Raw genomic sequence first — 70075 nt, forward strand, 5'->3', positions numbered from 1 at the left:
TGACCCAAAGATGACTCAAAAGGCTCTTTGTTTAACAGGTAGTGCTACTGGATTTCTCCAGATTCAAAGTTGCTAATATTGTCTGTCTGTCTGTCTGTCTGTCTGTCTGTAATAACACAAACACACCCATTTACTCACTTGCTCACACTTGAAATCACTTAAGAAATCAAACCCAGTCTCCAGAACCCATTTTGCTTTGCTGTGTGGCACAGACTTCACCAGCCACCACGTAGCTATAAAACAATATATATATATATATCTGTGCATGGATTTAGGAATTAGGAAATGATGGGTTGATGAGAAGTTGTAGAAGCATTGTGATAGAACCTTGGACATGGCTGGAAGTGGAAGGAAATGTGGTAAGAGGTCTGGGTAATTGTTAATACTTAAAGAAAAAGGAAAAACACCATGTCCCTTCAGTGAACTTTTCCCGTTTTTAAAAAATTGCAAAACGTTTTTGTTGCACTTTAAAAACTCTTGTCCTCCTGAGTCGACTCCCACCTTTGACCTAAAAGAGTCGTATTAAAGAACCGACTCGTTTGCAAACGACACGGCACTACTCTGATTCCCCACTCTGTTCAATCGGCAACAAAAACAACAGAGAGAGAGAGAGAGAGAGCGAGAGAGAGAGAGAGAGAGAGAGAGAGAGAGAGACAGAGACAGCGAGACAGCAGGGTGTCGGTAGGAATATCAGGAATTATATTCTGACTGTTATTAATGTGATCTATGTTGCACTTATTCGGCTTGTCGCGTTATTTCGGATCGAAGCGTCGGTCGTGCAAAATAATGGTTTGTAGTCACAGCCAGTCACTGTTGTATTCTGAAACTGTACAGTGTCAACAATGCATTTTAACCTGTTAATGTTTTACTGTAATGGCATCTAGTTTTAATGGTAATGTTTATATTTAAGCGTGTATTTAAGTGTGTGTTTAAAATATATTGCGGGGTGGTGCTCGCTTTCTGCATATCAGAATATAAACAACAACACGAGCGCTGATTGGCTCATACAACTGTCGCGTGTTATAAACTGTGTTTAACTCTGTGCTTTATTTTTTATGCATTAATTGTGTAAAATGTACAGATTGTGAGGTTTAGTCGGTTCCGGTACATTATAACATCAAGTGTGTTTACTGTTTGGCTGTTTGCTGGCGCACACCGTGTTGTTTGAAGGCAGATCGAGCTACAGTACTTTGTGTACTTTGGTGACTAAAATGACATTAAAGCAGGAAAAACCACCCCTCTATTTCCATAGCGTCACACTTTTACCGAGCTAAACCAGTGCGAGTAACATTGTGCTACTTTATATTTTATATGTTTACATTGTCTGTCAAAATTTAAACAGTGCAAGTTGTCGTCATGGTAATACTTTTAAAATTCAACAACATAGACGCACATTCCGCAGCTGTTCGTGTGTCTGCGCATGCTCAGTTCACTAAGGTTATTTAAAGAGACACAAGACCTCAGGGAGTCACCTTCAACCTGAAGCGTGTTATGCTTAATAGTGATATTTCAGAAAAGGAATAATCACTTTAACTAATAATTATTTAATTAACCTATGTTAAAGGGTCAAAGTCTATGTCTATTTGCTCTTTGGACTCTTTTGACGTGTCAGCCCTCCAGTTTATTTACACAAACATGGCAGTTTAGCTATCATTGTGAGGTTCCAAAAATAAAACGCCATTCATGTTTACATTTTGCAGTTTAGTGAACAGCATTTCTGTTTCATACAACCCGAAAATTACAATTATCCTGGAATATTGACATTATCATCAGGAAAGAATGCACCATAGGGTGCACCTGGTACTGTACAATTGCTTCATATTTGTCGGCATTTAGCAGACGCTTTTATCCAAAGCAATTTACAATATACAGTCTGAGCAGTTGAGGCTTAAGGGCCTTGCTCAAGGGCCCAAAAGTGGTAACCTGGCAGTGGTGGGGTTTGAACCAGGGACCTTATGCTTACTAGTCCATTACCTTAACCGCTAGGCTACAACTGCCCTGTTGTAGACTGCTCGGTGACCATGCACAGCAATCATTGGACCTAATGATTTCAACCAACTGGCGCCTATACCTTTATGAATTCTTCATCCTTACTAAACAGCTGGCAGCAGACATTGCGGGTACATCAAGCTAAGCGTCTTTGAGCATTGGCTTTTATATCAAAGGTTTCTTAATGGCAGCCCAGCAAAACAATTTTGTATTGTCCACAAAGTACAGCTTTCTCAAATAAAATGTATTCTAAATAACAGGGTTCATACACCTATTAGCAGTGGGTGTGGCTGACACACACAGACTCTATGATAAGCAATGATGTCTTAATGGTTGTATTTTGTGTACAGTGGTTTAACATTTGAAGTAAAGAAATGAGAAAGAGAACTCACATTTTGAGTTGACAATTTTATTCCATAAGGGTTGATCAATCTGGGCCTCCATTAAGATCAGTTTTTTTTTTTCAGAATAATTAAATAATAGTGTGAATAAAAAGGCATTCTCTGTGCATCTGTACAGTTTTAATGGTATCATGCTTTAAAGAGTGAAGTGCAGTGAGTTAGAAAAATCCTTTGTAGGAGGATGATGTCAAGCAGAGTCTTTTTTCCTAATGCAAAAGTCACCCTCATTGTGCTGAAGTCACAACAGCAACAGATGAATGGCTGTTTTGTCACTGTTAGTGCTGCATGTGAAATGTTTATTCCCTCTTTATCTTTACATCTTTACTTCACTCTTCTGTTTTTTTTTTTCTTGTGGTTTGATAGTGTATGCTAAATGGGGCAACCCGGTCCCAGACCTGATTGTCCTCAGGGCCAGATTTAGGCTCCAATCTTATCTGAATGTCTGAGTTTCAACAAGTGTCCCAAATACACAACACAGCAGTTGTGTAACTGGTTGGCATCTAAAACTGGACTACATCAGGACTTTCAAGCTGTAAGGTAACAATGTTTTTCAGTTGTTTTAACTTACATTGGATTCACAAAGTAGAGCGTTACAGAAATACTTGGCTTTGTCTTGTAACACATTTTCCCCTTTTATTTTCAGTCAAAGTGTTTTCTATTCAAGCTAGTGTTTGAAACTGGGCTTTCAGGCTCCACCTGTCCCTCCACTGCCTTACTACTCTGGTTTCACCCACTCATGACCTTTGCTCCTTGCAATAAGAAGTCCTATTATAAATTACAACGTCCTAAAATGCATTCCCTAGCTAATTGTAGCCAGATTTCTGTCTTTACCTTTCCACTTTAAAAGCGGTCAGTGTACGTAGATTCTGGAACAAAACCAATGACTAAATCAGCTGTATTGAAATATTTAGATACGTTTTTAGTGCTTAGTTCACAGTGAGGTTGAGTGAATATTGTCGCCTACCGTGTTGTTTACACCTTTCACATTATATGTAGCAAAACTGCTTTCTGCTGGCTGTACCGCTAAGCAACAAGCTTAAAAACAATACACACAATATTAACTGACAGTATTGACAGCTTATTTACAAGCAGTTTTGTATGAAATGTATTTTACTTTAAAACAAGTAAGCTGGTGATAGTCGTCATTTCCAGGATTAAGAAACATGGAATTGCTCCTTATTTCACCACCCTGCCATATTTTTTCTCACAATGGCATGTTTTTCATTTAAAATTGAATTAAACAGTTCAGGATTTTCTTAAACAGTAAGAATCAGTTTCTCTCTGTCGTGTCTGTGCCTTACTTTTGACTATGTCATATAAACAGTTTGTTTTATTGCTGGCAATTTGAAAAAGTCAGCGGCAAACTTCAAGTCAAACTTCAAGAGTCAAAGTTCAATCAGATTCAAATGTTCACTCAGTGGCAAGGGTAAAAACCGAGTGTCTGTGCAGTGCAGATTCATTCATACATAATTTAAGAATTCCTTTCCTTTCACTTACACTTTTCATGTAATCAGGAGAAAGGAGGAAAGTAGAAATGGAGGTTGATATGGATCTGGAGGACGAAGGCGGTCGCACTCTAGTTCAGGTCATCAGTGAGAAGTACAACCCTGACAACTTCCCATACTGCCGTGGACCTGGTGCTGGAGTGGTGATCCGCACCAGTCCTCAAGGTTCGCCTGTCAAAGGTGAGTTTTTAAATGGTTATGTCTGTAAATCTAATTTTCTGTTCTAAAGCATCACTTGTTTAACTTGTTTTAAATGGTCTTTATATTATAATGTACTGTACTATAATCATACTATGTGTGATACATAACTTCAATAATGTATCATATTTAATTATTTCATATGAATATACATGAATATGCTGTTTGGAAATCTCATGACCTCCTGCCATCCCATAATTAACCAAACAGATATACAAATGTATGATTTGAAATGCAGTCTGTGTTTCATGAGGGAGGGAAGTCGACAGGTTTTCACTGCTGCTGCAAAAATGTGATTACTGTAGTTTGGTCGAGGTGTCTGCATGATAGGTGGATAATTCACTAAGAGCATAGTGTGACTGTGTATTCTAGGTGTAAAGATGCAGTGCAAGTTATTGATTCCTGATCATCTTCAGTTTATTGTTTACCTTCATTTAGATCGTGTGAATCTGCCCAGTGTGCTGGTTCTGGATGGCTGTGGAATAAGTCAGGCTGGAGACGATGAGGAAGTGGCTACGTTCTGCGCTCATGTGGTGGAGTTGGACCTGTCTCACAACCAGTTCAAAGACTGGGGAGAGGTAAAACTTGTGTGTAGGAATGATGAATGCTGAAGATTATAAATGTTTTTGTTTGTTTTTAATAATAGCACATAAAGCTGTAATTGTGTCTCTGCATTTGGCTTTTTGCGACCATGTGTGATTGTAGTGCACGACTCTACAGGTAGGTGTCAGCCAACGGACTTTAGTGGAGCTGTACTGTGTAGTGTCACATACTGTACACTAAATAGTAATCTTTAGAGAAAGCTCAGTCCACAGCAGGATGAGTTGGGATTGTCTGGCCACTGGGTGGCACTCAGTCTGTGAATTGTGGTGTTTTCTGGTCCGTTATGTGACTAGAAACTACACTGGGAAACAGTACCATTCTCTCGATAAGACCCACAGTTGAGCTCATGGCATCTGAAGACGTATGGCACAAATTTATCAACTGTCCGACCATTATCACCTGACAGAAGAGATTGGCTCGTATTCCACATGTTCCTGGAAGTGTACTAGAGGGATGGAACATCATTTTTTTTAAAAAGAATATGACCCCAAATAGTGTATTGATGATGCTGATGTAGAGCAGTGACTGATATATATATATGTATAAGTACTACATCTTCAATTTGAGGTCTGTTGACAGTAAAGAGTTTCATCAACCCACTCAGTGACTCCTCATGCCCTGTGGATAAGAGCTTTGTAATCCTGGAAGAAAGCACTCCCATCATTACAGTAATGTTGGTGGTCCAGACTGGAATTGTTCCTTTGCATAATTAAAAACAACTTTAGTATTTAACAAGAATGTTTTCAAATATTACAAAATGCATTTAGAACAAAAATGCTGATTCAGTCTTGAATGCACTTTAAATTTAGACCCTTTTAAATAATGTTCTTGGTTTTTGTAATACAAAAGTACTTCTTCCAAACCCTTGTTCATTCATCTTCAATTACATCTAGTGCTTAAAGTTGGCCGGTACGCACCCGAAATGCAGTACCTGCACTTATACATTTTACTGTTTGATGTAAAGTGAGTTTTTCTTGCGTACCAGCACTTCTCACAAGCTGCCTTCTGCATATCAGGTTCTGGGCGATTCTTAAAATGCACCTGTTCCCATTTTATTGACAAGTCTATTAAAATACAAGTAAAGTGTTTAAATGTATTATTATTTGATTACTTGCTTTTTTAGGTGCTTTTCTGTTGCATAATTATACACCCCGGTTACATTTACATTAATGTTACATTTGTCAAATAAGTAATTTATGGAATTACTCAGTGATTTCTTATGTTGTTTTGATCATCAAGACTCTGTGTGTCTTTGTGTGTTTTTCTGCAGATCAGTAAGATCTTGTCGAACATCCCTCACCTGGACTTTCTGAATCTGAGTATGAATCCTCTGAGTGGATCCAACCTGGAACCTGGAAATGCAGAAGCTTTCTCAGGCCTCCGCCGCCTCGTCCTCAATAACACACAGATCTCCTGGGACATGGTGCACACGATCACCCAAGAAATTCCAGAGTAAGCATGTTGACTTTATAGGATGGCACAGAATTTGTCTCACTAATAAGTGCTTAATTATTAAGAATTTGGTTCATTTATTTAAAATGTGCTAATTGAATTTCAGCTCAGGGTCTGTACACACATGTGCATTACAGCTTAGTGGGTGGCAGGAAGTTAAACGGAATACTTTAAGACAGTTATCTCTAAGACCTTTTTTTATTTATATACGTATATACGAGTCCTAGAGTGTATACTTCATAGTAGATCTTCACTTTTTAAAAGCATTATTTTTTGGCAAATTTCAGGGTTTTGTCTATAGATTATGTGTCCCTTACAAGTGTACATAAACATTTGACTTCAGCTTGACTTTATATCTCAGCATTCCGGTCCTGTATGCATGAAAGTACGTGCACGTGTGAATGCATGATCGTGGGTGCGCACTTCAGTGTGTGTGTTTCCTGTTTGTGACTTATTGACACGTTATCTCTGCTGTAGGCTGGAGGAGCTCTTCCTGTGTCTGAATGAGTATGAGCGTGTGAACATGTCTCGGGTGCCCTGCCCATCTCTGCGCCTGCTGCACATTACTGATAATCAGCTGCAGGAGTGGAGTGAGGTACGCAAGCTGGGCATCATGTATCCACGCCTGTCATCACTCATCCTCGCCAACAACTCACTTTACAACATCCACGAGGCAGAGGACTCCCTGCAGCGCCTGTTCCCGAATTTGCGCAGCATCAATTTGCACAACTCAGGTCTGTTTAGGACTATAGCAGGCATGTCTAAAGTCTCTCTCTTTTAGAATACATTTATAGGTGGCCCACAACTCCTATGTGTTTGTTGTTGATGTGTTGAAGGTCTGAGTAGCTGGGAGGACATTGAGCAACTGAATTCTTTCCCAAAGCTGCAGGAGGTCCGTCTGATGGGCATTCCACTACTGCAGCCCTACACGGACCAGGAGAGACGCTATCTCATTGTAGCACAGTGAGTGTTCACAGCAAAACAAATAAACAGCTCCTAAATTAGTGGCATATATGGGGCATTTTAATAGGCACATCAATCTAGTATGTACAGACAGTTATCATTTTATAAGCGGCACCTAACAGATGCAGATGCAACCTGTAATATCTAGTCTATCGACTATCAAGTCTAATATTATTGTATTTCCTTTTTTTGTGATAATTACACTCCAAGCTGGTTATGTTCGGTTAGGTACCGGTACATTAATTTGGAATTGTTATTACACTTATATCAGACAGCTGTTCCCTTTAGAGAATGAATGCACATCTGCATTAATTAATGCACATCTGCAGGATTTTCCATCGCCATGCTATTCATTATATTAATATTTTCTCTGGTCTGCAGTTTGCCTTCTGTGACCATTTTGAATGGCAGTGTGGTGACAGACGGAGAAAGAGAGGATGCAGAACGCTTTTACATCCGTTACCACCTGGACTGCCCTGAAGATGAATTACCACAGAGGTAAACCACATGCACACACACACACACACACACACATACACACACAAACATTTTGGTGTCACTGTATACAATTGAAGGCAACTGTTTGCCTTTATGTTGAGGGTTGAGATGAGTGAGATTTATATTATTTGTAACTGACTGACATCAAGCCTGTCTGCGATTACCTAACCATATTGGATTACAAGTTATATTTAGTTAACTGGTAGACTGAGTATCTATGAGGAGTATTACTTTTTTACAGGGCTAATATGGGAGTTGGATAGCTTTTTTCTCTAAATAACTGAACACAATATAATCCATCTTACGCACAGATAGTCATGCACCGATCCCTATTATCCCCTGTTTCTGTGCAGGTGCCATCGATTAGGAATCCCTCCAGTCCTCCCTCACCAAGACATGCCAATTACTGTTCGTGTAAGCGCCCAGCTGGCCGATAGCGGAGCCGAGATTCGAACTCGCGATTGCTGTTGAGTGCAGGTCTCTGTGAGCATTGATCCATTCAAAGCAGACCAGGGATCATTAACTCAAACACAATGTCAACCTTCCTCTTCTTTATACGGTTGTTCCCGTTAGGGGTCAGCACGTCAACCAACAATCAGATTTCTATAATGGACTTACTGGATGTTTAACTCATCGCTCTACATTCCAATGGTTTTTAATTCTTATCTCTTATCACCTCAATCATAATATAGTTCGAGTCCCACTCATGATGTTGTCCTACTCCCATCCCGCCCTTTCTATTTCTTCTCTTCTTCGTCCCTGTCTCTTTGTTGAGAAGTTTTTGGCTAGCCGAAGAAGAGGGATCCCCCACTTACTTTAGTCCATCGTGTTGTTCTTAACCTGGTAGAGACCGTTTTTCCATCCCGCTCTCCTGTCGTACAGGAGGCTAACCTTTGGTGGACAAAGCATCCAGTCTCTGCCTCCTCAAAGACGCCTTTGTGCCCGAATACTCTGGCAAGGAAACTGATATACAAGGTGGCAGCTTAATTCTTTTTTTCTTTTTCTTTATATCCTCCACCTCTCATTCTTCTACCCAGTCTTTCATTGGGTTGAAGGAGACTGAGATGCCAGGTGGATTTTTTTAAAGCAATGTGGAATGATGAATCATTCTCTTACCCTGCCTCTCTCTCGGTTCTCTGCATGGTTTACACACTGGGTAAATTGATGAAGATGTATAAGCAGGTATGACACAGGGATTCCCGAATTCAGAGGTAGAGGTTATTGGCATTATAAATGGGTCTCTTAAAAGTTAACAAAAGCTCCATGTTTAGCCAGGGGTGGAAAAATTGCTAGTCCGGGCACTTGGGATGAGGAGCTTTTGTTTTCAGGCTATCAGTGTTTTATGGGCATGGTTTTATTTGACTTAATTGGTAGTTGTATAGAGCATTTTTTTATCAAAGTTGTCTGTTTTTTCCTTCTATGTACTGTTAAGCATTTTAAATGGTTGGTTTATATATTTAATGGGTGCACAACAGAAACAAGTTCAAAGAAAGTACTTTTATTCCTGGACAGTAATGAAGGTAATTTTCTTACCACAGTGTGCCATCAAGGATTTGCACATGAGACATTTGCATATCAATAACATCAAGAAGATTGCACTTACTTCCCCACAGATTACGATCAGGTTCTGGAAGTACTATTGAATTATTCAAATAGTCGTGTAGACAGCGTCCTTCAAGGTACCTGGATTTCTGCTTACCAGTTTGTCTATTCAGGCTTATTGCAAATCAGTCTTCTGTAACTGTGCATGAGAGTGAAAAGACAACTGGCTTGAATCGAAACATCCATGGCAATCTAGGCCTTTTGTTTCAACACCAGCTCTCACAAACAGCTTTTTTGTATGATGATCAAAAAAAAATATTCCCACAGACACACTCCAAATGCTGTGGAAAGCCTTTCTAAAAGAGCAGAGGCTGTTATAGCCACAACGGTGGGTGGGACTTCATAGCTTAAATAGACTGGGTTTTGCGTCAGTCAAACCATGTCTCTATCTCTCTTTCTTTTCTTTTTTCGATCCCATGACATGACAAGGTTCCCTAAGGAGTAAAGGTCAGGCTTGGTAAAGAAAAGGGCCATGAGAGGGCAGGTGCTTCAGGTGTAGCATATAATGGTGTAAGGTAAACACCAGACAGCTTGCTCTCCCTTCTGAAGAAGAAGGTATCTGTCTTTCAGCTAATAGAGAAAGACAAAGAGTGACGTGGGAGGTCTTGAGGTTGACCTTTAATATAACAGTGAAAACCCTGATTACTGAGGCAGTTAAGTTGATTTGCATGAAGTGTCTGGTTCAAATAATATTTGCCAGTAAAACTTTGTGTAGAGAGCCCTTGTGCATCAAGGGAGAGAATGGGAGCACTCAGACACACTCCAAAATCTGTTGGATAGCCTTCTCAGAGGAGTAGAGGCTCTTGTAGCCACAACTGATGGAAAGGGTGTTTATATGTGTTGGATTGGTGTGTCCAACAAGCTCATTGTCAGGTTTCCATATACTTCTGGTCATATAGCATAGTTCTCTTTATCGTATAACATCTACTCAAATGATCCACATGTTTTTTTTTGGCAAAATTTTTTAAATCAAATGTTCAGTGTGGCTGGAGTAAATAACATGCTGAAAGCAAAGATTAAAGACTCTACACAGCCACCAGCCTTTGAGAACCCAAAACCACAGATGTGGGGACGGACAGCACAACCAGGATTGTAAATGGCTGGAGAGAAATAGGGTAATGGATGAAAGATGGAAGAGGTGGCACAGGAAGAAAGGAATGAGGTGAAGGCAGAGTGATTAAATGAAACAGGGGCTTTAGGACCTGAGTAACCATAAACTTGGCTTGGCCAGCAACAGTGACAAGGTAGGGATTCGTATCCAAGACTAGAGACGAGAAAAGAGGCTAGGAAATGTCAAAACTCGATCTTGATTTTGTAAGGTGGCTGTATTGACCCCCCATCTCCACCCTTGAAGCAATAACAGCTTCCACTCTTCTGGAAAGGCTCTCAATGAGATGTCCAATGGGGATGAGACAAGCGTGCTTTGCAGGTCTTACCAAATTTGCCAGATCATATCTTTATGGACATTGCTTTGTGTGTGGTCCATAAAGTGTTTGGGAGACGGTTGATGCAGTCATATCACGTCATTTAAATACTCAAACAAAGGACAATAAACCTGGTTTCAACTGTATTATTAACAAAAACATACACAAATAAAGCACAGTGGTTTATGATGTATGGCCTCAAACTGGGTTTTAATCTGTGGAGCATGAGCATTTGTCAAGGGATGAGGCAAAATGATCAAATATTTGGCATCAAACACACTTCAACGGCTAATGCAAACTAGTAAAAACTATTTGCAGCAAATCCTTCCAGTAGTCACCAGTAGTTATGTTTTTAGAATAGAATAGAATAGAATGCCTTTTAATACACAAATATACATTTTTAAGGCAAAAAAAATTACATGTATATGTATTATATATTTAAATACAGTGATATTGGGCAGCTCTAGTACCTAGCTAATCTTCCAGGTTGTCTCCAGGCAGTCTTGTAGAAAACCCGCCCAACTGAAGATGTCATCGTCGTGTCCTTAGAAGACAAGTCACTGTATAGTATCTGTCTCAGCATGTCCCCTTTCTGTGTCTGTAAGGTTCATCTCGTACACTATTACAGTACGTACAGTAGACTCACTGTAAATCTCCTGCTATGAACCCGCTGTACTTACTACCCACTATTGTCCAATCTCATCTCCCGGGCTGATCAGAGAACAGTGCGCTGTTGGAATTCAGGTCGACCGTGTTATCACCACCAATGTGATTTCTCTTGTATTTAAGAGAGTTTAGCCTTGGCTAAATGAGGCCTTTGAGTGAGGTCTGCTTTTTTCCCTAGACAGAGTGGCACTTTGTACGGATGGAGCGGTATTCCCATGGCGGAGGTTCGTAGTCGCGGGCACCTACCCACGCTCAGCCTGCACTTTGTGAGGGCACTTTTCTTGGCAGGCTTGGAGGGAAATTACTTTGATTGGCATGACTGTTACTGTTGTACTTTAAAGCAAAAAAGAAACCCCCCCTTTTTTTTGAATAATTCCTGTCTGATCTTTTCTTATCTTTCCCACAAACCTTTAGTAACTTTGGAGAGGTGGGGCGCAGTAATAGTGTTCTCATGGCTTGAGGACTGGTTGTACAATGCAAAGCAGGAACAGAAATACAGCAGTGATAAATGCACCCAAAAATACAGTCAGTCTACACTGGACTGATGTTGATGTTTATGTTAAAGGGAATAGTTTTCCTATTGCCTTTGCCCTTGCCCCTCTACTTAAAGAGAGCCTTGACCAGACAACAAGAGTCACTGTTGCAGCAGCAAATGGGGGGAATCCATGTCCGACCTTTCCTCCCTCAGACATGTCCAGTTGTGTCTGTTGAGCCAGTAGCATGGCTGAGACTCCAAGGTGATGTGCTCGTGTATTAGCCTGTTGTGCCACCCAAATTATTTAGGTTAGAACATAAATGAATTAGCTTAGACACCTCATATTATGTCTGGATTTGCCATTGCTGAATCTGGCACCTTCAGCAAGTCTGTGCCAGAGGTGCATCTGGAATCTCATCTTATTTAAGTCTGATATCCAAAAGTGCCACAGCCATCTGTCTCTGGGAGTCCAAGAGAGCCTAATTGGTGCTTCATTTTAGGGTGGAAGGGATGTCATTGCACTAGGAAGTTGACCCCCCGACAAGTGTGTTTAGCTACAGTTGGGTATTATACACACTGTAAAAGGCTTTTATCCAAGTTCATAAAAACATTTTAAGGACGACAAGTGGACACATATTAGACATTAGTTAATTCAGTTTCTTTGTTTCATGCCTCCTAAAGGTTCCACACACTCATGGCACGTTACGGTCGCCTGGAGCCTCTGGCAGAGGTGGATCTGCGTCCGCTGAGCTGTGCCCAGGTCGAGATACGTTTCGGTGACCACAGTAAACAGCTGGAGCTCCGGCTGGACCAGACCGTTGCCGACCTGAAGAAACAGCTCAGGCCTGTCATACAGCTGCCAGCCAACAAGATGCGCGTCTACTACATCGACAGGCAGCTGGGATATGCACTAGCACCTCAGGAGCTAAAATACGGAGGACGAGCCCTCCATTCCTACAGCATACGGGATGGAGATGAGATCCTGGTGGTGCCCAAGACTCAGTGAAGCAAGAGATACAATCAGCTGGACTACGATTAGAAAAAGGGACCAGATGATAATAAATCATTTTAAACTCTTGAGTTTGGAAGAGATTTATATTTCGGCAAACCTTTCTGAGATATTGTTGAAAGCCAGTCATCTGTTAAACACTGACATTGGAAGACCTACTGCTGGCTATTGTTTTCACACAATAGCTTGTGAAGTGAGGCCATGTTTAGACACTGGTGTATTTTTTAAGATGTTTTAACTCGCCTCTTAATAATTGCTTGCATTGCAGATGTATGTGATGGTGAATGCTTCTCAGGATCGCATGCATATCTTTTATCATTCATATTTTTAATATTTACAAATAGATTACACTTCGCTGTTTCAAAAAACTCTGGGCCTGATTTATTAAGCATTTGGTGGGCAGAACATATAATCACCCAATAAATGTGTCCATGCTTGGTAAAACACGCTAGCCCACCAGTGCTGAGCTCTTGCACTGAGAGCTCTTAACTTCGAATCTCAGCTCTGCTATCAGCAAGCCAGGTGCCTACACAGACACATGATTGGCTGTGTGTCTGTAGGGGCAGGGACACTGGCTAAAACAGGCTTCCTCGTCACTGAGGCAATTGCGGCCTCTACTGACCGGTTGAAACGCCTGCCTGGTAGAGTGCTTGGCTCTGTAAGACTGCGCTCCTAGCCGTTAATCAGAAAAGTGTCATGGGCGCACGTAGCAGCACCTGTAGAGAGATAAGCTCCAATTGGCTACGACTGGATTAGGAGTCTTTGTAAACAGCACAGCAGTGTGGATTGCAGCACTTTGTTAAAAAATCTGGCAACCTTGAGGTTATTTTAGGTGCATATTCTTTTGATTGGCCAATTTACTGTTTAAATAATATAAATCAGTACATATTAGAAATGGCAAAAAGTAACAAAAAGGGTTAATGTAAATAAAATAAATCAGACATTTTAGAGATATAGGGATTAGAATATACAGGCTGTTAATTCTGTGCATGATCAAGGCTGCAGTGTGAAGGTGCGAGTGAACAAACTGTCAACAAAATACCTAAACCAAATCCTATTTTACAGAATTTTACAATAAATTGACATAAAATGTTGAAATGGGAAGTTTTTTTTTTCTATTTTCTACATGTAAAACTTGATATTGACTTACAACATAAAGTGAAATGTTAACTTACATTTGTTAAGTGGGCAAAACCACAGCTTGTTCTTAAATTATAGCTTAGCAAAAGCTAAAATGCTAAAATGCAAAGTACCAGCTAAGGTGGGAACGGCTAGCTCACCCAGTTCACAGACAATCCTTTAGCGATCTTAATACTCTGCTTTCCAGGTAGTTTACAGAAGTAATTAAATAACCAGCCATTCACCAAAACCCTCAATTTTAGAAATATTTAATAAACTAGCTGATTAAATACACAATCTGTTAGATTGTACCCACATATCATTTAGTAAATCAGAGCCTATGTTTTATACACACTGATTTTTACATTTAGTAATAGCTAGAGTAAGAAAACACCACCGTTAGCATAAGTTTGTATACAGTCGAGGTTAAAAGTTTACACACACCTATATGAGACGTGTATTTTATCTCAGTTTTGGGATTGTAATGATTATACAACTGTGCTTTTCTGTGACTAGATGATTTGAAAACACTTCTTTGTCCAGGAAAAAAACTTTTTAATTTAAACAAAGCTTGTTATGAATGTTATGTTATGAACATTATGATATCAGAATCTCCTGGTGCTAGAAAGATGGATGTTGCTGGATTAGCAGTGGTTTGGTCAATAGAGCTATTTTATTGAAAACCTAGCTGAACATGGTAAACCCAAGCTTTGGTAACACACAGTCACACAGCCACACAGCCAGGATGGCTTTTTCTTTACTTAGATTACAATAGGGTCACCCACCACACTGAAACCCTGATGGGTTCATGTGTCGCTTCACATGCCCTTCACTTCCTCATGCCTAGCTTTATTTATCGAGGCCACTTAGTGATTGCAGTGGGCTGAGACCCTGCTTCACATCACATGAGAATCTGGTCATTTGATAGCTGTTAGACTGATACTCAATGAGCCCTTACCTTCTATTCCATTTGTGCAGAAATGCCTTTGAGTTTTGTGGTGATTGTGGGTCTTGTTGGTGTAGATTTGATATGCCAAGTAATTGTTTTTTAATAGTTGATTTGCATTAGAAAAGGCTGTGCTGATGTTAATGAAACTGCTTTTAATTGTGTCGTTAATTTGGGGCATCTGCATTTCATGTGTTTTTTAAACAGATGTTGCATCTCATTTATTATCTTTTAATAAAATGACAGTATTTACATACACTACAAAAGTATGAGGACACCTGCTTATGAGCGTATGAGTTGGTCCCCTCTCCTCAAAAGGCTTTTCACAGGTTTGTAGAGTGTCTGTGGAAATGTGCGCTCATTCAGTCAAATTGCAGCTTGGCTTGCACTTAAAGTTTGAATTAATTATAAAGTTGTCAAACAGGACTGAGGTCAGGGGTCTGTGTAGGCCAAACCAAACTGACCAAACCATGTCTTTATAGACCTCTCTTTGTGCACTTTGGGGCACAGTCATGCTGGAACAGGAGAGGATCTTTATCAAAGTTTGACACAAAGTTAAAAGCATTAAATTTAATTTATAATTTGTTTATATTTTAATTGATTCTACACACCTTTTAGCAAAACTCTGTAATTAGAAGAAGTGTCCACATACTTTTCACCATATAGTGTATGTTTTGTAGGTTTTGGGCTCAGTCAGTTGTGTGCATGTTATGTGGTTGTTTCATGTGTTTTGTATCCAAAATTTGACCTGATTGTATTTAAGCTGTGATTAGCACACAACTGCAAGTAATATTAGATTATATTTATGTTTTACCTACTTAATTTCTGGACCAAGTGAAAGCTGTTAACCAAAACTTGGAATCAAATTGTGACCTATCATCAACCAGAAGCTCAAATGCTTGGCACATCTGAAGGGTCAGTCCTTTACATTGCTTACCCAAAATTCACAGTGCCATAAGTGTAAAGCACACAAACATTAATCCAGTGCCAAAACCCTTCTTGTGGTGAAACTTTCATCTTCTAAATGCGAGTGAGTGAGTAAATTACCATCTAGGTCCATGAGGTGCTTTACTTGGTTGCCAAGTTTATGCCAAGTTACATTTTTTTAACAGTCATTTGTACGTCATTTTAACTTGCTGATCAAAAATGAAGGTTTTGTGTGTTTTGCTTTCTCATACTTACAGAATATGAAAGGAGTAAACATTTTTTATTTTATATTGTATTTCATCACTTCAGCTTTTGCATGGTGGTTGCTATTCTTATGCATCAATGGCTTAACATTATTGCAGTTTGCCTTTAATAACAACTAAATGTAGACATAAGGGTTTTCTGTCATACTTAGCATGAACAACTTCATTGGATGATGCTAATGCTAGTCGAATGCATAAAAAAATAAAGGTAATAACTGAGAAAATTAGATATTTTTCTGAATTCAGTCACCAAGTTTGGCTTTATTTTCTTCTAAAACAAAGTTCATTTTATTGGTGTTACAGTTTGTTGTTTTTTGTTTGAAACTTTTATTTGTCATATTGATTTGGTAAACCTTGCCGCTGTTTTCTTGGTTCCTTAGTGCTAACTTCTGCTGCTTCAATCCATCAACCGTCTTAAGATTTTGACCTTTCAAACAATAAAACTGGAGCTCACACCCTTGCCATTTATTTTTCCTTCTTTTAGTTCAGTGGTGTGAATATAAATGTAGATTTTATATTACTGTTATTAAGTCATAATGAGTACATACCAGCATGGTTATGTTCACTCAGGTGCAGTGATTAAGAATTAGAATTTAATTTTAGTTTTTTTGTTGGGAATGAATACAGACCTGGCCTCCAATCAGAAACCAAATCAGAATCAGAAATCAGATTGTATAAATATATGCACAGTATAATTATTTATTTTTAAATGCAATCATGAACTTTAAAGCTTTACCTTATAGATTACATAGTTCTGTTTTGTTACCTCTTGTGTAGTTGTGGCAAAAGCTAGGATAATGCATTGTTATCATTTTAAAATATCACATTCTAAGAAGAATAACAGAATGTGTCCTACCTTTTTATTCCAGTACTTTGTATAATACTCAGATTCTTAATTAATTAATTCATTAGTTTTTAATGAGGTCACAAAAAGTTTGTTTTTAGATTTTCTAATACCACCAGGCTGTTTCTTGCAGGTTGTTTTAGCTGCTCTGGCATTTTAGAGAGACACAGCAAAACCCTTACCCTAGAGCCCAGGCAAACACAAGCATCCAACTGGATCCCCTCCAGTTCTCCGGCTACCTGAATCACAACAACAACTTGGCTGAAAAAATAATCAGGTTTAATTGGTGTCACCAAGTCGTGTGGTAGGGCTGGGCTACGCTCCATTCAGACTTACAGGAGAAAGCCGCACGTGTTAAATCTGGCAGGCCTTAGACACCAGCACTGCACATTATCCCAGATTAAAACTCTCACCTTCTTACTGGATTTACTGTTAAGCAGTAAAAGCTTTACTAAATAAGTCAGAGTCCACCCTCAACTTGGCAACACCAAATACCATGGTGATTTAGAGGGATATCAAGTGTTAGAGTCAGACAAGGGGTTACCAGGCCATGAAAGCAAGGGCTGACCACAAAAGTAAGGTCACAGGGGGGGGTGGATTTGGGAGTGCTTTGGGATTTGCTGTGTTTTTGAAATGGTGGGGGCTTCAAAAAACTTTTCATGTCTTGCCCTGTACCAAAAGTAAATGTGTTTTGGCTGGGCTGCTGGTAGCCTGATCCACCCTGAGCACCACAAAGCTGGTTAAGGGCAAGAAGGCTTTTTGAAGGAGGCTCTTTGTGTGGCCAGGAGAGGGAGTCGTTTTTAGGGGAGGTTTGGGTTACTTAAAACGAGCTTGATATTGTGGACAAAAAGAAGAAGTAAAAAGATGTAACAAGAAAGCAATCAATAGATGGGAAGGAGGGTGTGTTGAAAATTGATATGCTGGATAATCTAGCTGAGTTAGGACCAGGATTTTCTGGCGAGGACTTTCTTTTTCATCCAGGTTATGCCTGGTTACCTGCCAGGTCAGTTTACATACATATTGGCAAGCTCATAGGCAAGTTGAGGTCAGAGATCAGAGTTAGCCATGATACAGCTTTTTCTGGAGCAAAAAGGGTAAGAGGGAGCTTGCCCAAATGCCAAACAGTGGCAGGTTGGCAGCAGCAGGATTTTAACTTCAACCTTTCCAACAATAGCCATAAGCCCTAACCACCAAAAGATCACTGAAAAGGACTCTCAAAAAGCTCCTGAATGCATTTAACCCCTTTCCCACGCAAGCGGTATATGGCCTCCAGTCTTCATTGTACCTGTTGACATTATACCAAGCCAGTCAGGATGATATTGATCTGCCAAGGTTAGTTGGCAAGACGTAGATGGGTCTGCTGACTTGTGGCTGAGTTTTTCCAAACACTTGACTCATACCCCCAAACAGTGAAGTTGGTGCTTATCCCTAAGTACGTCACAGTCCATTTTTTGTGGGACAGAAACAACATAGAGCCGTCTCGTTTAAGCTGACCTATCGCACAATCACTAAGCCAATGTTCTAGAACGGGAATCAAGAGAATGAGAGGAAGATGGTGAGAAAAGCATGAAGCGATATGTCTTATCTGCAAAGTCATTACATCATAAGGAAGACAAGATAGTAAGAAGAAAGGAATCAGTCTTTCTCTCTGGTGCACTCTCTTCTTCTCAGAAACTGGTTTTACCTATCTACACCGAGTCAAATCGACTTTGCAGGGATTCTGTGGTGCTCTTTATCATCTCCTTGGTTCCCTTGCATGGAATGGTTAGGAGTATGAGTGCATTTACACAACAAGGCAACAAGGTGTAAATGGATCCTCCTCTGGGAATCCCACGTTGGTAGTAGCGAATCCAAGTTTGGCCTTCTGTCCAGAAGATTTTCACACATCCAGCCCCCTTTTGGTCTCTGATTACATCCACTGTCCCTCTCTAAACAAAGCTGTTTCTGACTCTCATCTCTCTTGCATCTACTTCCCAGACCCTATCGGCATGGATTCACCAGCTATTTCCCCGCCTTTTGGTTCTATCTCTGCACCAGATCTATGGAAATCAGCTCCCTTGATGACTGACCTGGACTTATGTGTGCCATTGCAAATTGGGCAAACAGGAGGGAGGCACTCATAGGCATCTCTCACAAACAGTCGTTGATTTACGCCTTAATGAATCATGTAATATTGCCACACGTTCCTTTTATTTACAAATTATTTTATTTCCTCGTTAGTGTCGCAGTGGACACGGTTTTCCCAGAATTACTAGGTGCAATGCAGTACCACTCCGCAGACAGGACGCCAATCCATTGCCAGTAGCACTGCATTTATTATTATCAGAGCTTCTGATCCTGACCTGATTATTTCAGATGGTCTTTTAAAAGCCATTTTGATCAATGCCTGTCTAAATGTTTTAATATTTCGCACAGCTACTTACCTACCCACAACCATTCTTGACCAATTTGTACTACCCCATCTTCACTCCTCCTCTTGCCTTTGCTCCTTTCCTTTGCTTTCCCTCCCTGTTCTGAAAAAGTCTTACCCCTTTCTGCATCTCCACCCTCCTCCGTGTCCTCTCCCCCCTAACCCCAAAACAATCTCAGATTAACACTATCTGCGGTGCAAAAGGTAGAGGCTGCCTCTGCGTCATCTTCCCCAGCACACCAGTTCCTCTCTTCTCATCCTGAGATCAATTTCTCAAACTTCTTGCTTTTTGAAAGTTAAAGAGGCACTACAGTGTTGTTCGTTTTTGGTAATCCTGTACAGTTGGACCTGCAGAGTTCCTTTGCGTGAGGGGGATTTAGGGTGCATTCCCCTCCCCTTCCCTTTCCCCTATCCCAGCACAGATCCATCGGCTGCTGAAGCTGTGTGGATGATACCCAGTTGGATGGGACTGAAAGGTTGATGTTACAGGTGAGGTGCTGAGCTTCTGTCTTCTGAAGGCAGGTGAGTAGATACCTACCTTTATCCATTTCCTCCAGTAAAACTAGTGTCTTAACTAGCTGACTTGTGAGTGGGATGCTCAGGTTCTCACTGCCTTTCTCTCTCGGCTGTTTGGCATCACACTAACTGTGTGAATATGTTAATCATCAGTTTGATCTGCCAGTAAGTAGTCCAGTGATTTTGATAGCATCTGTCTTTGTCTTAACGTCTCAGAAAGACATTTTGGCAAAGATCTGTTTCTCATGGGGTTAGCCAACTGAACCCTGTATACCCTTGAATTTAACTGGTGGATGTACCCCTCTGGCATTTCTCACAATCTCTTTTAGGTGCACTTTGGATTGCCACCAAACAACAGTTTCGACAACATTCTGTATAATCATAGAGGACATGAACATTTGGTCCAAGCCCCACACTCTTTTTTGGAAGACTAGGTTTCAGTTATTTCGTAAGGTGGGGATTTGTAGTTGTTGGTAATGAGAGAGCGGGTACATGGCTTGCTTGTGGAACACTGGTATTAAAAGTGACTTGCTAAGATTTTAAAGATTTATATGATTCAGATTTTTTTTCTTTTTATTGTGGATTTCCTAAAAAAGCTGTGTCAAAAATACACATACAGCAACTGTTACATTATTCATTGTTCTATAATTCTATCAGCTTTGTGGAATGGTGTTCTAATGCCTTGTTAGTAATCATGATTTAGTAGCTGGAAGATATCTGGTAGTTTTCTGTGCCTGTATAAATAAAGCTAGTTTGACTGCACAAAATCACCTTATATACAAAGAACATTTGTCCTGAGGATTACCTGTAATCCAAAAAACATTAAAACAGTTCTGCTATAAATGAGAAGCTGCAACTATGTGACGCTGATCACAGACAAGCAAGTTTTACTTCAACATAGGTTTGCAAGAAGGAAGCTGTCAACAACAATTTTTGTTGAATCCATGTTGATAATTAAGCTTGCTTGACCGTGTACAGTGTCAACAATGTCTCAGCAGCTTCTTGTTTTGTGGTTCTTGGATTACATTTGATCATCCAGATTATCTCTCAGCATAGTTTTTGTAATATCGCAACTAGCTATATTAATTAATATGGGCACAGAATCACCACAAGTTTAATGATATTAAATACCTTTTTTACCACCAAATAATAATTTAAGTTGCTGTATTTATGTTCTTACAGAAGTGCTTCCACAGTAAACATTTACCTACTCTAGTTTAAGTAGACAACAGTAGACCAGGATACAAATCTGCTAAAAGCTTGTTTTATTTTTTTAAATAAGATACTATAGAAACTGTAGTAGTAACTTCTTAGTAATGTTTACAAGGAAAGATGAGACTTGTTGAGCCAGTGTATCACATAACAGTTAGCACATGCAGATTGTAGATTATCTCCATGTTTGGTCATCAGGAGGTTGAAGGTGAAGGTGAAAGTATTTAGGATGTCAGACCTCTTTCTGTTGTGTGGTTGTTAAGATAAGGATGTATGTAATCTCTGTAACATAATATTTAACTAAAGCCTGTACTGAGTAAGAAATTAACATTCTGGTCTTGGTGTTTCAGACTTTATGTTTATGTGGTATTTATGTTTAGATTTAACATATTGTATTAACTAATGTGTGTTCAGTATAAATCTAATATCAGTAGAAATGCATTTCATCACTTTTTGTGGCTACAGTCAAGTAAAACAAATGACATTCCTTATTTTCTTTGGAGCTGCAGGTTTGGGCATCATTTTAAACATAAAGAGACTGAATCTCCAATTCAAATCCATTAGACTTGTTTAAAACATTGCAGGAGCTTGGGTGGTACACCTGCCTATTATGCTAGTTCACCTCCCTGGCCTATTTGACCACTTTGCATACGCAACTGGCCATGTCTAAGTCAGCATCCCAATGGACATGTCATTCCAAAACCAATAGGTGTTAATGTGGAGTTTTGCTGTTATGGCCATATTAAATATAACAGCAAAACTAGATAAGGCTGTGGCAACTCAAGCCTTCTCAATTAGACCCATTAGCTGAAGTGCTCACGTCCCCTTTCACTGAAGCCAACTAGACATGCTACAATAACACACGGTAATAGAGCATGCAAAAGTTTGACTCCCAAGCCGCTGGCTCATTGGCAAAGTACAAGGCAAGAACTGCTCCACCATCAGCCACTCACACAGTAGTAGTGGTAAATGTGATCCCTGCACATTGTTCCCTATCACATAATGGGACCTTTTCAGCAAAGGGCCAACAGACCCACCATGACGGGGAAAAGAGAAGGAGGGGAGCCCCATGGGATACTTGGGAGACTGCTCTTAAAACCATGGAAGATTAGAATGGGTGTACTTGGTCTTATTTGCCTTGTTAATGTGCTTTTATCAGTGGTTGATGGTTCAATTGTCATGTACAGTAAAAGCTATTTAGGAACATGTCCAGTGTCACTGCCAGTAAATAAAACAATATAACATTTGGTATATAACATTTGGTATATAACACAAGCACTAACATTTAGGATTGATAATAATTGGTGATTTTTAATTTCATATGTGTGCTTTAGGTCTTTAGGATGGTCAAAACAAGCGCTTTAGTGTCGCTGTTTCAGCTTTTCTGCACTCTTGCTTCTGGAGAAGGTGAGCTGTCTCGCTTGTTCCTTTTGTTTCTGTCTTGGTAGCACTTCATTTACGGCTTGTTAGCTAGGATTGGCTATAAATTGCACTAAAAATTAACACGATTATTTACTTTTATTTCTATGCAAAGATTGCTTTTTAATGCGACAGCAACAGAGACATTCATGCCTTGGAAATTATTTTTATTTTCACTGCATTTATTTAATTTACTGTTCTACACTGTTCTCTTTTTAGCCATCTCTCAGGATACCCTCTACCCATTTGGACCAGCCCACAGGGACTTAGAAACCCCCAAGATGGATGATGGCAGTTCTACAGAAATTTCTTTACAAATTACATTTATCTTCTTCAATGTTCCCTACCGCTCCCTATATGTAAGTAAATCAAGGTGTAAATATGTGTTATATTACTATATGACTTGCTTCAGATAGGTACAGATCAGTTTCTTGATGTTAACCCAAATCAGTTTACCCTATTATTGGGAGATTCACTCACTGGTAATACCATATTAAGGATTACAAGAGTTAAAGGACTACAAATGAGCAAGATTGGCCCTGGTCTGTGGGTGAGAGGGATGTCATTCCAGTCTTCCTTACTGATCAAAGTGACACTAGCCAGGCAGGGAACATGGTAGCAAAGCTGGTAGAGTGAGTACTATAGAGCAATATGTATCATACATGGATCATACGGAACAGGGTTTGATGTTTGGCCACATAAATCCTGATAGGACTGTTTACTTTAGCATTACTTCAGCATTACCCATTTATTCAAATTCAAATCCAACAATGTTTTTCTTACCACACAGGTGAACAACAATGGAGTGATCTCCTTCAACGTTCAGGTGAGCCAGTTTACTCCTGAGGCTTTCCCTCTCAGTGATAGCCGATCATTTATTGCTCCTTTATGGGCTGATGTACACAATGGAATACGTGGAGACATCTATTACCGCGAGACTACAGAGCCAGAGATCCTAGAGAGAGCCACTCAGGATGTCAGGAAGTATATCAAGAACATGCCATCCTTCACTTCTACGTGGGTATTCATTGCCACCTGGAACCAAGTGACCTTCTACGGTGGCAGCCAGACAACACCGGTAAGGGAAAGTTAAACACTGCCATAACTGTATTTCTGATTGATCTGTTTGTGCCCGATGAAAATCTGAGGAAAATGTTTGACATGTCGTAGGTGAACACATTCCAGGCAGTGTTAATCTCAGATGGTGTGATTTCCTTTGTCATGTTTAACTTTGGAGAAATTGCATGGAGCACTGGGACGGCTAGTGGGGGAGATCCTCTTACTGGCCTAGGTGGAACCACTGCACAGGTAAATTGGCTGATTTCTTTTGAGGCTGTTTTTTGTTTTACAGACTTTGCATGATTTATTTACATTGTACACCCAATAATCCTGAGCACAACACCGTCACTGACACTCTAACTGACACACACTTTCGAGACATGTGAAACTGCACACATATAAAGGATCACGCTATGCTCTGTGTATTCCTCCCCCACTTGCACTGATGCCTTGCCCAGTCAGCAGAAGTTGCTGTTGCAATGGCAGAAAGAGTAATTCCCCATCCACCTTCTTTTCCTTAAACACAGCCTCTGCTTAGTGCCCGTTCAGGTTGATGGCACCTTCAAGTCTCAAGCTTGGGTCTTCATCGTGGTGGGCTAGCCAAATATATGGCTGCACCACACTCGTGCCAAGAAATTAATTTTCTTCTTCTCAGATCTGATATTTTGCACCCTGCTGACCTTTCTAGTCAGGTTTTAATGGTGGAGATGTCAGTCACTTCTTCAACCTGCCTGGCTCCCGCACAAATGATGTAGTCAGCATTGAGCAGACAACGAACGTCAACGTGCCTGGTCGCTGGCTCTTCCGTGTTGACACAGAACAGATAGATCCAGCCAATGGCTGCAGCTATAACGGTAAGAGGTGAACTTTGTGTAGATCTATTTCCTGTACCAGGGTATTTTATAAAGGCTAACAGATTGCTCAGGTAAACCCACTGACTGATCTTTCTTTTAAGGACGTTTTTATCGACGTGGGGAGGTGTTCTGGCTGTCAGATCAGTGTTCTCAGCGATGCAGGTGTCTGGATTTGGACAATGAAGTCATCTGCCAAGCAGCTCCATGTGGCCAACTGGAAACATGTGAGCAGCAAGAGGGAGCCTACTATTGCCAGCCCACTCGAACCAGCACCTGTGTGGTGTTTGGAGACCCTCACTATCATACCTTTGATGGCTTCCTCTACCACTTCCAAGTAACCTCATTTTGCAAAAGAAATTTGTGCTAAACATAATGCAAATATTGGTTGCCTGCATTGACCATGTGTCAATTTAATTAAAGCTTTTAAAACAGATTATTATGTTTTGATGTTGTAATATAAGCTCTCTTCATTGATAATTGATCAATGTGTCTATCTGTACAGGGCACATGTTCTTACCTTCTGGCTCGTCCTTGCTGGGAGGTGGCTGGTCTTCCATTTTTCAGTGTTGAGGCCAAAAATGAAAATCGAGGTGTGGCCACCGTATCCTGGCTGAAAGATGTAACTGTGGAGGTCTACGGCCATCGAGTTACACTGCCGAAAGGAACCCTGGGAACTGTACAGGTTGGTATCCTCCTTTAGGTTCCGTCTGCATAATCTCTTCCACTCATACTTAACCGTGAGCTGAAATCATTTTAAAATTATTATTTCAGGTCGATAATCTCTTAAAGACTCTACCTGTTCAACTCCAGTTAGGAGCCGTCAGGGTATACCAGTCTGGTGTCGCAGTTGCCTTGGAAACTGACTTTGGTCTGTTGGTAACGTATGATGGGCAGCACTATGCTTCCATCTCCCTTCCGAGTTCCTACTTTAACAATACTTGCGGCTTGTGTGGCAACTATAACGACGACCCTGCTGACGACCCTGTGCTGCCGGACGGTTCGCTAGCAGAAAGCGTTGTTGAGTTGGGTGGTAGCTGGCGAGCGGAGGATACGGATTTCCGCTGTACGGATGGTTGCTCCCAGAACTGCAGCATGTGTGAACCGGCCGCTGAAGCTTTTTACTTTCGGCCCGACTACTGTGGGCTCATCAACAAGACCGACGGGCCGTTTAGAGATTGTCGGGCTGTGGTGGACCCTACTGCATTTGTCTATAGTTGTGTGTATGATATGTGCAGCAATCGGGACAACATCACAACTCTTTGCCAGGCTATACAGGCATACGCTTTGGCATGCCAAGCACTGGGGGTTACCATCAGACCCTGGAGGTCTCGTACTTTCTGTGGTAAGTCACCTCACATCTGTTGGTTGTTTAATAATCTTCTTATTACTTGTATCCTCATTAGTTTTCTTTTGGTTTTCAGCTCTGACCTGTCCAGAGAACAGCCACTACCAGGTCTGCACAAGTGCTTGCCCACCCTCCTGCTCTGACCTGACTGCCCACCTGTACTGCACACATCCATGCACTGAGGGGTGTCAGTGTAACCAGGGCTTTGTGCTGAGCGGCAGCCGCTGTGTACGACGTTCCGAATGTGGTTGCGAGCGTGATGGCCTGTACTATGCTCTCAATGAAACCTTTTGGACAGGCGAGAGAGGTGAGGTAGACAGCGAGTGTTTTCAGCGATGTGTGTGTGGCCCAGCAGGCAAGGTCACATGTTTCAATGAATCCTGCCAGGAGGGGGAGGTATGCACGGCAGAAGTGGGGCTGCTTGGTTGTTATCCTCGAAGAGATGCCATGTGTTCGCTGTCTCAGATGTACATCTTGTCTACGTTCGATGGCTCGTCCATGTCGTTCCCTGATGAGAGTTCTTTCTATCTGGTGAAGACTTTGGGGCGCCTACCAATAAATGTTTCAGCAGTGGAGGTAAAGATTGGCAGGAAGCTGGTGAACAAAGGTCCTGCTTGGAAGAGGCCGGTGGTCATCCGAGTTCAACACCTAGAGACACAGATAGGTGGCTCTGATTTTGACATTGTTAAGGTTTGTAAAACTCATATTTTATACTGTTGTTTATTGCACACATCCATGCAGCTCTGATTTCTGAAGTTACGTATGCTGAGAATACACAGTCATGTAACATTTATTTCTCCTAAATCTTCTTAGATAAATGGGGAGCAAGTAGTCCTGCCATACGTCCATCCACTGGAACCTCTTGTGGTGTACCGTGCCTCTGGAAATGTCACTGTTGTGGAATGGACTGGTGTAATCCGAGCCAAATACTCCCACCAAGGTTTTCTCAACATAACACTTTCAACCCTTTTTTATAATTCCACCTGTGGCCTTTGTGGTTTTTTCAATGGAGACCCACTGGATGACCTTCGTCTGCCCAATGGCCGGCAAGCTGACACGTCTGATCAGTTTGTTGAAGGCTGGAGAGCAATAGCTGATGACCTAACATGCAACGGTGACTGCGAAGATCTCTATCGCATGTGTACTGACCTACGGCTGTACCAGAGCCCTTGGCTTTGTGGGAACATTAACGACCCAGCAAACAGTTCATTCCTAATGTGCCACTTGTCCGTGAACCCTTCGCCCTACTTCAGGAACTGCCTGTACAACATGTGTGTGAAGGAGGGCAATCGTTCGGCTCTGTGCTCTTCACTGCAGGCCTATGCTTCTGCCTGTCAGGATGCTCAGATCAACCTTGGGCCATGGAGAAGTGCCACAAACTGCCGTAAGAATCATTTTTAGCCCTAAGACAAGTGTTATGACAGGTGTGTAAGTTTTGCAGTGATTTTGACTTTGCTTTGTGTCTCTCTCATCTAGCTCTGCCCTGCCCAGCGAATAGCCACTTTGATGAGTGCACGACTGCTTGCCCACTGACCTGCGAAAATCTGGATGATCCAGACGAGCCGTGTCCATACCCTTGCTCCGAAGGCTGCCAGTGTGAAGTGGGCTATGCCCTCCGTGATGGGCTCTGTGTGGCTCGCAGTGACTGCGGCTGCTTCTACATGGGCCAACAACTAGCTACCAATGAAACCTTCTGGACCGACTGGGAATGCCAGGAACGCTGCTTCTGCAATGGCTCAGACAACAGTGTCTACTGCACCTTCTCCCCATGTCACCCTGAGGAATATTGCCAAGAGAACGATGGCCTGTATTTCTGCCAGCCCCGGACGGAGGCTACATGTGCGGTAGCTGGATATGGTCACTACTTGCCCTTTGGAGGTGTTCCATTTGACCTGCAGAGCAGCTGCACACTTCATTTGGTCACCACAGATTGTGGTGGACTGGAGGAGGATGGGGCTGGACATGGAAGTGTGAATGAGGGTTTCGCTGGAGAGATAGGTGCAGGGGGCCTGCCTCGGTTCCAACTCTCTGTTCGAAATGAGGAGAGGGACACAGGGCAGACCATCTGGGTTCGAGGCTTTGTGTTGGAGGTCTATGGATATGAAATTGAAATGTCAAGAAGCTTTAAACATACAGTCACGGTGAGATGACTAATACAAATGTTATTATTGTGACAGTCTTACATATTTAACAATACTACATCAACAGTTTAAAACATCTACAGTTTTATCAATGTTACTGACCAGTAACTTCAGTCATATTTACGTTTCCCTTGGGGTCGTTTGTTATGCAACTGGTGTGATATTTGAAGTACACCCACTTCTAGGGAGAGAAGATACAGTACTGATTTTTTTCCATTAGTTGACTCTTGGTTTTATTGTGGATTGATAAACACCAAAGCATTTTAAATACTTGGCCATCAGCGTGGTCCTCATTAACAGGAGTCGACTGGAGGTAGACTGCGTGCACCTTTTTATAGATCAGAGCACCTCAACAACCCACAAATTTAATCATATTAACAATGAAACCCCTAACTTGGGTTTGTCTATTGACTTAGATGACGATCAGACCACACTGCATGAGTAACATGAGAATTGTCAAAATTTCAGGATGTGTTAAACCCTTTTTCAGGCTACTGAATTAATATAAGGTTCAACATCTGCACACTGATGAAATACTGACGATTTCAGGATTCTTTTGATGTTAAATATTTAATAATCTAATGTTAAATTGATTCACATTTTTGAAGGTCAGACACTTCCTGCTAATGTCACTAAGTTATTTGTAAGCAAGCAGACGGGGACAAACACAAAGGCGCACATTTCAATTCGAGAACATTCAGGAATATCTGATTGCAGTCTCTATCTGTTATCATTTGGCCTAAAGTCACAGAAAAACAAATATTTGACTGATGGTTGGAAGAAGTTCACACCAGCATCTAAAGATCTAAAAGATTTTAGATCAAATAATAATCGAGAGGGGAGAGGAAAGATGCCGGGGCTCGTTCTGTAATGTAAGATCAGAGGTGTCAGAAATACAGAAAATGTGAGGTCAGAGCCAGGTAGTTGAACAGCAGTCCTGTTGTTCAGACTAATGTGTGTACTTACATCACCGATTACTGTGGTGGTTGTAAACGTCATTACTCCCCCCCACATATCATACCCAAGGCTCTTTCCATTCTGGCTCTGTGAGATTTTTATTAAACTGCTTTGCCAATACAAAAAGGAGATAAAAACCCTCACACTCTGAGTGTAGAAGAAAATACAACCAAGATGTACAACCACTACAGCACCCATTGCTGCAGAACTTAGAAAGCAGCCTGTGCTGCCGCTGCATTATAAACTGCATCTTGACAGCTTTGCCCCACACTGATGCATTAAAAGTTTTTTTCCTGCTTAGCAGCCTTTAAGGCCAAGCTTGCTTGACTGTTGACAGATCGACCTGTAATCCAGGATCTTCTACTTCTTGGGGGGGTTTGATTACATCACCAAATTATTTAAACTGCATGCATAATGCATAATTCTGAACCAGCAGAAAAATGACAGGTGCAAAAACCATTAGACTCTGTTCCTTAAAAGTGTATGTAAACGTTTGACTTGAACAATGTGGTTGTAAATATTTTTACCTCTGTATTTCTTTTTACAAGGTAAATAAAGAGCGTTTGTACCTGCCTCTGAAGTTGGGCACTGGAAAAGTCAACATATCCACCCTGGGACTACAGTTACTGGTGGAGACAGACTTTGGCCTGAAGGTGAAGTACCACCTGTAATCATTGGAACCTTGTTATGAAGTATCAGAGAAGTACATCCATTTTTACTTATCAATCTACACTTAATCACCCAGTAACACAGTGAAATTAAGAAAGTTAATTAAAAATCTAAAACTGAACCCTCTTGTTCACAAAAGAATCTAAAACCTTTATTTAAATTACATTGTAGAAGCCTCTTTGGCAGCAATTACTTTGCACACCTGGATTTGGGCAGTTTATCTCATTCTTTATGGCAGATCCTCCTAAGCTTTGCCGTTTGTACATCTTGCTAACACAAACAGCACTCTTTTGATAAAATGACTCCTTTTGTTGGTGATGTCAATGTTTAAGACTCTAACAGTTTATTATTTCTAGGTGGCGTTTGATTGGAGTACCCTCCTCCTGCTTTCTTTGCCACGGACAATCTATAACTCAACATGTGGGCTATGCCAGGGAATGCCTATCTCCGGACTCGCTCTTAGTGTGAGTGAATGGGGCATGATGTGGGCAGAACGGGACACTTTCTGTCAAGTGGGGTGTGGTGACTCCTGTCCTCGCTGCGGATTGGTGGAAAGAGGCCTGGCGGCGGAAGTACCTGGTCCTATGCAGACAGTGGGTGGCATTAACATCGATGAGGCTGAAGGTGCTAACCCAGGAAACCGTTTTCATCTGTCCGAGGGCTTGTATGTTTACGTTGAGCCTGAGGCGGTGAGGCTGTGTGGACTTATTATTGATCGTGGAGGGGTGTTTGCGCGATGCCACAGCAAGGTTCCACCAGCATACTTTTACCAGAGCTGCCTGCAGGACACGTGTGTGGACCAAGGGGCACGGGAGACTATTTGTAATTGGTTGCAGATCTACGCCAGTACTTGTCAGATCCAAGGAGTACCTGTGATGGGCTGGAGGAGTTCTACACCCTGTGGTAAGACCTGTGATTGACCTTATAGCCGTAAAATAAGTGTACTTTATAGTAATCAAGGTCTATTATATATTTTTGTTTTATTACAAAAGAGTCTGTGACCCGTGTTTGTATATTTTATTACTCTATTTGGCCCCAACAAGAAAAGTTTGGACACCCATGATATAGGTTCAACGTTAATGTTTTCAATTATGGGGAAATAAAACGGGGAGCGTTTTAGACTGATTTATAGCGACATCTAGTGTTCAAACTAGGAATTTCTGTTTTTTTAAACCTACTTGATACACGGGCCAACTTTGATTTGAATTTTGTTTCATAATTATTTTTTGTACCCTGAATTAAAACTGCATTAATTTTTTAACTGGATGAAGAGTCCTACCCCCTACCTGCATTTTGTAGCCATATTCAAAATATCCAGACTGGCCATAGATTTGTTTTTAGCTTTTATCGATCAAGTATGGTGTGGTAGAATTTACATTATATTTTGACTTTCCATTCACTGCACTGACCCCCTGTCTGCTATCCCCTGTCATGCAGTGCTGACATGCCCAGTGAATAGCCACTACTCAAGCTGTATGATGGTGTGCCAGCCTCAGTGTGCCCCAGCACGTGGACAGAGGGACTGTAACCAGCACTGTGTGGAGGGCTGCCAGTGTGACCAGGGCTATGTGCTGAACGGCAAGAGCTGCATCCTTAACCAGAACTGTGGCTGCTACACAGATGGCAAGTACTATGAGGTAAGAGACGACACCGAGAAGTCTCAAAGCATTTTGAGATTATGTCAGCAAGAAAGAATAGTCAACACACGAGTTTTAGTCCAACTTGCTTGACTGTGGACAGTGTCACTAGGCTTTCAATAGTTTGAAATTCCTAGCAGACTTGGTTTGTGGTGGTTCTTGGTTCGTGGGCTTTTAGCTTGGTAGACAAGCATCATTGATTTAAATTAAATGTAGGCAGATATAGGAACCCAGTTGAGGGTATGTAGTAACGGGACTATATGGGGTTGCTTGGGTAGTTTGCTATGATGCCTTTTTCCGTTTTTCTATCTCATACCCTTTGCCCCCATCTTTTTACAGCCTAAACAGTTGTTCTGGAACAGCGACTGCACCAAGCGTTGCCAGTGTATCGGCCGCAACTTGGTTCAGTGTGACCCACGCCGCTGCAAGGCCGAGGAGGAGTGTGTGTTACGCCATGGTGTCCGTGGCTGCTTCGCCCGCCGCAACCAGCACTGTGTGGCTTCAGGAGGTGGCGTTTTCCGCACATTTGATGGCGCTTCATTACGTCTTCCTGCCTCTTGCTCGTTCGTCCTGTCCACCATTTGCCACAAGCTTCCTGAACTCTCTTTCCAACTTATCGCCAACTTCGACAAGTGGAGCACACCCAACCTTACCACCATCTCACACGCCTACCTCTACATTAACGAGGAGAAGATCCTCATCTCTGGCAACACTGTTAAGGTCCATTAAATGTGATGTTTACTCAGCAAAGTCTTGTTCATTAGTATTAAACCATTCATATCCATTTTCCATGTGTTCTGTTATTAATTCTGTTATGAGTCTTTGTAAACAAGGATCCTAAATTTGCCCACCTTTCTCTCCCTCAGGTGAATGGGACACCTGTGTCTATACCCTTTGTAACCGGCCTGATGACCCGCGTCTCCACGTCTGAAGGCTTTCTAGTCATCGAGACACAGCAGGACATCCAGGTCCGCTATAACCGTTTCAACACCCTCAGTATTACAATGGGACCACGGCTGCAGAACAAGGTGTGTGGTCTGTGTGGAAATTTTAATGGAGACCCTACTGACGACTACATCACATCTCGCGGGAAACCTGCCGTCAGCGCACTGGAGCTCGCACAGAGCTGGAAAACCAATGGCATGCAAAACAGGTATGTGTCTTTATTATTACTGAAGGGTTATGTGAGTGATTTTCACCTTTACTCTGGTACACTATTTAAGTAAAAGTATGTCAACACCTGACCATGAGCTTGTTTAACATTCTATTTCAATGTCATGGGCAACAATATGAAATATGAAAACTTGCGGCTGTTACAGATTTTGATGTGTGTGGGAATTTGTGCCTATTCAGTCTCATTTATAAGGTTTAGCACTGATGTTGGACGAGAAGACATGGCTTACAGTCAACATTCTTATTAATCCCACAGTCACAGGCCAGTTGAGTTCTCTTACATCACTCTTGATAAACCATGTCCAAGGGTTACAGCATAAATAAGGGCTTACATAGTGCACAGCTCCGCCACCACACACCAGGGGGCCACAGCTCACTAGTTACTGACCACACAGTAAGTACTGGTCTTTCAATCACGACACTGTTTAATCTAATATATTTTTCTGATCTGATATTATTTTCAAAATAGGTGTCAATTGGAACATTGATTGTAAGCCAGTCCTTGTCCAACATCAGTAGCTGAGCCTACAAATAATAAGTAGTATTAAATAGATAGCTGCATAACATCACCTAGTTTGCCTGAAGTTACAGTTTAGCTAACTAACAACCCCCCCCCCCCCCCAGATTGTTGTTTTTGCCTTTTTTGAGGACATAGGATCCAAATATGAATAAGGAGGGTCAGACACCCCAATCCCTCACCCTGGTTTTCTCAAATCCCTCACATTTCTTATCTCTCTTTCACTTTTTCTCACCGTCATGTTGTTGCAGCTGTGATGAGACTCAGTATGTAGCACTGGCTCAGTCCTGTGACAACACAGATGTTCTGGAGCTACAGGGCGAGGACAGCTGTCTGAAACTGACCGAGCTCAAGGGTTTTTTCCAGCCATGCCATGGCCTGCTGGACCCTCATCCCTTCTACCAGTCCTGCTACCTGGATGGCTGCTACAACCACAGGAAGGCTCAGGTGTGCGGCTCCATGGCTGCCTACGCAGAGGCCTGCCGCTCTTTCGGCACGCTTACCACCAAGTGGATCGCCCTGGAGAACTGCTGTAAGGGCACACTGCCATCTGCAAAATCCACTGCCATCCAAATTATATGGGTAAACGGGAAGAAACAAGGGAGGGTTAATGTGGGAAAAGGGGGTGTATCCCAAATCTGTAATTGATGCCTTAATGATTCAGGGTTCCCACCCATGGACAATGTCATTTCATCAGCTTCTAATTAATGACATCTAATAAATGTTTTTTGAGTAATTCCTCTGAGCATAGAATGGGTTTTCTTCCTGACTTTGACTAAAAACCCTCTGTTCTGCTGTAACTGTAATGAGTTTAGTCAAACTAGCCCTATTTATACTGGCAGGCAAGATGGGCCAATAGCTATAGTCAATATATGCAGTGAACTTCTAAATATCTGTCTTGGTGTGTATTATGTTTGTACTGTATGTGTGCTAACTTTGTGCCTGGACATGTATTTAGCAGAATGGATCTATGACCCCTGTGCAGGAGAGATCTGCACAAACAACACGTGTGAACAGGAAAACGGAGGAGACCTTTGTGGCTGCCCAGAACTTCCAAACAATGACATCAGTAAGTTAAGAGGGATAGATGTGTGTGTGTGTGTGTGTGTGTGTGTGTGTGTGTGTGTGTGTGTGCGCGTGCACTTCAGATAGAACCTACTCTCTTTCTACTCTACACAGACCTGTTCCTTGACATTAGGTAATGTAGGCAGCCAATAACCGCCAAATCTAAATCAAAACAAGAAAATGTGTGTAGATTTATGCTAGCCCACCATCGCTGAGATCTGGGTTCAAATCTCAGTGGGGCTATTTGCCAGCTGAAAGTCTGCACATACAACCACCTCCTGTATTACTATATTACTGCATATACTGTAGGAGACGTTAAAAGAGACATTTTAAATCATTGTTATCTTCTCTTTTTTACAGACGAGGATGACATAATCCAAGCCGAGGTGACTTGTAAACATGCTCTGATGGAAGTTTCCATATCAAAGTGTCGCTTGTTCCAGCTGGGCTTCGAGAGGGAAGATGTTCGCATCAACGACCAGAAGTGCCCTGGCATCGAGGGCGAAGACTTTATCTCTTTCCATATCAACAACACCAAAGGCCACTGTGGTTCCATAGTACAGGTACATCATCCATCCATCACAGAAATTCACAGACATTATATTTAGATGGTGATTTACAAACATGTATAAACCTATGAAGAGTTTACCTACACTTGTAAGGGACATGTACTGGAAATTTAATGATTCATATAACTGAATGAACACAGAGTTCTTTAGTTCTGCAAACATGCAGGGTCAAAAGTGCATATCTATCAGCATTTTATTAGCATAGTTATGTAGAAGTTGCTATAATAGCATTTCACATGGTGTGATGGCCTTTTAATTCCTTGAAAGCGATTATAATTGACTACAGCTGGTGACTTCTCTGTTCCCTAATAAATCATAGAGTCACAGCATTCCGATCCCTAAATCATCTGTATAAACATCTATATAAGTACAAAGTACATGACAAATAAACTCTCTGCAGAGAGGTAATTAATATGTTTGCTTAGATGCATTCTAAGAACTCCCTAAGAACAGGTCTGCACTGTGAGTGTGTTTATCTGAGTCTCTGGATCTTTCTGTTCAGTCGAATGGAACGCACATCATGTACAAGAACACGGTGTGGATTGAGAGTGTGAATAACACCGGGAACGTGGTGACCAGGGATAAGACCATCAATGTGGAGTTCTCCTGCGCCTATGAGCTTGATATCAAGATCTCCCTGGAGACCGTGCTTAAGCCCATGCTGAGGTCAGTGGCTCACTGTGGTTATATTAGTTCCCAACATTCATAATGGCTACATAAATAAACAAGTGTCTTTTTATTAATGTGACATGAGATTTTTATTGTTGCTAGGTGTAATCTACTTAGTATTTCTACTTACAATCAACTCCAGAATTATTGGCATCCTTGTTGAGTATAAAAAGTCTATTTTATTAATTATTATTTTTATTAATTTATATTAATACATTAATTATGTCTGTCACACTCAATAAGAGAAAATGATTCTTTAATTAAATGTATTGAAAGAACTTTGACAAGAACAATATTATCCTTATTATTATTATTATGTATTTATTTAAAGCAAATACTCAGTTTGCATGGTCTCAGCTATAGGCATGTGTAATGTAACTGCAAACTGGTAACATAATTGCAAACTACAAAGTTTACGTATAAAATGACGTGACAGGGCCAAAATGCCTAAATAATTTGTGACTGAGTAAAAGTTTAAAGAATAAACAAATGAAATAAGAATAAATATAATACATAAAAACAGCCACACACCTGAAAATGCAAATGTTCATTGTGCCAAGATATACATTATCTAAATTATATAATCCACTATATGAAAAATTGAGCCAAAACAAAAACCTGTACGAATCAACATAAAATCAAGATTATACACCTTATATGGCCAAAAATATGTGGACACATGACTATGAGCTTGTTGGACCTCCTATTCCATGATCATGGCCATTATAGAGTCGCCCCACCCCTGTGGCTATAACAGCTCTTACCTTTCTCTGGAAAGGCTTTCCACGTGACAATTTGTGCTAATTTTATTAAAACTAAACAGGTTTTCTGGTCTTACTGAGTTCTGGCACTGATGTTGGTTAAATATCCCGAAGGTCTTGCTTACAATCAGTATTCCAGTTTATTTAGTTAATGTTAATTCACCAAATTGCCATTCCCAGTGACACACCACAAAGTCCTGTGGAAAACCTTCACAGAAGAATTAAAGCTGCTTTAGCCACACAGGGAAGGCTCAACATTATCTTAATTAGAGCCGAACTTTCTGTTCCAGTTTGCAGTTGCTCTATTGCAAATTAAAGATTATTAGGCATGTTTGAACATGCTCTTGCTCTTGTCCCACAGTGTAATAAACCTCACCCTCCCCACCCAGGAGGGCAACTTCATCACTAAGATGGCTCTGTATAAGAACTCCTCGTACCGCCAGCCATACCGGGAGGGTGAGGTGGTGCTCAGTACGCGAGATGTGCTGTTTGTGGGTGTGTTTGTGGAAGGTGCAGACGACAGCCAGCTCATTCTCATAGTAAACATGTGCTGGGCCACGCCATCACGCTACAGCAGTGATCGTCTACGCTATATCATCATAGAGAAAGGGTAAAAACACTCGCATAAACTCAAGCATATGGGTAGATCATTTTTTTCTACATAATATAGTCTCATGCATTTATAAGCAGAAGCAAATTTCCCTGTAAATGACCCACATATCTGAAAGAAATATGAATATATAGGATTTTGTCTTGTTACCAGTGTCACTGCCTTCAAACTGTCCATATAAATAATTTTCTAGCTGAATTTGTAAGCTTACATTCAGTTCCTATGACTGCAGCCACATGAACAGCAAATGCGTCATAATTACATCTGCACATTTAGGCAAAGAGGGCCCAATGTTGGCAAACATATTGGCACACGGTGGCTATTTTGCTCATCTCTGCATAATTGACCATACTTGGAATTCACTTGGGAACATGTCAATATGCAAAATATTCACATTCAAATATCCACATTTGCAGTTTTTGGTTTTTGATTGAATTGGCTGCACAGCTTTCCCATAGATGGCCATAGAAAGGCAGTCCTTATGCATTTCACCCAACATTTGGTGATGACTTTTCACAAATTGCTTTTGGGATTGTTGGGTTGTTTTTTAGAGTGCTTTAAGGCTGACCCACCCACCCAGACATGCTTATATTAAAGACATGCATATTTACTCAGTATGAGATTATCTTTAACAAGTCATATATATACCTGCATGTGTTTCAGGTGTCCCAACATTAAGGACAACACCATCGGCATGGCTGAGAATGGCGTGTCCCTTACTTGCCGCTTCCACGTCACTGTATTCAAGTTCATTGGAGATTATGATGAGGTGCATCTGCATTGCGACGTCACACTGTGTGACTCGGACACCAACGCATGCAAAGTGGTAAGAACATAAAGTGTTTTTTTTGCCAATTTTGGCAATGCCATAGCATTTCTAATAACTGTAGTAACTATAAACAAATTAGATTTTTTTTACTGTGAGATGGAAGTTAAAAAATTAAAAACTGCTTTTACAGTGTATGATGATACAAGGAATTGTTTGGTCATGATTCGTAATTGGTAAACATAGAATGCAATTTTGTTATCCCATATAACCCATATAACCCATATATCGCAACAAAGAAATTTAGATGTGGCTAAATTCAAGTTGGAGATTTATTCATGGCATTGCAATTTAACAACTCTCACTTATACACACAGCTGTGTACTTGGCAGCAAAAGCAACCAGCCAATGCTGGTCTATGCTGTTTTTATTTATCAAGGAAAATTGTATTTATTCAAATTTTAGCTCAAGTGAAATATCTTGTTTGTTTCTTAGCAAAATTATAATTCTTTTATTTTCTGTTAGTATCAGTTATAGACGTAGACGTGTGTGGAACCATATGCTCACATACATTCTGTTTATCCTTAGAACTGTCCACACAACAGAAGAAGCTACTCTGACTACAGTCAGCAAAAAGAACACATACTGTCTGTGGGACCAATCAGAAGACGAGGTAAAGTGTGTGTGTCAGCTCTGCTTGTTTGGCTGTGTATGTGCACATGTAAGGCTGATAATGATGCCTGCAATGTTTTGCATGTGAGCATATAATTGTGTGAGGTAATTGCAGTTGGTGCTGGAGTTATGCAAGGTGGTGTGTGTGTGTGTGTGTGTGTGTGTTTTGCAGTGGCAGATTGGTGTGAAGACAATAATGGTGGATGTGAGCAGATCTGCACCAGCCAGGTTACACGACCAGTGTGTAGCTGTGTGACTGGAATGCTGCAAAAAGATGGCAAGAGCTGCCGTGGTAAGCCACACGTACTCACACACACACACAGACACACACACACACACACACACATTACTACCTACATTGCATTTCTTAAATATAAATTTAGACATGCCCAACCCCCACCTTGCTGTCATTCTTCACCTCATGCATGACATCAATGCTGGCTCTTCTTTTCACCAGCCAATGGTAGATTCTAACATTTATGGATGAATGTGCTACACTCCAAGTATTCCTCCACTATTCATGCTGATGCTCGACCACACAGTAGGTGTCCGATTCCACATTTGGTCTTCTCTTTCTCATATACACCCAACTGTGTATGTAGAGCACCCAAACATGCCGTGACATTGCTGAGATTTGAACTCTGGTCTCAGTAGTGATGGGCTAGTGTATTAGACAGCTGGGTCAGTGGAGCCCACCTGTTTTGCTTTACCCTACATGTACATTGAAAAGATAAAAGCATTATTTCTTCTCTCCCGGTGGCATGATGGCTCGGTGGGTAGCACTGTCGCCTCACAGCTAGAAGGTCCTGACTTCGATCCCCAGGTGAAGCGTTCCGGGTCCTTTTTGTGTGGAGTTTGCATGTTCTCCCCGTGTCCGTGTGGGTTTCCACCTGGCGCTCCGGTTTCCTCCCACAGTCCAAAAACATGCAGTCAAGTTAACTGGAGATACAAAATTGTCCATGACTGTGTTTGATATTAAAGACTTGAACTGATGAATCTTGTGTAACCAGTAATTATGAATGTAACATGTGTAAAACATGATGATAAAATCCTAATAAATAAATAAACACTCCACCTCCATTTGTGCATCTTTCCATCTAACCACCCTACTCGACATCAACCTTTTTCTCTCTCTCGACTTCATTTTCACTCTATCATTTTCTCTGGCACTCTCTAACTAATCCCACACATTTTTTCTCCTCTCAATCTTTTTCCATAGCTACCAGCTCTAGCGTGGATCTCCAGCCACTCGCTCCTCTGGTTGCCACAGGCATCGGCATCATGCTCCTAATACACATCCATAGCTCTCTGCTTGTTTCCTAACGTAAACCGAACCATGGTGAAGAGGAGAGGATACAGCAAACAAGTGAGGAAAAGAGACAAACAGAAAGCAACCATGAAACAACCACTAACTGCAGCCCGGATGAGCCCTCATAGCTTATCTCCATCAGTGATGAACTGTGATCAAAGACTCAGCTGCATGGACGCTGTCCAGAAACAAGCGACCATGTGAAAAAAGCTTCACTTGTTTTTAAGAAGCTTACCATTAAAAAGCACAGGCAGCCCAAAATGAGTCTGAATTTAGTAGGTATAGATGGGTGAGCTATTGAGAATTACACAGATTAGCAATGAGTGATTAGCAAGTGGAATTTATTAGGTTATGTTAATGTCTGTGAATGGTGAAAATTTAAGTGCCACTTATATTTATGTTTGATTTAATGTTTCTCCTTGATTAAGTTCTCAGTATAGTTAATTATTTAATTTCCTTTTTTGCCATGATGATGTATCTTTTAGATCAATCCTTGTTCTACAAGCATTTCTTTGCTTGAAGTATTCACAAATATCTATAAAGAGTTTTTCATCTATACTACACCATATGGTCAAAAGTATGTGGACACCCCTTGTTATTATCATTATCATATGTTTCCAGCTTTGTGGCGACCGTTTGAGAAAGACTCTTTCCTGTTGCAGCATTAGCCAAGGTCCAAGGATCTCCAGTGGCCTGCACAACACCCTGACTTCTTTCCATTTAACATGTATGGTATGAATTGGAACATTCATTTTACCTAAATGGGCACAAGTTACCACAGACAAATGTTATAATCTTTTAAAATGGCATGTTAAACAAGCTCATGGTCTGTTGTCCACATATTTTTGACCTTTTGACCATATTTTATATTTGCTATGTGTACTGTTTCATCTCATGTCCCATAATGTTACAAAACCAACACAAGTATTTCAGATGTCCTCAAGTAGGCTTGTTGTTACACTGTTAGCAAATAAAACATACATTTATCATTTGTGAGTGATTATCTAGTGCTGTGGTGCTGAATTTGGTTTGTTGTGATCCAGCATTGCTTAACACATGCAAACTGTAGAGTTTAATGTAGTTAAATGTGTTACAGGTAGATTTTTTACTTCTGAAATGATTCAGTAAAACAATTTATTGTGGGTTGTATGAAAATCACAATCTTGCACTTACATATTTGTGTCATTATTTATCCACTTATTAAATAGATTAGTAGCAAAGACATGATTGTGGTAGTTTTAGCAATTTAGCGAGTAGAAGCAACATGCTGTGTTTTCTGCAAGATCGCCAACACTCCTCTTCTACCTTCTACTTCTAACCAACTGGAGTAGTCTTGATTTTTCAGTAGACTTTTATTAATGGGGCATCATGAACAGAAACATAAGCAGACAGGATAAGAACAGGTTAACAGACTAGGAGTTGTGCTAGCTGGTTGTTTATGCTATGGCAAAGCATACTGAATAAGTTGGACTAGAGTGACCATGTAACAGATATTATGACCTATTTGGCTCTCATTTGTTTTGAACATTTTACAACATTAACACTATTCTTTACAAAAACCTGTGATGGTTCCCCCTAAACAGCAAAAGTTTAAATTTACTCTATATAAAAATGCATGTGGAAAATGTAAGTCTATATGCTGAGGCTCAGATATGAATGTGTTATGCAGAAGGACTATGATTCAAATAAAAACATGTTTACATTTAAAGGGCAGAGAATAAACAGTTAAAGTGTAATAAAGTGTTGAAGTGGCCCAAAACCCTGACTTTAGGAGAAGTTTATGCCCAAAAACCTTGCAGAGAGTTTGATTTGAAGCACTTAGTTAAGCGCTTACTAAAATATACTGGGATAAACTCCTCCACAGTAATTTAACTTATAACAAATTAGGAAGATTTAAGTTCACTTTATGGTATGTGTTTCAGTAACGGAGCTAAAACATTCAGTGTGAAACAGGCAATCAGGAAGAGGAACTATTTTTACAGCATTTATTTAACTCCTATAAGGCATGACATCAGGATCGGATGCATGAACACTTTAAATAAACATTAATTATACAAAAGTAAAAAATAGAGTCTGCTATCTACTTTAATCAGTAAGTGTTGGTTATTGTGTAAATCAGATATTTCTTTGAGAATACAGTAAGTGCTTACATCATCTCTACCCACTTGGGTTCTATTTTGGGATGTTTAGTCACTTAGAGGCACTGCAAGCAAAACTCAGTCTCTGGCACAATGGGGTGTGTGTGTGTGTGTGTTGTTTTTTATTTTTAATATATACCATGTATGTGGGCACTCAAGTGACGCAGCCCACCACCGCTGGGATCCAGGGTTCAAATCCCCAGCATTTACATACAGACATGATCAAACTGTACCTGGAAGAGGAACTGAGGCCCACAATAGATTGGCATCCTGTCTGGGAATGTGGTACTGCATTGTGCCTATACTGATTCCATGGAAGCCAGACCCACTGCAACCCAGATAATGTCTCAGAAAAGTCTTTACATGGTGCTGAAATGTAAGTAGATATTACACCCTAGGCTTTCTAGATCCTTTTTTCTAAAATCAGAAGAGATTAAGAGCAGTTGTAGCCTAGCGGTAAAGGTACTAGACTAGTAATTGAAAGGTCGCTGGTTCAAACCCCACCACTGTCAGATTACCACTGTTGGGCCCTTAGGCAAGGCCCTTAACCCTTAATTGCTTAGACAGTATACTGTCATGGTACTGTAAGTCGATTTGAATAAAAGCGTCCGCTAAATGCCATAAATGTAAATTAATTCATAAAACCTACATTTTCCAAATACAGGTGTCAGTTTGTTTGTTTATTAGGATTTTAACGTCATGTTTGACACTTTTGGTTACATTCATGACAGGAACGGTAGTTACTCGTTTCACAAGGTTCATCAGTTCACAAGGTTATATCGAACACAGTCTTGGACAATTTTGTATCTCCAATTCACCTCACTTGCATGTCTTTGGACTGTGGGAGGAAACCGGAGCACCCGGAGGAAACCCACACGGACACGGGGAGAACATGCAAACTCCACACAGAAAGGACCCAAACCGCCCCACCTGTGGATCAAACCTTCTTGCTGTGAGGCGACAGTGCTACCCACTTAGCCACCGTGCCGCCCTACAGATGTCAGAAATAGGTTTAACATTTGATTGTGTTCGCACTGGTGTACCTTTGCAGGTCTTTACTGCGTCCGTTCCCGTGGATAAGAGTGGACAGGGCGCCCCGCCATCTCAACACTTTGGCCAAAATGCTGAAATTTGAACCCGCATCTGAATGGTGGTGGGCTTGCGTAATTGACTGATGTGCCACCCAAGCATTTAAAAGTTTTATTATTATTATTTAATTATTATTTGATTTTGCTTTCCATTTCTCCAGAGGGCGGCACGGTGGCTAAGTGGGTAGCACTGTTGCCTCACAGCAAGAAGGTTTGATCCCCAGGTGGAGCGGTCCGGGTCCTTTCTGTGTGGAGTTTGCATGTTCTCCCCGTGTCTGCGTGGGTTTCCTCCGGGTGCTCCGGTTTCCTCCCACAGTCCAAAGACATGCAAGTGAGGTGAATTGGAGATACAAAATTGTCCAAGACTGCGTTCAATATAACCTTGTGAACTGATGAACCTTGTGTAATGAGTAACTACCGTTCCTGTCATGAATGTAACCAAAAGTGTCAAACATGACGTTAAAATCCTAATAAACAAACATTTCTCCAGAAACGTTTGATTTCATCTGTGATCAGCTCTATCTACAAGTCTAGACCTGAACAATCTTTTCTATACTGGTATAGACCTCACTGTAATCTATACTATAAATCCAAAAGTATGTAGACACCTGTTTTTAGATAGAAAACAAGATCGAAAATATAGAAAATTGTGCTCTTGACAACGAAATATAAATATAGATGAGAGGTCTGGATACTTTTACGGCACATCTGTTGCCAAGCAACAGTATTACCACTTCTTTAATCGCTGGTGAGCACGTGTTTACCTTTCTAGGTGCAAAACGAATTTTACGAGTTCCACCGGAACTCCGTACTCGTGAATGTTCGTTTTCATGCGCGTGCCCGTGTTTATGTCATTCACGTCTCCATGGCGACCGCTTGGGGGGCGGTGCCTTGACTCCGACTGAACCGTGCACAGCTTCTACAGTCGCCAGTGATAAACGGCTGCAACGGATCCCGTTTGTACCCGAACCAGCATCCATCCGACCGGCGCTTCATCTTCCTGTTCATCTCGGTTTGGGTGGAAATCGGTGGATAATTCGGTGAATGAAGAGGATGTACCGGAGCCCCGCTGGTAAGAATGAATGTTTGGGATATTCAGAGCTATAGGATTAGTTTGTAGGCCAACAGGAGTGACATAACCGACTTTATTCACGGAAACAGTCGGTATTAATGCCAACTTAGCCAGTGTGGACCGTTTAAACTGGTCTGTTTGCTCAAAATGGACATGGTCAGTACGTTTGCAGGCTAAAGCAGTGTTTATAGCAACCGTACCTCTATAACGACCCAGAACACTAACATTGCAACACAGTGGTCCAGGGCTGGACCATGTTGATAACATCTGCTCTCATGGTTCAATTCCAGTCACATTTGTAAAGACTTCAACATTATGTGGTCAAGAGTATGTGGGCACTTGACCATTAGCTTGTTGGACATCCCACTCGAAAGCTATGGACATTAATATGAAGTTGGTCCTGTATTTAAGGGCTGGCTATTACAGCCTTGACTTTTTGGAAATGCTTTCCACAAGGTTTTGGACTGTTTCTTGAGGAATTGTGTCTATTTAGTCAAAAGTGAATCTGTTAGGTCAGGTACTGATGTAGTATGAGAAGGTTTGGCTCGCAAATGACATTCCAGTTCATGCCAGAGGAAAAATGAGGTTAAAGTAGGGCTCTGTGCCTGTCAGTGGAGTTTCTCAATAGAATAGAACGCCTTTATTTGTCATATATACATATACACGTGTACAGTACAACAAATCTTTCAACAATATTTCTTCGCATATCCCAGCTTGTGTGGAAGCTGGGGTCAGAGCGCAGGGTCAACCATCGTACGTCGCCCCTGGAGCAGAGAGGGTTAAGGGCCTTGCTCAAGGGTCCAACAGTGGCTGCATGGCAGAACTGGAATTCAAACTCTCAACCATTCAGTTGATAGCCCAAAGCTCTACCCACTAGGCTACCACTGTCCACCCACTAGGCTACCACTGTCCAAAACCCATCAAAGTATGCCTTTTTGGATGTTGCCTTGTGCACTTTGCCTCAGTCATGTTTGAAAGAAAATTATTGATTACAAGTGTATTTCAACTGTAAATATTACTTATAATTGTATATAAGTATATAAGTTATATTAGTGTTTGATTACAGTGTGACATTTAGATCTCTTTATTTGTGTTTAATATCTTCTACCAGTTTGGATCACTTTGCTGTGCAGCTGAATCCATCAGATTTCTCCACCCTCTTCTTCATCATGTCTCCAGTTTACTCATCTTCGAAATACGCAGTCGGCCCCACCCTGCTCAGCCCATACCGCCCGTACGACCCATATGACCCCTATGTTCCCTATGACCCGTATGACTTTGCCCAGGCCTTCATCTCCCGTCCTCAGCCTTTCAGATATTCACCTTCCACATCCCGCTACCTTTTACCAGCCACGTGCCCAGCCCGCCAAACGCTCTCCCTCCCCAGCGAGCGTGGACGAGCCCTTCCACGCATCAACCCTCATGATGCCTATCGGAGTGAGAGCTCAGGCCGAACGCAAGTCAAAAATCAAATTGGTCGGTCAAATGGGGTGAGAGGTCGCTCGCCGCCGCAGAGGTGGCGCCGCTCAGTGAGCCAGGTGGACCTGGTGAAGGAACTGGCATCGCTGGAGCTGTGTGGACATGTCGAAGGGGAGAGAGGATCATTAAGGACGGTTTCCTTTGGGGAAAATGGCATTCGGGGACGTGTCAGCTGCTTAGGATCATTCCACTTGACCTCAGAAGTAAAGGTTAGAAAATTAAATGACACAAATTGTACAAAATGTTAGAATGTTATATATGTTTATATATGTGTGTGTGTGTGCATGTGTATGTGTGTGTGTGTGTGTAGCTTTAGTCTAAAAGCACAGCACTACTAAAAGAGCAAGTTAGGACCTGCAGCTGGAAGGCACACATATATGTGTATCTCACACTCTCCCTTCACACCTTCATGCAAGCACACTTGGGGTTAAACCCTAATTAACACCTAATACTGTTCTCTGCCTTGATAAAACAAGCTACACACCTGTTCACACCCTCACACACACATACAAACACACATACACTCCTATATAACCACTGATGCTACACAGTATTTCACATTGTATACAAAGTGCCTACAATAACTTGCTTTAATTACAGCCCACACCTGAAATGATTTACATCTGATACAAAAAAAAACATGCCACAACCCTGAGTTTGATGAGATGGCACATTTTCTTTAACAAATGTGCACTTATGATTAATTATTTTCAGAAAGCCACAACAGTACTTAAGGAGTCACTTAAATTTATTATAATTTGATGCTCAGGTGGAGCAGCAGTCTATTCCACTAGCCCACAGCTGTTAAGATCCGAGCTTGAGTCTCAGCTGTGCCACCGGCCTGGTGAGACACTAATAGACCCAGTTATAACAGTCTCCGCTTTTGCAATTTTGGAGCATAACTTGAGAGACTGACATCAATTTAGCCACATTAGTGAGGTCAGGCCTTGATGTTGGGTAAAAATATCTGGCTCACAGTCAACAATTTGATTTCTCCTATTAAGTCACATTACATTACATTCACAGTGGCTCTGAGCAAGCCAGTCAAGTGTTTTCTCAATTAAAGTTGTCAAACTCAGTTCAGGGAGTATTTTAGCCTTGCACCCATAGTTTTAGGGATAGGCTTTGGACACACCATGACATTAATCAGAATAAAACGATTACTAAAGATGACAAAACTTGTTACCTGTTTAACCAGTTTCTACAAATCATGTTTATTTGCTACCAGTCTGGTGAGTGAATGATAAAGTACTTGCTTTAAGAAACATAACATCAACAACCAAGGGCAGTATAAAAGCTACAAGGGTATATAAAAGCTACAAGGGTATATAAAAGCTACTGGAACTCTGACCAAAACCTGGGTTTCATAGTAATGTCGCCTTAATCATGAACAGCTATGAATTACATTCTATATGCATATTTGGTCAAAAATGCTCTATACATATCTGTTTTTAATTAGATAAATAAATTGATAATTAAAGTGATAAATAAAGTTACATAGTATGTGACATTTTTCATTGTACCACATTGTGTACAGCTATGTTGCTATATCATTACAACCCTCCACCTGAATAACTTTAAATCTCTTCATACAAGAAAGGAACGTGGCTTTGAGATCTGTTAGATTTGTAATGCTTACATTTCTCACTAGAGGACATCCTTTCTTTATGAAATGTGAACTGACGTTGAATTCTTTTGTACAATGTCGTTACCAATAATTAACTACATATGATTGAAAGAACATGCCCAGTAATTCCAGGAAACACGGGCGCACTGCGACCCTGACCAGAACAAAGCTGCAGTGAAACATAAAAATGAAAAATCATTTCTACAGCCTAACCAACACTTATAAAAGAAAAGTTTGTGGAAGTGATTTATTATTAACAAAATTAAATGACACGAATTATATATGTGTGTGTGTGTGTATTGACTGGTATGTGTGTATATATATATATATATATATATATATATATATATATATATATATATATATATATATATATATGTGTGTGTGTGTGTGTGTGTGTGTACTGCATAAATTCATATACACACGGGGCAATCACCTCAAATATTATTCACATTGCACATCAGAAAGGTGAAGAAATATAATTTAAGTACATTTGACCATGATTTTAAGCCCTTGATATGTGGTTTGAGAAACCCAGGGTATTGTCTTGATTTTCAGATATAAATCATATTTTTATTTACCCCAAGTTAATATGAGTGATTGAGCAGGGTCTCTAAAAGATCTGTCCACTGTAATTTGAAGAACACATGAGTTAGGTATCTCGGACTTTGAGCAGTTTCTACAGCAGTGTTTATAAAATCACAACTTGTGAACAGAGCTTGTAAAGGTAGACACCCTCTAATAGGAAGTCTATCTGTGCAGGCTGACTCACCTAATGATTATAGTGTCATTGTTGGTTGCTATTAGAATCAGTAAACTGTACATGGTGTGTTTTGTCATTGACATAGTAGATGTAAAGAATGTGGCAGAACTGCATGCTGTGCCTTGATCTGTGTAACGCATGAGTTAGAATATTAATCCTTTTTTTATAAAATACACCCAGCTGAGTGAAGTACAGGCTTATTACTTTAATCTAACGTCACCAGCAAGCATGAGTAACACTACACATAATCTGTATACACATAAACACATTGAATTGTTGCTATCCATGTGTAATCCTCAATATGAGGTGCGTTCATGTATGCATACGCACACGAATATTTCATTAATTTACCAGTAGAAACAAACACACACAAGTCTGACGGGCTAACCTGTCCTTATTTTACATCAGGTCCAGATTTTTAAGGATCACTTTTTTTCTACTGCATTTTACTTTTTATTTTTACTTAATCCAAAATGAAACTCCCTTAAAATTCCTTATCTTAATCCGAAAGCAACTGCTATTGATTTGACGAGTCATGTTAGTGTTTTACAGCTATGTTTAACTGATGGTGATGTAGGTAAAATGTCACTCCTGGAATGTTGTGACATTACATCTTGCCATCACTGATCTGGTTTTCTAGGTGTGATTTTTAAATCATGATGGATCGGATGTTACTTACCTCCCAGGAAACCTAAATATGTATTTTTAATAGGTTTGTTTTATTCTGTATTATGGCTACTTGTTTTTTATTCACATTATATTCACTAGTAGTTGGTCATGCAGTAATTTATTTACACTGTTGGCCAGTTGGGCTTCTACATACAGACTGTAATGTAGGAAACACCCTGGACAGGTCACCAGTCTGGCACAGGGCGAACACACACACTCACACACAACACACTCATACCTTGGGCAATTTTAGTATCTTAAGTTAACCTGACTGCATGTCTTTGTACTGTGGGAGAAAACTGGAGCACCCGGGGGAAACCCACACAGACACAGGGGGAACATCTAAACTCCCCTTAGAAAGGACCCAGACTGCGCCACCTGGGAATTGAACCTAGGACCTTTTGCTCTGAGGCAAAATTGCTACCAACTGGGCCACTGTGCTGCCAAAATTTAAAATGAATAGCATGTTGTTAAACCAATACTGTTCCCTATGGCTTTATAGCTGACAAATCCAATTTGAGCTGTTTGCTTAGCTGAACAGATCCTAAAATAGACTTTAATGAAATGTTCTTGACTTATTCATTTTTTTATTTATTGGTTCTTTGAAAAAAATGAGCTACACATTTCACAGATCTTATGTGAAGATTTGCACTGTTTCTATACAAGCAGAAACACTGAATGGTACTTTATAGATCAATATATATTTTAATGTTTACATTTTCATTCAGGAGTTTAGCTAAAAGTAGGACTGTTAGAATAACTGTTAGAACTTGAGCAGTTCAATGAAGAAATGCAAGTACTGTACATTGTGTAAGCTTTACTCTGACTCTTTGGAAGGGCAATAAATCTATAATGAGTGGAGGTGCATTATTCGAAGCTGTGATAACACCTTATAAAAACACAATGCAGTTCAGGTCAAGGTCGACTGTCAAACTCCACTATGCAGTAAAACCAAAATGCACACCTGATCAGAATAAGTGGAATGAAAGGTTCATACACAGTTTTTATGTGAGTTTAAAAGCAATACACCACTGTACAAGATTTACGGGAAGATAGGAAAAATTACATACATTTTGGTGCAATAATGTGCCTTTGAATTTAAAAAGGGAGGTTTTAAAGGATTACTCCTATTAAATGGCTATTCTGCTTCTGACAGAAATGGATCAGCTGATCTTTAGTACTTGCTTTTAAAGCTCTAAGTCTGGGCTAATAAGGAATTCAAATTAAGTAGTAGCCTGCTAGGTCATTCCACGGACGCAGTTGTTCATATCTACAGGAGAGAGTGTTGAATAGGGGGTCGCTGCCTTGGTTGCCTTTCTCTGCTGCTGATAGATGTGTCTATGAGGTTTGTTTGGGCTTAAATCAATTTCACTTATGTCACTAATCCTTCAATAAGTGGTGCTTGGGTGGCACACCACTAAATAACTCTAGCCCTCTTCAGCTAGGATCCAGGGTTTGAACCCCCAGCAATGCTATCAGCCGTTTGGGCTTCACATACTGTAATGATTGGCTGTCCAATTGGTTGAGGCTTTGTGATGGACTGACGTTCTTTCTGGGATGTGTAACTGCATTGAGCCCAGTGATTACGAGGAAATCACACCCACCGAGAACCTGACCAGGATAAAGTGGTGGTAAAACATGAATGAATGAATCCTTCAATAAGAATCTGATTTAGCTGACGCTGTACAAAATGTTTCTTTACATTTTGGCTAAATGGGCACAATTTCTACACATATATATACTTCATCTTGTGGAAAACATTTTAAGTAGAGTGAAGGCTGTTATAGCTGCATTTCCAACAAGCTCATTGTCAGGTGACAACATAGTTTTGGTCATTTCGCATAGATAAGGGCAGAGTGAATCAGATGACGAGGTGGCCAGCAGACTAGGAGATCTTGTGATGAGGAGGAGGTGATGAGGCGCTTCCCTCCCCTACACATTCCATACATTCCTCTTTTGGAATTCTCTATTCATTTGAAGCTGATCTACCTACAGGGGTTGGACAATGAAACTGAAACACCTGTCATTTTAGTGTGGGAGGTTTCATGGCTAAATTGGACCAGTCTGGTGGCCAATCTTCATTAATTGCACATTGCACCAGTAAGAGCAGAGTGTGAAGGTTCAATTAGCAGGGTAAGAGCACAGTTTTGCTCAAAATATTGCAATGCACACAACATTATGGGTGACATACCAGAGTTCAAAAGAGGACAAATTGTTGGTGCACGTCTTGCTGGCGCATCTGTGACCAAGACAGCAAGTGTTTGTGATGTATCAAGAGCCACGGTATCCAGGGTAATGTCAGCATACCACCAAGAAGGACAAACCACATCCAATAGGATTAACTGTGGACGCAAGAGGAAGCTGTCTGAAAGGGATGTTCGGGTGCTAACCCGGATTGTATCCAAAAAACATAATGCCCAAATCACGGCAGAATTAAATGTGCACCTCAACTCTCCTGTTTCCACCAGAACTGTCCGTCGGGAGCTCCACAGGGTCAATATACACGGCCGGGCTGCTATAGCCAAACCTTTGGTCACTCGTGCCAATGCCAAACGTCGGTTTCAATGGTGCAGGGAGCGCAAATCTTGGGCTGTGGACAATGTGAAACATGTATTGTTCTCTGATGAGTCCACCTTTACTGTTTTCCCCACATCCGGGAGAGTTACGGTGTGGAGAAGCCCCAAAGAAGCGTACCACCCAGACTGTTGCATGCCCAGAGTGAAGCATGGGGGTGGATCAGTGATGGTTTGGGCTGCCATATCATGGCATTCCCTTGGCCCAATACTTGTGCTAGATGGGCGCGTCACTGCCAAGGACTACCGAACCATTCTGGAGGACCATGTGCATCCAATGGTTCAAACATTGTATCCTGAAGGCGGTGCCGTGTATCAGGATGACAATGCACCAATACACACAGCAAGACTGGTGAAAGATTGGTTTGATGAACATGAAAGTGAAGTTGAACATCTCCCATGGCCTGCACAGTCACCAGATCTAAATATTATTGAGCCACTTTGGGGTGTTTTGGAGAAGCGAGTCAGGAAACGTTTTCCTCCACCAGCATCACGTAGTGACCTGGCCACTATCCTGCAAGAAGAATGGCTTAAAATCCCTCTGACCACTGTGCAGGACTTGTATATGTCATTTCCAAGACGAATTGACGCTGTATTGGCCGCAAAAGGAGGCCCTACACCATACTTATAAATTATTGTGGTCTAAAACCAGGTGTTTCAGTTTCATTGTCCAACCCCTGTAGATACCAGATTACTCACACTCCAGTGTCATGAGGCAGCGCGTGTAAAAAACGTGTGTTTGCTGCTACGCTGATATTAGCCTTATCATAAAGTTGGCACAAATTAAAGAACATGTTCCTGCCAAATGCCGTGCCTTCTTTATTGAATATCGTTAGTGCTTCAGCACGCTATTGTTCTTGTAAGGTAATCAGTAAATGTATGATAGTACATCTATCCCAGAATGCTACACGGATAATTTGTGTTTTGTAGAAACAGGTCATTACATTTCACACTGCCTGAAATAATGTTTCTTAATGACATAATAATATTGTCTGCATTAGTAACAAAGCAACTAGTTGTTCAATCACTGATGCCGAAATTGCATTTGCAAACCTTTCATTACCTGCCTGCAGTGCTCAGAAATAAATATCACCTTGTGATGTACTCTATTCTGTTCTACCAGTGGGGGGCCGAAACCACATTGATTATTTTACTGAAAAATCTACTCAAATTAGTTTTGTTAATAAAAACAGAACCGAACAGAACATCATCTAAAACTTATAGCATTGCCTGTGTGTGTGTGTGTGTGTGTGTGTGTGTGTGTGTTTGCTATCTGAATTACACTGGCCTCAGCAACAGCAATGAGACACTGTGCTGAGGTGTCAGCATGAGCAAAGTCTGTGACACTATCTGAGCAACAGAGCTAATAAACATCATCGACTATTTACAACAGTTCCAACACACAAATGCTTCAAATGCATTTTATGCTCTGGAAGTGCACGCTGCTTCGTCATAGCCTGGCCTTTTCGTTCATCATCAGTTCCTTACTTACCAGTGCCTGTCAGGCAGGTAATCAATCTCCAGATGTGAATGCTGGCAAAGAGGGGCACAGCTTCATATTTATGCTCATAGTTTTGGAATGAGATGTCTTTAATGCTTCTGGTGTTAACCAAGCCTGTAGTGTACAAGCCTACAAATGTAGTTAGGTCTCAGAGAATTAAGAGAACAAGTTGGCTAATGTGAGTTAGAAACAGAGGATGCTTAAATTCTTGAAGTTTGTAGAGAAGAGGGTTCTTGGGATTGAATTAGAGAAACCCTGGTACAGCATTACCTTAAGGCTTTAAGCTCAGACCTTCTTTTAGATTGCACAAGTTTAGGTTGTGCCTTGAGGGAGCAGCCCAGCATTCCCTTCATTATTTGAAGAAACAGCTAAAAGACAGCAAGGGTGGTGCAAATGCTTTAGAACCGACTGGATTCATGTGGAATTGTGTCAGCATATTTGAAAGATCTCTGACATGAGTTGTTTTTTAGAAGAACTGCTTTTCTCCAACACTGTATGATTTGTTCCATTCCAAAGTGTATCACCCCCTGTGTTGGGTAACTGTTGGGTTTTCTCAGCCTTGGTGAACAGTTTTATCATGATTAATGGATGTATTTTGGTTAAGCTCTGATAAAGAATGTGACATTGGTGGTGTTTATCAGGACCTGTTGTTGCCCCTTAAACCCCTTCTCTGCTGTGGTTTGCTAACTATTGAGACAACTGCTTTCATTTCAAGTTACTTTTTATCAGAGCACAGTTGCTACCAGGTTGCTAACAGTCTGTTTGATTACACATTTATTAGAAATTGGGACAGTTTGAACTATTTGTCTACAAAATGACAACAGAACTTGTTTGACAGGATATTCACTCACTCTTGACCATATTTGGTAAGTGGAACTGAAGGCATCAGAATGAAAGTAGTTTATGAACAGACACACAACATAATTGCTTTCCCCACCCTTTAGCCCTTATTTGTGGTGATGCCAATCACTCTGGTGTTACCATAAACATAGTCGAGTGAGTACATGCTGAAGAAGTGGTTTTAGGATGAGGGCAGACAAGAGATGGATGCCATGGTTAAAATAGAGAGGATTTGATCAGTGACATCTCCAAGGTGCATCAGCAGAAAGGTTTTGGGTTTGATTCCCAGATGGAGCGGTCTGGGTCCTGACTGTGTGGAGTTTGCATGTTCTCCCCATGGCCATGTGGGTTTCCTTTGGGAGCTCCGGTTTCCTCCCAGAGTCCAAAGACATGCAGTCAAAAATGTGCAAAAATATATCATATATTCTACTCAATGGGACCTGTAAAAACTACAACACCCATCATGCTGTGCAAATCATGTCACCTGACCCACTCATTCCCCAGCTCATCAAGTCTCCTTTTTATACCGTCCAGTCATGTCACTCATTGCACAGCATAGTGTTTATTCCATGTGCTTTTGTGCACCTGGGTTTCATAGTTTCAGTGGTTTTGAAGTATTTCATTGCTCTTGTTTTTATGATATGGTTTAGTTTGATTTTATGTCAGTTTGTTTCTGTTTTTACTTATTATCTTATTATTTTATTATAGGTTACAACTCCATGTCTGTCTGTCTCTAACTCTATAGCTGTTTTTATTAATAATTATTAGTTTTGTCCCTCAGGGTTATTTTGTTTATCTTAGTCCAGATTATTCTTTAATTTAATATCCTTTTATTATCTCATTAATCACAGTATAACTGCAATTAGTCACAGTAATTAAAAAGGTGTTTATTAATACTAAGTATTTTGTACATTGTGTGAATGACGTTGTGTTCTATAACCTATTGTTTAGAGTACTGTTTTTGTTCCAGGACCATACAATTAAACCTCTGATTAGTTTTCTTTAATTCAAAGAAGTTATAGGATCAAGTTTTTTCATATTTGTTTTAGCTACAGGCATAACTGTTTTTGATAGAATAAACAACAGTTTTGTTGGATAATTATCAATAAATAGCTCAGCTCTTTGTATGCTGGAATTACAGAAATAGTGCTACTGGGTTTTAAAATGCAGGACACTAAAACCTTTTTATTGGACATTGAGAGTGTTCTGAACTTGGATAAAGTTGATTTATCACACCTTGAACAGAACAGACAGACCCCATTTACTGGCTAATAATAGATGTTTATTTTAAACTGTCAAGTGCTCTGGTTATTCTCTGCCTAAATGTGAGTCAGACCGTGGTCACAGCTCTCAGATTAAAGATCTTGATAGAGAGAAAGATTATTTCAGGTTAAAATGTCAGTGACTGTCTTCTGAAACGAGAGCGAGTCTTAATGTTACTAGGTTTCATGTCACAATGGAAAGCTTACTTTGTTTCATGTCACAAGGGAAAAGGTTCTCTCACATTTAGGCACTGATTTACTAAGGGGTTTAAAAACAATCAAACTTCATAACATATATATGGGCAAAAGTATGTGGACACCTGATCATGACCATGACCTTGTTGGAAGTCCATTTCAGAATTCTTTTTTGTGACTATAACAGCCTTCACTTTAGCTACAAGATTTAGCTGTGTGTCTGTGGGAATTTGTGCCAGTTCAGTCAAAAGAGCATCATGGACTGGTGTTGGACAAGAAAGCCTTGCTTGCAATTGACTTCCAATTTACTCTAAAGGAGATCAATATGGTTAGGGCTCTGTGTTGGTGCTTAACTTCATACTTTTTGCTATATAGTGTTTGTAAACTTTGTACATCGACTGTATACCCCAGTAAAACAGGGACTTGCTTATTGACATCAAACACTTTCTGTTGGCGTATTGAACAAGTCTGATGTTATGTAACAATGACCAGCTTGCAGTTGGACTTTTACCAGCTCAGCCGAGGCCAAAGTGTGTGAAGATTTTCTTCTGACGGCATTACTGCGAAACGTTACTGTTTAATTCTGTACTGTGTATAGGGTATATAGGATGAGTTCACTTAATGGTTTATGTTGCACATACCATGTTTGAAATGGAAAACAATAACCTGACCTCTGGTGTTCTTACAACATCACAGAGTTCTCAGGTTCTCAATCTCCCTGTTCTGGGTGAGAAATTATTCTTTAACATTTTAATAATATATGAAAATCACCAAGACCAAACAGTTTTGTTTACATTTATTGCATTTATCCAAAGTGACGTACAATTGTGACTGCATACAAGTCAAGCAGTTAAAGTTGCCTAAGGACCCAACAGTGGCAACCTGGCAGTGGTGGTGCTTGAACCAGTCTAGTATGAGTTACCACTGGCTTACTCAGTTTTGTCAGTAATCAAAGCAAGAAATCATTGTGATAGTACCTATAAAGCAGGATCCGGATTGTGCTAGTATTTCTGCAAGTAGTATTTCTAAAAAGTTGGGACAGGAGGAAAAATGCACATAAAAACAGCCATAGATTATTTGCAATTAATTTTTGATCTGTATTTGATTGAAATTTTCAAAGACAAGACATTGACATATTTTTGCTTACTGTTTTGTGCTTATGGATTGTGTATTTCGCTTCATTAGTCTTCATTCTGTCTCTCTGTGCCTGCGCTGTAATGAGAGAATGAACGTCTCTTTCAGATCAGTCTCATGATAAAGTCATAGAACAGGTCAGATTTCAGACACAGTACGTTTTGCCCTCTGAGAAATGTTCTGTTCTTTTGTCACATAAAGCATGGTAGAACACCTATTGCTTATTGTATCAGTGCATATATCCACTTTACATTTACATAGTGTCTATAGATTGAAGATGAACAAAAAGGTATTTAAACTCCATAAATTGTTTGTCATTGTTTTTTTCTGTGACAGAATAATTTATTTGGCAAAAATATCTTTCTTAAATATGTATCAATTTCCAGGTGTAAATATATATATGATGATGAACTTCCATTCAACAATTTAATGCCAAAAATCCCATAGATCTCATATTAATGTCGGACGAAAGATCTTCCCACGACTTTTGAATGTCTTGTGCTGGCCGAGTTATAACCCATCAGCAGATAATAATCTTCTTCATCCTGTCACCATCAGCCTGGGTGTTAATTGACTTTGGCTCAGTTAGCATGACTCTGTTGGGCTTATTTTTGAGCTTATTCACAGGTCTTGTAAATGTGGTTAGAGTTTAAAATAAAACCAAGCATGGAAGATGTGCTACAACATACATTAACAAACCTGACTGTGTGAAGTAACTTATTACACAAAGCTCCAGGAAGCCCGCTTGGTCTTTCTGCACAGACTCCCTGCCAATGACTTACTGCAGAGTTCAGCTAAATAGGAACATTATAGGGATGCTTGGTACAAATATTTCCTCCTGCACAGAACTCAGGCAGAGTACATTTCACAAACAGAACAATCTGCTTTCTGTACTTAAAGGGAAACTCTTTAAATATGATACGAAAATGAACTCCAACTGCAATGACGACCGCAGAACTAATGCAGGATCTTACCTAGACCAGATTTTGCTGAATTTTTACCCGATAACTTACGATGAAAAGTTGACATTTTTAACAGACAAGCTTAGGTTTTTTTTTTAATTTCATTTTCATTAACTGCTCTATCCTGGTCAGTGCTGCGGTGGTTTCAGTTTCACAGAGAAACACTAAATGTAAGGCAGGCCAGGACTGGACTCAAACCTACAGAAACCCCCCCTCACAATAATGAAATTCCTGGCTTGGCGGGAATGTTTCTTCAACATTGGTTTGATTTGTACCATGGACGCTGTTCTGTAATGTATTGTAATGACCCAACAAACTGTAATGTATTGCCTGTGGTTACTGTGTAAGTGCAAAAGCTGTGTAAAGCTGGCGTATACCATTGACGTCAATGTTATTGGTCTGTGAGCTCTTTTGATTTGATTTGACATCAATCATCGCATGTTCTTAGACACTTAGCTGTCCTCAGTATCTGACTTTGTTGACACACAAACACCAATACCAGTCTTGCATACATATGACTTAATGGTTTACACTGTGTGGCCAAAGAATATCTGAACACTCCTTGTAATCTATTAGTTCAGTGAGACACCCATAACTAGCAGGTGCATAAAATCTGTTATATATGAAATCAATGAAACACTTCTAACTTTGTGGCAACAATTTGGGGAATGACCTTTCTTTTAGCAGGACTGTACCACTGTGCACAAAGCAGGGTTTAGAAAGACGTCTATGACAACATTGGTGTTGAAGAACTCCAGTGGCCTGCAAGTTTGAAAAGGAAATAATTAATAAACAAAAACAGACCAAGTCTGCCTCGACATACCCGTGCTTTTGAAGTGTATGTACACCTTTGACATCTGTTGCAAGCAGGTTCATGCTGTTTTCTTGTGCGTTTGTGATGTAGTGATGAAACTAATAGATCACTTTGATGTTTGTGTGTGTGTCGCTGTGACGCGTGCACTGTGTGCTAATATGGAATCGTTTGGAGGTCAGCGAAATGTTGTGCTTCTATTTTAGACGGGCGGGTTCAGACTGAGTCACTGCAGTAGTCCAGCCGACGACAATTGGTGTGTGTCAGAACTTATAAGAGATCTAGAATGCTTACATGTGTGATGTGGTGTGTATGTATGTGTGTGTGATGTGTTTACACTGGTAGTGCAGTGGTGATGCCACTTGGTCTGTTTTGCCAAAATAAAGCATCGCCTGCTTTTCTCATCCAGTGCTTTAGTAATTTTGAAGAAAACAGCCCATACTGTATATTCAATGTTTCTAACACTTAGTGTTACTGTCCAGCATCCCAGTCTAATCTAAAATTGTTAATAAGAATAACTTCATTCATTGTGGCATGTGGGGCATAACCCTTGTGTGGAGAATTAATACAGTTAAGAAAAGTGGACTTCACGTCAGAACTTGACCCCCGACATAGCCAGTCATGTCTGTACATAGACACTCGACCTAAGGCAAAGATGCCATTAACAGCATTAACATCCACTAAACTGCATAGGCAGCGTATATTTAAGTCCTTTATACTGCAGTTTGAACATACATCAGGTCTGCAAAGAGTACACCACCCCAGCATACTGATTACCCCACTTATATAAACCACACAGCCGACCGTTTAATACACACAGGCTAATATCACTATAGAGACACAGAGCTTTGTCCTTGAGTACTTTTTTTGCCTGTAAGGGTCACTAGACCATGTGAAAAAGACTAGGAGGACAGAGGGTGGAAACCATCTGGTGTTGTTCAGATTTTTCTGTAGAGTCCTGGAGAATGTAAGCTTATAACAGACACTTAACAAGAATCTATGTGAGGATCCAAGCTTCAGTCCACAGACCTTATATTGATTCGAGGTTAAAAGTGAATCTGTTGGCATGTCTGTGGCAGAAATCATTGTTAAGGTTGACTATAAGCTTAAAGAAGGCATTACACAAGCTTGATTTAGAATGGTATTTCAGAAAGGACTGCACTTATTTACACAATATGGGACTGGGCTGCTCACTACCGCTTCTGAATCTTCTTATGTAAATATCAGAGTGAGCGGAGAGATTTAAAAAGAAAAGAGACGAGGGAGAGAAGTTGTTCTAAAGAGCAGTGGTCTTACACGCCACACCACTGTTGTTCATGCCATCGCTGTTACCTTTAAATTCTTTAATTCCTTGGCAGAATGCGTTAGATGTGAGTTGAATGAAGTAATAAGTACTTGTGATGAAAATATTAATAATAATAATAATCTAGGACAGATAAAATGCCTTTACTTATCATATATACATCCACACATGTACAGTACAGTGGGTGTTTTTTTTTCACATATCAAAGCCAAGGGTTAACAATTACACAGCACCCCTAAAGCTAAGAGGGTTCAAGGGCCCAACAGTGGCTGCATGGCAGAGCCAGGATTCAAACCTACAACCTTCTGTTTGATAGCCCAAGCTCTACCCAGTAGGCTAACACTGTACAGTAGGACACTATCTTAAACAATTCCAAAGGGTTTACAAACTTTTTTCCTTAGTGATTTATGCAATGTTGCAAAGGTCCATGATTTGTGAATAATAGGCGAAGCCACAGATGTACAGGTACACAAGTGTTTGGATAAACTAAACAACCATGGGTGCATGAGTGGCGCAGCCAAAAAAACATTCCAGCCCACCACTGCTGAGATCTCAAGCTCTTAGTTTCAAATCTCAGCTCTGCTATAGGTTCACCAAGCACCTGCTGTGTCTGAGGGAGGGATGCCCGTGTTGACTTTTGTATTCATCATATCACAGAGCTTGTACTAATTACACCATTTGCTGGTGAACAGTCATCGGAACAAGCAGGACACCGAACCTTTGTGTGTCATGTACAAAAAACATCCAACAGATGATCTTTCAGATCTCCAAAATACCACAAAATGAATGATCACTCAGTTTGTCTCAGTTGGTCTGCCCACACAGCTGGAGGAACAGAAGGCGTGAACGTGCTCCTGATGGGTGCATAATTGCATCTTCAGTTGTCCCTGACGCAGGAGAGCTGACTTCTCCATGTGGCGCTAGAGCTAATAGGAATGAACCCTCTGCTCTGGGCACATGGAGACTAGTCATTTATTCTGAATTCCTGCCCATAAGCGAGCAACAACCACACCTGCTCCGCCAAGGCTGATGGCAGCGGTGTGAGAGAAGCATTGCTATGATTAGTCGTGTGATGGCTGTGTGGAGTGACAAATTTTTATAGTCAGCTTTCATTTTAAAACCAAGAATTATGCCAAAGATCAAGTTCTGGGCTGAGTTTCCTGATCTGAGACTAGAAATTAGAATTAATGTTTAAACCAAACTAAAGCTGAGGTGCAGGCCACAGGAGTTCATCCACACCAAACTTTCTAAACTATGTCTTTAAAGCCTTGGGTTTGTGCTAGGGCTGGGCGGTATGACCAAACATTTGTATCATGGTATTTTTTAAGATTCTGAATATAAAATATTTTCATTTCACTATGTATATAATGAAGGTTTTGAGTACTATAAGCTTTGCTTGGCCCCACAAAATGACACAATATATGATGGAATCAGTATGCGTGGAAGAGTTGCAATAAATACATTTTTACTGTTTATTTAATACTTAAGTATTGTACAGTTACCCTTAGCTTTCCCTTTAACAAATAAAACAACGTTTGAAAAGTGGACGACTTTAAATATCTCCGCTCCCAGTTTGTGTATAACATTGAAATAGCGACTAACGAAGTATTTTCGCCCGTAAGACATACCTGGAATCCAGTGTTTTAATTATTGCTTTGAAAGCTTCTTTTTTGACTGTCTATAGAGGAATCGTGTCCTTGCATATGTGGATTGTTACTACATTCGTAATGTCGTTGTTTGCAACAGCCATGGCTTGACAAACCGTGCAGTATATAGTGTTTTAGTCTGTTCTAAACTGCTGACACCTCATTTCTTTGGCAGGTTCTTCCGGTGCATATTTGGTCTTCCTCTCTTCATCCTCCATCTGTTTTTGTTTCTTTTTTCACCATATTGAGGAAACCTCTCTCATCTGTTAACACTCTCATGCTAACGCTACCTGGCTAACTTGTGAGCTGTATCTAATATGCAAAACGCTTCAAAGCGCTTTTAGCGGCGAACAATATTATATGATTAGCTGCGTACTGAAGCCTACAGCTGTTGTATTAGGGCCAGTGATAGCTCAGTGGTTAAGGTACTGGACTAGTAAACAGAAGGTTGCCGGTTCAAGACCCGCCACCACCAAGTTGCCACTGTTGGGTCCCTGAGCAAGGCCCTTAACCCTCAATTGCTCATCGTGTTCCGCTCATTGTGTAAGTCGCTTTGGATAAAAGCGTCTGCTAAATGCTGAAAATGTAAATGTAAATGTATTAACTATGCTATGGTATGGCGGTATTTAAAAAAATCCATACCATATGAGGAATCAAAGACGGTATATCGAATGTACCGTCATACCACCCAGCACTAGTTTGTTCACAGGAAAGTCTGTTGCCACAAAGTTGGATGTATATAATTTGTTTTTTATTATTTTATACGTATGTTATATAGCAGTGTGTGTATCTTAAACACTTGAACTTAAAAATTAGGAGGGGTGTCCACATACTGCTGGCCACATAGTGTTCGTTTTAATACTTTTTGAAGGATTTTTTCTGATAAAATAAAGAATATACATTTGTCTAAGAGAAGCAATTTCATTCACCTTTTATTCGTCCTCGGTTTCATTCACGATTTACCCCACACAGAAGGCACATGACTCATGCGTCATAGAAGGCGGGGGCAATGCGGTGATGAATTTGATGTGCTGGGCATGGTGGGGGTGGATGAGGGGGCTGCGATGTGGTCCTGGGGGCAAAACAACCAAGAGGTGATGAGGTTGGTGATGCTCCTAATCGGCTGGAAGTAGAAATGTGATGTGTTACTATGATGTGAAATAGGTCCGTGGCAGCAGCAACATCACCACCTTTCACTAATTGATCGTGCTGTAACAGTAACGCATTATTACACTGGTGTTGTGACGTCATTAAGAGGGCACGATACAACACAGGGTGAATACATAACCTCAGACTGGCGCAGAAATCCAACAGTGAACTGGGAAGGTATCGTCCCTCTCTTGCTGACGTAGAGGCGCGGCGTGACGTCCGTCCCGACTCAAGGGGGCGTGTCGGCGCGCCACTAAAAACCAAATCCGCGCACTGACTTTTCCATTAGCGCTCCAGTGCTGTCTCCATACAGCAGCGCAGATCTACAAGAAGCACACACGGACTGTCTGAGCTCTGCATCTTTTTTTACCTTAATAATATTTATATTGTCTATTTATTTATTTATTTATTTGTCTGTTTGTCAATCGGGATCGTTTTGCGCACTGGCTGTAATTCGCGTTTATTAATCCGCATCCCATCAAGGACACTCGATCGACCAAAGTAACTCGCACATCTCCACATCTGTCAGAAAGAAGATCAGCCTGAACACAGACCTGCTGCACAGACGGAGATAATCGGAGTTGTTGTTGTTGTTGTTGTTGTTGTGCTGTTTTCCGTCATCATGCCCAGTCTGCGTCAGTCCTACAACGTGACGGTGCTGGAGGATGCGCCGGCCTCCGCGTTCCCATTCAGCAAAGCCGAGCGCAGGAAAACCGGCTCCGTGTCGCGCTCCATGCTGGTCTCCACATTTGTGGGGCTCATTATTAACCAAGCGAAGGTAAGCACAGCTGTTCCATAACAAATCCGAACAAAACTGAAGCGACTTGTTCATGCACAATCTGCGCGTTTTAGTCTCAGCTTTCTGCAGCTACTTGTACCGTTTGTTTGGAAAATCAACCTGGCTATTATGTATTAATATTTTTCGCATTGCTGGGATGTTTAAACCTGTATAGCTGCTTTAAAGTTGCAGCCCACCTGTAGCCAGCGCGTCCCATGCGCTCTTTTTGGTTATGCACCAGTACTAGATTAGTTTTGATCTACTATTTGTTTTGATTAGTAGAGCAAGTGTCTGATCCACAGCAAGATTTGCGTATTTTGTGCTACTCAGCCGCTTTAACTAAATAGTTAGCTCCAACTGCGCATCCTTAAGTGCGCATAACCGTTTCGTTTAGTTTGTTACATGGCAAAATGGCCAAACGTATAAATTACATACAATCAGTGTACAATATTTTGAAGTGTAAGGCACTGTCTGTTGGGAATTTGGTATGTTATTTCCTTTTTCCAAATACACAAATGCAAGGGAGTGAATAAGCAAGTCTGTGGTCAACTGAGATGCACCAGTGCCCTATCCAGGGTGTATTTCTTCACCCAATAAATTTGCTGCAAATCTGATCGGGCTGATCTTTTATTACTATATGCAATAATTTTGCATCAATACACCTGGGTGAACTTCTTTACTCATTTATTGACCCCCCCCCAAAATGGCCTGTTGATGCCTTTAATGCATTAAAATTTGCAATGCAGAAGAATAAGGGACTATTTGATCACAGGTCTTGCACAATTTTGTGCTGAAAAGCACATCATATCAGAAAAAAAACATTGCCAAAACCCTTATCAAGCACCCAACAGATCTGAAGGTCATTGCTTCATGCCTTTGCCGCTGCTACCCTCACAGAAAAAAAAAAGATTTTACCTGCTTGCTTGAGCGTGTTTTATTTTCTGATAAGATGGAGGCTTATCAGCATCATTTATGATTCGCATTTGTAGTCAGATTTCAGTTTAAAACCAAGAATTATGCCAAAGATCATGATCTTCTGGGTTGAGTTTCTTGATCTGAGAGTAGAGATTAGAAAAAAAAAACTAGAGCTGAGGTCAGGGCCACTGGAGGTGCAGGCCACATGAGTTCATCCACAGCAAACTCATGTGCACTGGGGCACTGACATGCTGGAACAGGAAAGTGCCTTCACCAAACTGTTGCCACAAAGTTGGAAGTATATCACAGGTTCTATACATTTTATATGCCTGTTATATAGCAATGTGTATCTTAAACACTTAATGATTAGGAGGGTGTCCACATACTGGCCATGTAGTATACGTTTTAATATTTCTATTTTAAAGTATATTTTTGCCACTAAGTATGTTTATGTGGTAGGTGTTTCTGATAAAATTAAAATGTGTCTAAATGAAGTACCTCATTTGCACTCACATTTTATTCATCCCCGCTCCGGTCATTGTTTCATGCCTTTGCTGCTTCTACCCTGACTGAGCAAAAATGATCTGACCTGATGGCTTGAGTGTGCTTGATTTTTCGATAAGATGAAGGCTTATCAGCATCATGGTTGGCATTAACCTGTCTTGACTTTGTTCAGTCTGGTGATAACAGTACTGCTAGAATCATAAAGTGTTACATAATCAACCTGGTGTGCAGCTGAGTGCTCACTTCTAAAGGAATGTGCTTTATCAGATAGTTTTCTAGAATTGCTGAGGAGTCTTTCTTTACCCGTGACCTTAGTGAACTTTCAGTCGAGGTTTTTTTTTTATCACACAAAGCAAAGTACTTTTTTTTATCAGTACAGATTACTGACTGTGTGAGAGAGTTTTTCTGGCACAGAGGTAAACTGTTGGCATGGGAGGCACGGGGGGAGGCAGGGATTTGTTTCTGTGATGAACACTTGGCCACATGCTCACTTGGCTTAGCCTGCTGGCACCGTAAGTCTCTTACATGTGATAACATGTTCCAAAATCTGATGTTAGGGACACAGTGTTCCACTTCACTTTTCTCCAACTAATGCTAACCCCTTTGCTTTCACTGAAAAGCCAATAAGATTTTATGGTGTTATGCAATCCCAAGAAAAACAGAGCCACATGATTGCCCCCTTGCAGCTCACTGGGGTTTAGCTGGAATGAAACCAGCGGGTGATGCAATAGAAACATTTTGAGCCCACGCTTTGACGAAGAGAACATGCCTCATAATTGAGTTCTGGTGTAAAATGGGTGCAGTTGCCAGAAGATCTCATTCTAGTCATGTAATTATTGTGGAGTTGTGTGAGAGGCTCGAGCTGTTGCGGCCTACTGTTTGAAGTGACTGAGTCGTGTGACTCAGGTTGAATGAATTTGCATCATCCAGGTTAATGACGTCTGGCGTCCGACTCCCTTTTTAACTTTGCACTGGAACTTCGCAAGCTGTAGCTAACAGTTAAGTGTTAAGTAAATAATTACTAGGCAGACAATGTGCTGGTTTCCAAGACAAACATAATTTCTTGGAACACAGTTTGGTACACGATATTAAATAATTTGTGAACACTCTGTAGCTTTTGTAACATGGCTGTGAGAATTATTTCTAGTCTACCATGAAACATTCTTGAGATTGAGCACTGCTTTTGGCTGTTAAAAGCAGCTTGAAGTCTTAGTTGTAATGCATCATAAAGTTGTTAGATAGTTTTAGATGTTAGACAGCTTTTAAATATTAGCTTTCCTTACTTGTTAGTAACAGCATTGTATGTCAAGTGCAGAAATAAAGCATTTTTGGCAGCTGGACTAAACATAGATGAAAACTGACATGACTACTATATTTTTGGCTGAGAGATTATGTGTATGTGTGAGAACATTGGCACATTGTCTTATTACTCATATATTTGGCTGGTTTGTTATTAATGTTCATTGGAAAATTTAGCTGTTCAGTACAGTGCTGTGTATACAAGGAACTGGCGCTGGACTGGGTCCCCCTGTGTATACCTGGAACTGGATACACACACAGTCCTCAGAAAGCAGCAATGTTTCTAGATGATAAAGCAGATAAGACACAAGCATGAACATGTTGCTTTTCAGTGACCTGTGGTGGAGCAGGACGTTACGGTCCGCTGAACTGTACTGTTACATTTTTAAACAAGGTGTAAATTGAACTCACTGATGCACAAATACATGCACATGCTGGGAACACATTCTGTTACTGATACTTATAGTGCTATAATAGCACAGCATCATTAATGCGGGTCAAACGAGGACAAGGATTTGTGGCATGATTTTAAGCAGGATTTAACATTCCAGCATCGCTGAGGTGGGTATCAGGTGGTGTATAATGTGATTGATTACTTTTTAATACTGATTATACGCCTTTAGTCTAATACAATGGATTTATTTGTTTCTTAGACACAGTGGTGTTTGAATTAATGTCAACACTTCAGCCATGTCATACACTATATGGCCAAAAGTATGTGGACAGCGGACCATCAGCTTGTTGGAATCCCATTTCAAAAACAAATGCTATTTAAATAGAGTGACCTATGTGATATTTCCAGCTATAACAACAGCCACTCTTCTGAGAAGATTTCTCACGAGACTTTGAAGTGTGTCTGTGGGAATTTGTGTCCATTTGGTCAAAAGAGCATTTGTATGGTGTAGGGCTGGGCACTGAAGCTGTTTAGTGGGACTCTGGAGTTTCTTTAAATTGAGCTTTTTCCATCCCTTTATTGAAGAAATTGTATTAAAATATAATATGCTAAAATAATGTGCAATTTAGTAATCATTTTATTACCTAAAAGAAACCCTAAGCTTGGGAACCACCAGCAACTGTCAGACTTTTAAAGAATAACTGCGAGCTCCTTGCTAAGCCACACTGTGATATTGACACGGTTGCTTTTCACTGTACACTAATCCCTGCTCTCATGAACAGTTTGTTGCTTTGTCACTGCACTTATTGTGGTGCGACAGATGGGCTCTGTTTATTTATGAGGAGCGCTGAGCAGCGGGGGTCTCTTCAAATTGACCCACATGCTGTTTGGTGGAATCAGAGTTCATAGCTTATGTCTGTCTCCTGTATGAGTGCTGTCATGGTTAAGCCAGGCTTATTTCTACACTGCACCTTGTGTATTATATATCATACTGTATATTACCGCTTTATTCTAGTGCCCTAGTCAAATATATCTTAGTTAGATTATATAAGATAAGATAGACTTTATTGTCATTGTTGTTATACAACAAAATATTTCTAGGATTTGAACTAACAACCTGCCAGAGACTAACACAGAACCTTTCCACTGATAGCTCCAACGTGACTAATATACTGAATCTGGTCAAATTAAAATCCAGTACAGCTATCCAAAGATGCTCAGTATTTAAACATGTGTTTGTAGATGGATAGTGTAGTGGATACTGATCTCTCTATATCTCTCTTTCCTCTTTTACAGAACTCTAAGAATGCTCAGGGACTTGTGGGCCTGAGGAACCTGGGGAACACTGTAAGTGCTTGACCTGAACACATACAAATTTATGCCAGTAGGTCACCAGTATCGCATTGCTTATTTATGACATGGAATATCTGTCACTCCTTCCGTAGTGCTTCATGAACTCCATCCTGCAGTGTCTGAGTAATACACACGACCTGCGTGACTACTGTCTGCGCAACACACACCGTACGGACCTCAACAACAACTGCAGGGCCAAGGCGGCGCTCATGGAGGGTAAGCATCTACACATACTAAGAACATCAGTAGGATTTAGTGTGTGTTTTGATTTTCACTAACCTGAATCTTCGTGATCGTTTCAGAGTTTGCGAAGCTCACACAGACACTGTGGACGTCAGCGAGTCATGAAGCAATCAGCCCTTCTGACTTCAAAACTCAGATTCAGAAGTATGCTCCTCGCTTCGTGGGATACAAGTAAGAACTTTTAAACTAGAAACAATGTCGGCTTATTATTTCTGTCCCTAACATGCCGTCAGTTAAAGTAAACTATTTGGCTGGAATTATGTAGATGCCTGAGCATGAGTGTACTGGACATCCCACTCCAAAACAGACGGCAACATAAAATAGAGTTTGTTTCTCTTTTGCAACAATTACAGTCCCAGAGTGTGTCTGTTTGTGCTCAGAATTAAAGTTCCAGTTCATCCCAAAGGTGTTTAGTGGGATAAAGGTCAGGGCTTTGTGCAGGCCACCATAGTTTCTCTATTCAAACTCGTCAAACCATGTCTTAATGGGCCTAACTTTCCCCAAAGTGTTGGTCACATACTTTTTGGCCATGTAGTGTAGTTTACTGACAGGTTGCTGTTACAGAGACTACAAGTGTCAGTATTTCTTTCATATCTTTATTTCTATTTATTTCTTATTCAGTCAGCAAGATGCTCAGGAGTTCCTGCGTTTCCTTCTGGACGGACTCCATAACGAAGTGAACAGGGGGTCGCTGAGGCCAAAAGCATCTATAGAGGACTTCGACCACCTCTCGTATGTGCACTTTATTTCCTTCAACACAAACTTTACTCTACTGACTAACGTCTAATCCAGAGGAATTGAGATCTAAAGCCTTTTATAAACGTGTCTGCCCTCAGGGATGATGAGAAAGCCAAGAAGATGTGGAACAGGTACCTGGAGAGAGAAGACAGCAAAGTAGTCGGTGAGTGCTTTATTTTAAAAAATGGTTTGGCAAATAAATCAAATTCACACAGTGTTTTACTTATGTGAAAGTCAGCCAAGCTATACTTGGTTCTTGACATTTATTAAGTTCTGCACTAAGGCTGATGAAGATAGCAAGTAATAAAAGTTTCATTCCCCCAAAATCTACATAAATAGACACACCATTTAAAGTTCTGCAATTTTTTTTTTTACTGATTTATGGTCAACTAATACGTTTATGTAAATTATATAAAAAAAATATTATAGTGTGTAATGCATTAATCCTTTTAACTTAGTTAAGACTAATTTGGTCACTGTAGTTCCTCCACACCAAACTGACCAAACTATTTCTTTATGATTCATGCTGAACAGGGTCTTCCCCAGTTGTTATATAAATGATTTTATACGCCTGTTATTAATGCGTGTCTAAAAAAACAGGACCGAACCATTAAGGAGCATGTCCACATATCTTCGGCCACATAGAATCATTCCTAATGAACAGTTGTATATGAGTTTGAATTATATATATTGTTTGGGTTTACACACACAAGGTAAATGATCGAAGAAAAACCTGCTGTTGTGTTGATAGTGTATTTATCAGCGTGTATTTGTGTTAAAAGTGTTTCTATTTTTGCGACAGATTTATTTGTGGGCCAGCTGAAGAGTTCACTGACCTGCAACGAGTGTGGCTTCTGTTCTACCGTATTCGACCCATTTTGGGACCTGTCTTTACCTATCGCCAAGGTAAACACACACATCCACACAGAGTTCATTGTTCTCAGTGTCAGTCCAGTGTGTTTTACCTGCAGTGTTTTGCTGTCACAGAGCTCTGGTGAGGTGACGCTGCTCGATTGCCTTCGGCTTTTCACTAAGGAGGACGTACTAGATGGCATTGAGAAACCAGTAAGTGCTTTACTTCAGAAATTGGTTCCCAAAGTTGTGGCAGCTCTGATCATCCTGAGAGATGAACCTTCCTGCTGTCTTTTTCCACCTTTATCTTTCAATCTAGTTTTATATTCCCAATTCTGAACCGCTGTCACTTGCACAACCCTTGATCTGATCAAAGAGAGTCAGATCAGACCACGCCCTCTCCGACACGTGTCCAATCTTGCCTGCTTCTTATCACCTGCCAGTGTTGGGTTCTCACACACAGCACGCTAAGCTCCATGTGACTATACCCCCCCCCCCCCCCCCCCCCCCCCCAACACTTGGTCAGGTGCCCAGACTAGTCCTGGAGATTACATATCGTAAATCATATGATCATGATTGTAGAAGATACACCTCAAAGGGAAATGTATTTCATTACATGTCTTTCATTTTTAATGATTTCTGCCTGTTTCTCAAACTGGTGTATACTTTATGTATTTTATGTGTACTCCTTTTTAATAAACACGTATGTTGTTTTTCTCATCCTAATCTGTGTTTTTTTTTTTACTTTACAGACATGCCAGAGGTGTAAAGCCAGACGGAAATGCACAAAGAAATTCACCATCCAGAAATTCCCAAAAGTCCTTGTGCTTCGTATCCTTTTCAAAGTCCCTCTGCCAATTAAATCAAGCATTCTAATAGAATTAAATAAGATGTTATTTATAATATTATTTAATTTTATGGAGGTAATATTTATGACTAAATATTTTGAACAATAACATTTTGTCAGACCTAAAATACAAAAAATGTAATATACATATAAACATGAATTACTTATAAATAAGAATAAGAAGAAATCCCAACAATACTCCTGTTGTTCTTGTAATTCTGTACATTATGTTTGAAAGTTTCAAATAGCGTTATATTAATAAATGTGCCTTTTTTTTTTTAAACATTCAGACTTTAGCAGAGAGCGTCACTGACTGAAGGTCTAGATTTTGTTGGCCAATTTATAGACATAAAATGTCAGTACAAAATGTGTGTATGTACAAGCTTGTTGGTCCTTGACTCTCCTGCTTATTTAGATCTGAAACGCTTCTCGGATACTCGTCTCAAAACAGCCAAGCTGTCCACATTTGTCAACTTTCCCATTAAAGAACTGGATCTGTGTGAATTTGCTTCAGACAACAGCAGTAAGTAGCTCTCATCCATCCTCAGCATTTAATTAGAATGTTTAATTGTCAATAATCACCAGCAAATCAGGCTGGATCGTAATTACTTCTTCACTGCATTTCATTCAGAACAGTAATGAAGTAAATCTAATCTTACTGTTTTTCTTTCTTCTCTGCTTTGTGTCTCCAGCGCATGCAGTTTATAACCTGTACGCCGTGTCCAA

The 70075-nt window shown here is 40.6% G+C and overlaps 3 protein-coding genes and 1 long non-coding RNA gene across 5 annotated transcripts in view; 3 read left to right on the forward strand and 1 right to left on the reverse strand.

Annotated features, from left to right (window-relative positions):
• Positions 1-562: 562 nt before the first annotated feature.
• Positions 563-12856, forward strand: tbcelb (tubulin folding cofactor E-like b). Its single transcript, XM_062989100.1, has 9 exons — positions 563-681; positions 2754-2927; positions 3905-4075; positions 4532-4671; positions 5967-6148; positions 6626-6882; positions 6985-7111; positions 7493-7609; positions 12458-12856. Exons 3-9 carry the CDS (start codon positions 3925-3927, stop codon positions 12780-12782), a joined length of 1299 nt encoding a protein of 432 aa, XP_062845170.1. The 5' UTR covers positions 563-681; positions 2754-2927; positions 3905-3924; the 3' UTR covers positions 12783-12856.
• Positions 12857-22363: 9507 nt separating this feature from the next.
• tecta (tectorin alpha) lies at positions 22364-40204 on the forward strand. The gene is made up of 25 exons (XM_062989101.1): positions 22364-22429; positions 22661-22800; positions 23232-23519; positions 23612-23749; positions 24189-24354; positions 24456-24688; positions 24857-25036; positions 25126-25696; positions 25776-26389; positions 26513-27083; positions 27176-27840; positions 29346-29450; positions 29823-30369; positions 30904-31103; positions 31443-31823; positions 31970-32256; positions 33045-33325; positions 33752-33862; positions 34219-34421; positions 34930-35093; positions 36219-36467; positions 37131-37293; positions 37822-37906; positions 38078-38197; positions 39125-40204. Exons 1-25 carry the CDS (start codon positions 22366-22368, stop codon positions 39226-39228), a joined length of 6630 nt encoding a protein of 2209 aa, XP_062845171.1. The 5' UTR covers positions 22364-22365; the 3' UTR covers positions 39229-40204.
• Positions 40205-55229: 15025 nt separating this feature from the next.
• Positions 55230-61773, reverse strand: LOC134303252 (uncharacterized). Of its 2 annotated transcripts, XR_010007633.1 has the most exons (4): positions 61566-61773; positions 61207-61400; positions 55569-55633; positions 55230-55446 (listed from the first exon to the last, which is right to left on the reverse strand). It is a non-coding gene; the product is annotated as an uncharacterized LOC134303252 (long non-coding RNA). The 2 variants fall into 2 exon arrangements; XR_010007632.1 differs by having other exon boundaries at positions 61207-61773.
• LOC134303251 (ubiquitin carboxyl-terminal hydrolase 2-like) overlaps positions 61727-70075 on the forward strand; it is a 10197-nt gene continuing 1848 nt past the window's right edge. The window contains exons 1-11 of the mRNA XM_062988602.1: positions 61727-62204; positions 66613-66663; positions 66762-66885; positions 66972-67083; positions 67534-67644; positions 67749-67813; positions 68453-68556; positions 68638-68715; positions 69255-69333; positions 69765-69872; positions 70042-70075. The exon at positions 70042-70075 is cut by the window's right edge and continues 87 nt beyond it. Coding sequence (XP_062844672.1) covers positions 62049-62204; positions 66613-66663; positions 66762-66885; positions 66972-67083; positions 67534-67644; positions 67749-67813; positions 68453-68556; positions 68638-68715; positions 69255-69333; positions 69765-69872; positions 70042-70075 — 1022 coding nt within the window. The 5' untranslated portion in view covers positions 61727-62048. The remainder of the gene's footprint in view (positions 62205-66612; positions 66664-66761; positions 66886-66971; positions 67084-67533; positions 67645-67748; positions 67814-68452; positions 68557-68637; positions 68716-69254; positions 69334-69764; positions 69873-70041) is intronic.

This window comes from Trichomycterus rosablanca, chromosome 26, assembly GCF_030014385.1.
Source record: "Trichomycterus rosablanca isolate fTriRos1 chromosome 26, fTriRos1.hap1, whole genome shotgun sequence".
NCBI lineage: Eukaryota > Metazoa > Chordata > Actinopteri > Siluriformes > Trichomycteridae > Trichomycterus > Trichomycterus rosablanca.

Excerpts from the sequence above, each read along its gene's own strand:
- tbcelb (XM_062989100.1), top strand. The coding sequence starts at position 3,925 with ATGGAGGTTGATATGGATCTGGAGGACGAAGGCGGTCGCACTCTAGTT. Across the intron at positions 4,076-4,531 it reads TCAAGGTTCGCCTGTCAAAG|ATCGTGTGAATCTGCCCAGT; the intron begins GTGAGTTTTTAA and ends ACCTTCATTTAG. Across the intron at positions 4,672-5,966 it reads AGTTCAAAGACTGGGGAGAG|ATCAGTAAGATCTTGTCGAA; the intron begins GTAAAACTTGTG and ends GTTTTTCTGCAG.
- tecta (XM_062989101.1), top strand. The coding sequence starts at position 22,366 with ATGGTCAAAACAAGCGCTTTAGTGTCGCTGTTTCAGCTTTTCTGCACT. Across the intron at positions 30,370-30,903 it reads GAGGAGTTCTACACCCTGTG|TGCTGACATGCCCAGTGAAT; the intron begins GTAAGACCTGTG and ends CCTGTCATGCAG. Across the intron at positions 35,094-36,218 it reads GTGCTTAAGCCCATGCTGAG|TGTAATAAACCTCACCCTCC; the intron begins GTCAGTGGCTCA and ends CTTGTCCCACAG.